Here is a 72,089-nt window from a genome sequence, read left to right on the forward strand (position 1 = left end):
GCTAAAATGTCGATGGTTAGTATTCAGACAATTGTTTCAAAGATCTTTTTGAAAAGATTTTGAAAATAAAAGCTCCTAAAATATCCATTCACAACTATAGAAAATTATATGCCAATGTTAGCTTGCATGTTCTGGTCTTCTGTTTACTTTACCTAACAGCACATGAATATAAAACTAATTGGGATATGATATCTCAGTATGACAATGATGCATATTAATTTTCCATTAATTTTATTTGGCTTAGAGTTTCAGGCTGTCCAAAGGCTAATATCAAAAGGGATAAATTGAGAAAATCTTGAGAACTATGCTGTCTTGAAATACTTTTTGCTATTTAAACAGAGCTTATACTTACTCAATAAAATTATGTTAATTATCCTAGTATGGTTTTGTGGGTTTTAATGAAGTAGGCAACATGGAAATGACTGTCTCCACAATTTCTTCATTCTGTTAGTGAGGAAATAAAGTTTCCTCTTAAAAAATGAGTGACATGTAAGAATTTGTTCACCATGTAAGAACTTGTTCGTTGTGCTTCAGAAGATCGGAGACTGATGAGAACTAGGCTTGGGGTGGATTAATGATTGTGCATTGAGTCCCCTGTACAGAATTTTACTGTTGTTAACTGTTAACAACCATTTGATCAATAAATATGAGAGATGCCCTCTCAAAAAAAATGAGTGGCTAAAGCTACCTAATTATATAAAGTCTTTATTTTGGCTCCTAACTGATTATTAACAAGTCACACTATTATTATTAATAGGCTTTCATGCCCTTATGCTGGAGATAAATATGTATGAAATGCTAACCCAAGCACTTATTTCTGCTTTATTGTCATTTCTTTTGGGTTCTGCTTCCAGTGCCTCCCTAATTCCGTATTATCCCACAAAGAACAGAATATGGCACTTGAAACACAGAAATGTTTTTTCAGTGAGAAAAGCTCTACCTTTTAACAAGTGCTTTAAAAGCTGTTGCTTCTAAGGAAATACTATAAAATGGGGAAGGATAATCAATTTTCACATCTTTCTTATGTAGAAAATATTTCTTGCCAAGCCTATGAGAATGGAAGGTATTTTTTTATTTGGAAAAGCACCTGTTTTCTCACCAGGGTTTTTTGTGGTTGAATATTTCTTGATTGATTTTTACTTTTTCTGTTTAAGTTCTTAGGTTTTAATTAGGTAAATGATTTTCAAAATATAAGATAGGACTCTAGCCACAGATAACAAAAGCAAAACTAGACAAGTGGGATTTTATAAAATGAAAAGCTTCTGCACAGTACAGGAAATGGTCCACCATGAAGACGCAAATTGGGAGAAAATGTTTGCAAACTGTATATCTGAAAAAGGACTAATATCCAAAATACATAAGGAACTCATACAACTCAAAAGCAAAAAAAGAAATAAAATCTAATTTCGAATGAGCTAAAGACTTGAAAAGACGTTACTCCAAAGACAACAAATAGTCAACAAGTACATGAAAAGATGTGCAACATCACTAATCATGAGGAAAATGCAAATCATAACCACAATGAGGTATCACCTCATGCCTGTTGGAATGGCTATTACTGAAAATCCAAAAAACGAGTGGGAAAATGGGGAGGAAGTGGAAGTCTTACACACTGTTGGTGGGAATGCAAAATTGTACCACTGCTATGAAAAAACAGTATGGAGCATCCTGAAAAAATTTAAAAAAGAACAACTCCACCTCTAGGTATTTACCCAAAATATTTGCAACTCAAAGAGCTTTTAGCACTCCCCTATTCACTGCAGCATTGTTCCCAATAGCTGAGGTGTGGACACAACCTAAATGTCCATCAACAGATGATTGGGTTAAGAAAAGGTGGTATGTCAACACAATGGAATATTATTCAGCCTTAAAAAAGAAGGAAATCCTGTCATATGAGACAACATGGATGAATCTTGAGGACATCATACTAAGTGAAATGATTAAGTCACAGGAGAAATACTGCACCATTCAACTTATGTAAGGTATCTAAAAGAGATGCATAGAAATTAGAAAAGGGGTTGCATCAGTTTTTCTCAGAATTTTCTCACAAAGCAGAATAGTCACAGAAACAAAGAGAATGGGTTTGCTAGGGGTAGGGTAGAAGAAGAGTAGGGGAGTTACTAACCAACATGCATAAAATTCCAGTTATACAAGATGGGTAAGCTCTAGAGATCTACTATACAACATTGTATCTATAGATAACAAAACTATATTGTAGACTTCAAAACCTACTAAGAGGAAAGAGCTCATGTTATGTGTTCTTAGCAAAATAAAAAAAAAATTAACTGTCTAATAGTAAAAATTTTTTTAAATGACAGGACCTAAGCCCATGACCTCAGTGTTCTTTCTGACCATTTCTTTCCCCATCTGCTTCTTCCCTTCTCGAAAACCACAGAAAATGTCAGGTAAGTTTGAGGAAATGTGAAGAGTGGAGCTGCAACTCCAAGGTATCAGGAATAAGCAATGTGTTGAACCAGTTTTTCTCAAAATTTGCTTTGAAAGCTGAGTACCCTAAGGGCTTGTGGAAGCGAGTGTGCCGTAAGGTGCTGAATAGTCTGTCCTGTAGCAGACTGTTATGAAGCTTGAAATCTGTTTTTTTATAGCTTTCAAGTGAATGTGGATTTTGTGTCACAATTTATGTAAGTGTAGGTACATGTACAGATATAGAAATAGACATGCCTCACACAACAACTGTTCAGTTTTCAAATTTGCAATCTTTGAAAAGTTATACCATGTTTTACATAATGACTTCTTTGACTTGTATCCCTATACAATGACTTTTCACCCAAAACACATGAAATATATCCACTGTAAGAGTGCTGTTTCTAGAATAGGGCCTTAGTCAGACTTAATTCACCTGTCTCTGAAGTCTCTAGTAAGAGGGATATTATATGAAAGAAATATGACAGACATCCCAACTGCTTTTCTTTGGCTACACACACTACAGAAAAGTAATGCAATGGTAGCACAGGAGCTTCTGTGCACAAGTTTTGTTTCTTTTTAGCCTTTAATTTGCCCTAGAAGTAGTTTTTTTCTCACTTTAATGGATGAAAAAATTGCAAATAAATAGATGAATCCAAGTGCAAATATCTCAAGAACAGTGGCTAAATACTTAGATCTTATTGTGCCTTAACCTGGTCATCTTTACAAGTGTTTCCTAAAGGGTAAAGGCTAGACATTGGCAATGGGGAACTTCTTCATGGCACATAGTCTTTAGAATGGAGTTTACCAGAGGTGAACTCTCTCAGGTCAAATTGTGTGAAATTCTATCCTAGGAAAAAAGTTGTGATGCCCTCTTGAAAGGAGGCTTTACTGAAAACCCTGTGGAAAAAGCAAAATTACCCTGTCCTCCTCTGAACTTACATTACTCCAGCTAGTCCTGTGATAGCTCTTTTCACACTAGGTCCAGCCCTGGAACCAGTTGTATCCATCCCTAGTCATCCTACTAGACATTTGGGCTCCTTGAGATCAGACAGGTTGTGCCAGTTTTCTGTTTTATTTCTTATCCAAGTATGACTGGCTTGAACATTGTTTAGAGCATACCAGTTACAGGAAACAATTACTGAATTAAAATGTGCAACTGCAAATTTACTGATGGGGTGAGAGATGTGCCCTTTTCCTAGGTCAGGTGTGAACACAACCAATGTACTTGCAGGTTGATGGTAGGATATAATTAGAGACCTTACACTGCAAAGGTAATTTTGAGTTCTGAGAGGCCAGTGGAATGCTGGGATTGCTTATATGAAGATTTGCACAAGCTACTTTTTATTTCACAAAAGAAACATCCTCTTCTCATCTACCTTCCAAATTGTGAATTTAACTTTATCATGTTTGTTTACTCAACCAAGATGATTTCTTTTTTTGTCTGTTCCTACATCCATCCTGCTGTCTGTCCTCCCCCCTCTTTTTTTCTTATTCTATTCCTTAATTTTCTCTCATTTTTCTGTAGTCACCCAAAGGGCAGCAACTTTATCTTTCACATTTTTTGCCATTACATTTCCATCTCAATCTTCTTTCATAGTGTTGGCATACGGTAGATGATCAAAATTACTTGCTGAAATAAAGTACATCTGTTTATTTACCTTAAATAATAAAAGTTTGAAAGAAGTATTTCCCCATAATTCTAAGTTTCCTCTTCTAATTTCCACTCTTATTTTTCAATACTGGTTTAACATTTGAGACAATTTTTTTACAGACTCTTCAATAGTGTTGTATGAATGAACAAATACATTCATAACAATGAAATCGCTGTTTTTGTTCTCATATGAATGTGTCTGATAATATTAAATACTTGCTATTTTTTTAAACCCTACCATGTCTTCTAACTCCATGGCATTTCTTGTCTTTTTCATGGTCCTGTTAGGAATCTCATGAAGGCGAGCATGAGAATAAACAACACTGAACTTATTTTTTATTTTACGAAGTGTTTTTCATGGATCACCACTTTAAAACTTTTAAACAAACAGTAACCATAAATATCACATGGATATATATATATATATATATATATATATATGAATTTACTCCACCATCTTTTTTTCAAAATCTTTCTTTTAACAAAAGTGACTCTTGTGTATGTCATCACTTGTGTTTCCTGCAACCTGGTGACATTCACTTATGAGAATTATGATGTTTGAAGAGGGTATTTCACTGACCTGAGGTCACATGGATAATTTTATTCATAGTAAGCACTATGTTAAGAATTCATTTGAATTGTATCCATTTACTCTCACACATTCCTCTGATAAGGTACCATTATGGTCCCAACTTCATAAGTTGGTAAAGAAGTTAGACATGTTAGGAACACACCGAAAGTCACTAAAGTGCTGACATATGACATTAGCAAACCTGTTTTCCTAAGAATTATACTCTCAAATTCTTCTAGATCTGCCAACAGACAGCCCAGTGAAAGCCACTCTCTGCTCTTAGTTTGAGATGTGAAATGCATCAAAAACCAGTTTATCTTCTCATGTCTATTGCACAGCATCCTATTGCACTGATTTTTAATTGAGAAAACATATAGGATATCCAGATATATATGAAGTATGTATGGAAAACATTTTAAAGAGACATATAAATTAAATTGAATCTATTATGTAAGACAAATTAATAAGTACATTTAGGAAGTGTGGGCCTCTCTACTTGTGGGAAAATGTCCCCTGCATAATCAGCCATTCTTAATCAGGAAAGCTTCTCTCTAGGGATGGAGATTCCCAAGCTATATGAGCAATGGGAAAGAAGAAGAACACATTTAGATATCTGAGAGGGGCCAGGCATGTCCTGCTCAAGGTGTAGCTTGGGGAAAATGGTCTAAACTGTTACATGATGGAGTAAAGAGTCCACGTTCCTTCTAGAAAGCCTCCCATAAATCACTTTGTAGGAAAGCACACGTCACATTCACATAAGGCTGGAGCATGCTTTTCTTGTGAACTTTATGGCATGTGGCATAATGAATGGATGTTCCCCACCCAGCTATGCTAAACCATTCTTACAAATGGGGAATACCCCATATATTAAGGGCTCAGTGGAATATTCTGTGCCTCATTTAGTCATTCCAAACAGGCTGCTGACATCTGAAATTAGAAATAAAAGGGGTGAAGCACTTCAAAGAAAATAAATTCCACTGATATTCTTATTTCCCTGTGAAAAAGAAGTAGTATTTCAGCATGACAGCTGCTCCAGATCCCTAAACAAGCCACATGTTTTGTGACAGCTGCTGACACAAATAATTTCCTCAGATTAAATCTACCAGTATATTTCATAGGAAGCAGCCAAATCTTTTCCTGCAGACTGAACTTTACCTTATAAGATGAGCCTATTTTGTTCTCTAATATATGTATAAAATAACCACAGAAACAGCAATAAATTTTATTAATCTGTTAAAATGATTTCTAAACTGTGCATAAAGTATACAATAAAAAGTATTGCAAAATTATCTAAAATATTTTTGGGGTTCTCATAACAATAGAATAATTTGTACTCTTAGTAAAAGAACTAAATATAACTCTATGTATTCCAGGCACGGCATCTATGGCACTATGAGATTTATTAATTCCCCTCCTCATATACAGCCATTACTGCTCATAACCCATACTGGTCAAGCATAAAAACCAGGCAAAATCATCAATTTGAATCAATTCTTTAAAATATGTTTAAAATCTTTTTAAAAACACTGAATAGTTTCCTAAAATACATGTAAACCCTGGATATGCTTTTAGGAGATTCCTTCTGCTCTTTAAGATTGAAAATAAACTTATATAACTAATGGGGGGGAAAAAAACTCTATTCTCAGGAGAAGAAAAGCACAGATGCCAAAGGGACGGAGGCATGTTTGCCAAAAGCGTGACGTTCTGAAGGGCATCTGCCAGGGAGGAGACAACAGAAGTTCTTTGTAGCACAGGCATCCTGCTTTGGAGAGGGTCCAAACAAACTAAGGTGGTGACTTCCTTGGAAATGGCCTTTCCCATCACTGTGCCCTCATAGCCCAAACTTCTATCGAATGGCAACAGACTGAGCAAGCGCCACGGTCCGCCCTACACTGGTTGTGACTTCATGCTCTCACTCAATCCCTTCTACAGAAAGTCCGGTTAGTGACATCACAGAGATGTGACTTCAGACAGTGCTGGAAATTTTCTTAATGTATCACTTTATTCTACAGAGTTCCCAGAAACATCCAGACTTCCCATATTTATATCAATTTTGACAGCATACTATTCCAGGATAGTTATATTATAATAAACTTCACCCCAAAATTTTATCCCTGGAAAAATATGTTCCTGTGTATCAGAGATATTTAGTACTTAATGAGATCTGAAATAATATACCTAGGCTTTATTTATTTTTTAATCGATAAGAAAGACCAACATATCAAAAGCAAAGATTTGGCTAGAACCTATGTTGCCTAAATCTTTCACTAGGTCTCATTCACACCTCTTCATTTTATCCTAAATTCTGACCTGTTAAAAAGAAACACGCCCAGAAATAAGTATCCTAGTTAGAATTAATTAGAAGTAAATATCCTAGTTAGAATTAAAACTGTCCTAATTAGAATTTATCAAGGGCCCATCTTGGATGCTGTGGAACAATAAAATGTGATCATTTGGCAATAAACAAACTGAGCTGAGCAATATATAATCTTAGCTTGGTTACTCCAACATATATTGTGTATGGCATACAGACAGTTTGCAGGGAATCCAGTGAATGTTTCTAGACTCCTATACAGAGACGTGGAGACAATATAATACAGAAACCTAGGTTAATCCCATATTAGAATTCTATGGCTGAAATCCACATCCAGTTCAACTGCCAGTCTACAATCTGAATTCCTGTTCTAACATCACTTCCATGGTATTAACTAGCACATATTTGAATGTAGGCATTAGAAAGCTTTTTAGTTGTAATAGAAAACCAACTAATTAGATTAAATAATAAAGATCCTTTATTGGTTTATAAAACTGAAGCTCAGAAGTAGGTTGGATTTCAAGAAAGTTCTAGTTCAGTGGCAAAACAAGACCACCATGCTCCCACCATCTATCTGTCTCAATTTGCTATTCCATGGAGCCAAACCTTCCTAAAGGTCACTCGCTCATGGCTAATTAAGAGCCAACATTCTCCAGTTCAACACGCTGCCGCCTTCACCTCCAGGAGGAACTTAGTCCTGTCAATCAAAGCAAAGTCACAGGCTTGTTACGATAAGCTGTGTTAAGTCACATTCTCATTCAACAGCCAACTACCGTGGCCCAAGGGTTGAATCAGCTGTTTGGCTTAGTCTTGTCATGTGCTCCACTCTCAGAACCAGGAAGGAAGTTAGCTTTTGAAGAACTGCATGGATCTTCAAAGATAAATCATCAGCTCTGAGGGAAAGCAAGTGAGAGGAAATACAGAGCTACAACACTGAGTGTGTCAGATGATAGGGATATCACTATTTCTAAAAATTGTTCTTTTTGTCTTTGGGTAGGTCTCAGAGACAGAAAGTATAACAACTATTCATACTCCATGAGTAAAGTTCTAAATAATAATTTTGTCCACTTCAACTCGCATGCACAAAGCATTACAAATCATATCTCTCTTAAAATTTCATCACCCCAGATGAGGATTTCTATTATGTGAGAATCTTAATAGATAGGATTAGATAGTTAATATAGCCTAGCTGAAAAAGAGTCTAAAGAGGAAGCACGTTTTAGCTGGGCATATTGCCTCTCCCTCCATGAAAACAAACAAAAAACTGAGGTTCTCATAATAATAAAGGGTGGAAAATATTGGGCAGACAACCATCAGTGTTTTTCACTTGAAAAAAATATTTGAATAGACTTTTATAGAATGGGAACCATATATTTCAATAAACTTATGAGATTAAAAAATTATCCAGTAAATGCAAATCAAGACCAGAAAAAAATACTATTTTACATATGCTTGCTACACAATTTTTTTAAAGTTTGATGCCATCAACATTAGGAAAGATGTAAATCCACAATATCTCTTAAACATTGCTGATGGGGCTCTAAATTGATGGAACCACCTTAGAAAACAAAATTATGACCCAGAAAGTCTACCCTTAGATATATATCTAAAAGAAATGCTTACTCATGCACACCCAGAGACATATATAAGAATATTTATAGCAGCAGCATTTAAAATATCAAAAACCTGGAAATAATCATGATAGGGTTTGTAGACTAAAAAACATTAAAAGATTTAGGTTTCAAAGAATCCTTTAGGTTCTGGGAAAATCTCTGAAGAAAAGATTCACACACTGTCTCATCCTGAAGACACTTCCCATCTATAGGAAAGTAGATTAATTAACTATGCTACAGTCACACAATCAAATATATACAAATATAATACAGTAACTAAAAGAGTGAAATACAAAAATGTGGATGAATTTTAGAAATAAAACATTAGGATAAAAAAGCCCGTATGATTATACACAGCATGTGCCATTTTTATAAAGCTGAAAACTACTAAAACAAAAATACATAGGTTTTAGATATACATGTAAATGCAATACAATATACACAGGAAATGAACACAGGAATAAGGATGATACTTATCTTGGGAGAGGTGTGTAGAAGAGAGAGTGGGGGCAGGGAACATATGGTTAGATTATGGTTAGATACAAATTAAAAAAAAAAGGAACTCTGACGTGTTACCTGTAAATAATATTCTGTTTATAATCAAAGGGACTTCATTAATAAGATGAGGAGGCTGATGGGTAAGCTGGCTGAGTCAGTAGTTTGTATAGCCTACCTCTGAGCTGTTGGGGAGGCTGCAGCTGACACCTAAGTTGGAGGCTAACAGCCAAATTTTAGTAATGGAGTAACAGATATCTCTTTTAAAAAATGTACATGCCCTTAGAATATTCAGAGAATGTCACATGTGTGCATGTGTATGATTATTCCCACATACCAACTGGGGTAACTCAGATCATCTAAGCTGTTATTTATACATTCTTATTTTACTTATGATTCTAATGTTACCAAAAAAAAATTGTTTTTATTTGTTGTCTTGCCAACCAAGGATTTATTTTCATGACCTGTTAAGCTAGGCTTTATCCCAAATAATTTGAAAAACAGGAAAACTGAATCCTTCACCTCCTAGTTAGCCTTCAGACCTCAGACAAAATTGCCTGCATGATTTATACATTTATGATTTTAAATTGAAGTTTGCTTTGCTCAGACAATCTTTCTCAGATATATTGTATAAATAAGTACCAGAGAAATATGATTGTTTGGGGAAAGAAAAACAGAAAGAAGCTAAAAAAAATTATTCTTTAAAATACTTGTTAAGCTCTGTAGGTGAGATATTCTTTAATATAGAATACTGATAAAGTCATAGTAACATGTAACTTTCTGAAAACAAAGAGCACTATTTATTTTTATTGTACCCCCAGGGTTCAGCCCAGTGTTAAGTACAAAGTAGGTCTTAATATATGTTAGATGAATAAATCAATTTGACAATCCTTTGACATATTTTTACAGTATATTTTAACAGATTTCCTCTCTAAAGTTTCTAGATGAAAATAATGATTTGATGGTTTCAAATTATTTTTTATAACTACAAATGCCAAGTGGATGAAGTGAAAGAATCTCTGGTCAATTGTTTGCATCTATTTCCTGCTCTATAGATCTTCTAAAAACAAGCGCTGGGTTGTGGAGCTGAAGCAGATGACAATTTTTCTTCTTTGGGACTTGGTTAGGCAGGTTTGTGGACATCTTTAAATGGTTTCTTCAAAAGCATCATCTGAGCCCTTCCAGGGATTATCACTCACAACTGGGGCCATCTCTTTCGCATAGCAGCACCAGACCCCTTTCTATTTCAGATATTCTACAGCATGGGAAGCAAATGTGACTGTGTTTGGGGACAGGGAGTTTGTTATTTCTGCCACATCCAGAAATAACAATATACAGACTGAGAAGACCTCTCCCAATCCAGAGAAATCTTTGATTTCTAAAACTCTATCGATGACAATGACTAGTCAGTCCAAGGCATATGAAATGCAACTGTTCTAGCTCTAAAGTTATATGGTTTATTGTATGGCCAATATTGAAGGAAGGGCTGATTTGGTTTGACATATAAAACAACCTGAAACCATCTTGGGTGAATCTATTTACTCATTGTTCATCTCCATGAGATAGTAAAACTATAATAAATTACAATGCAGAAGATTTTTTGTTTTTAGTATTTTACACCATTCAGTGGACCACCTTATAAATTACAGTAGTTATAGTAAAAACAAATGTCTGACTACAGTGAGGAACATATGGTTTTATTTAAGTGAAATAAAAATTGACTTGTCAATCACACCTCTACCTTTAATGCATGTATGGTAATATCCTCACTTGATAATATAATTATCAATTACATTAAAAACTATTGCCCATATGCCATTCCATCTTCTATTCCCTTTGAAATCACAGAATGTACCATCATTAAAATGTAAAGCCTTATTGAATAAATAAATACCACCTTTGGACAGTGCCAACTGAACCGTCTCCAGTGCATATAATTCTCAACAGTGACTTATACATTCTTGAGAGAGGTAGGAAAGTATGAATTAGAAGATGAAATAAAGTATTTCTATACAGGCTTACTAAAGAAAAATATTTCTCACAGATATTCTTTATGAAGATTTGTCTTGCATGGATAAATAAGAAGTTTGGAGTTTTGGGGCTTGAGGACTAAGAACATGAGTAATTTGTCATTTAAATGCTGTTATTTAACTGCTGGGTTCTCAATATCAGCAAGTTCATTCTCATGGTACACCTTTGCAAACATGTAACTTGTTTAGGCCAACAAACTGGGTTTGTACTTGTAGTCCTCCATTAATCCTGTTACATAAAAACAAGTTTGTCTGGCTGCTGAACAATTTAAAGACGAGACAGAATCTCTTTGTGTCACGGCACAATTATCAAGCTGTGCTGCTCAGAAAGAACACTTGAACACTGACCGGTCTTGCTTAATTTTTTTCAGAGTACTTTGGGTTCAGTCAACTTCTTACTGCCACATTCTTTGATGAGACATGTAATGAATACATAGGGGAATAAGAGTTGATTGAGACAGATAGCTACAGGAGAACACAGAATTGAGTTAATAGGGACTAAATCAAGCCCTTGGGAAATCTTCACATGCTACTCCTAAATGAAACAAGAAGTCCAGAGAAAGTGACAAGGTACTGTACTTTTCTGTTAGATGCAAAGAATACTTTGTATTAAGTTAGTTGGCTGCCCCACATGACTCCCTGTCAATGCTTATTCATAGTCACTCACTGTGTCAACAGGACACTGTTGCTTTCTGGTCTACCCCTATATGGTTCTCTTCATAATATATATGTACACAGGCCCTTAACTGATTTTTTTTCATTTCTACTGTAAGCATGTTTATGTCTTATCTTTCTGTCACTGTTAATGGTTAAAAACATTCTAGCCAGTTAAATGGATTTATTATTGGCTCTTTCTGCTTATTTCTGACACTCTGCTACAATTAATATCTCCTTGAATGCAATTTTCCAAGTTGTTTTTCCCCCTTAAATAAGTGTCTAGACATCTCATCATTCAGAAAAGACTACCTAACAATTTTGTAGCTCTGGAAAGTTTCTGTCATGGTTTATCCAAAACAAATGGTTTGATATTAACTGATACAGTAATATAGGAGTTTTCATCTTTACTTCACTAGAAGATTGCATATTCCATAGAATTACTCTTACTAAGCACTACATCAAACTAAAAAGCTTTTGCACAGTGAAGGAAATCAATAAACAAAAAGGCAACCTACTGAATGGGAGAAAAAGAATTCATATAAGTCAACACCAAAAAAATTAATAATAATCCAATTGAAAAATGGGCAGAGGACTTGAATAGACATTTTTACAAATTAGACATACACATGGTCAGCAGACACATGAAAAGATGTTCAACATCACTCATCAGGGAAGTGCAAATCAAAACCACAATTAGGTATCACCTCACACTAGTCAGCATGTCTAGTATCAAGAAGAAATAAGCATTGGCGAGAATGCAGAAAAAGGAAACTCTCATGTGCTGTTTGTGGGAATGTAAACTGGTGCAGCCACTATAGAAAACAGTATGGAAGTTCCTCAAAACATTAAAAATAGAACTACCACACAATCTATTAATTCCACTTCTGGGTATTTACCTGAGGAAAACAAAAACACTAATTCAAAAAGACACATTCACCTGTATGTTTATTGCTACATTATTTACAATAGCCAAGATATGGAAGCAACCTAAGTGTCCATTGATAGATGAATGGATAAAAAAGATGTGTTCCAGATACACAATAGAATATTATTCAGCCACAAAAAAAGAATTGAAATCTTACCATTTGCAACATGGATGGACCTAGAAGTTATTATGCTAACAGAAGTAAGTCAAAGACAAATACCATATGATTTCATTTACATGTAGAATCTAAAAATACAAAAACAAACAAAAAGCCAGAAATAGACTAATAAATATGGAGATCTGGTGGTTCCCAGAAGGGAAGGCATGGAGGAATAGGCAAAAAAGGTGAAAGGAATTAAGAAGTACAAACTTCCAGTTATAACATAAGTCAGTTCACGGAGCTGAAACATACAGCATAGGGAATATAGTCAATAATATTTTAACATTGTATGGAGACAAATGATCGCTACAGTATTATGGTGAACATTTCATAATATATGTAATTGTTGAAACACTGTGTTGTATACCTGAAACTATTATTATATGTCAATTATACCTCAATCAGTCAAAAAATAATGCAAATAAAAAAATTTTACAAAGAGCTAAAATTTAGTATCTATGTCAGACACTACAGTGAGCATTGTGGTGTATAATCTTATGTAATCCTATGGCAACTATATGAAGTAGTTGCCATTTTTATCCCTATTTTATTGCTGAAGCAACTCAGTCCAGAAAGGTTTAGTAATTTGCCCAACTTCACTTAGCCTTTAAGCAGTCAGGGCTCATCTCAGCTGTGAGAAGATAAAACCCAAGACCTTAACCTATAGTTTGTGCTGCCTATATATTTATTTCTTAAGTAGAAATTGTCTCTTCAAATATTTGCTTACTTACTGGGCATGTTTTATTATTAATCTGTACTTTATGTCTATTGTGTACACAACAAATATGTTAACCTGCTTTTTTTCTTCACATTGCAAAATCAGTCATCTGCTATTTAAATCTACCCCTAATAGTATAACCATGATTCCCAAATATGCCACATATTTACTATTTAGCCATGGAAAATCACACTGCTTCAATCTTACCATAAATATGGAGGGAGCTACTTGCCTTCCTAAAAGAATGAACTATTAAAGAACTGTGTGACACTACAAAGAGGAAAATGCTTTTAAAGAGTATTATCCTATTATTAATGAACTAGTTACAGGGGTGAGTGGATATCCAAAGCTATTTATAGATTCCAAGGGAAAAAAAGGACTAGAAACAGGTTATCAGACCTTGATTTCAATTAATGTTCTAAACTTATTATTGAATAAATTCAGGAAAAATAAAGTTGCTAAGAAATACATAAAATTGTTTCAGATTTTTCATGAAATATTTTATAGAGTTTTAAATTCTATTTACAGTTTATTTTATCTCATTGAATAAAGTCCCTTCATGTTTGTGAGCCAGATAATAATATTTCTTATGGTAACATTTTATATGGAGTTTAAACTAATGATCATATAGTTTATAATAGCTTATGTTAAACTATTCTAATTGTTTTCAAAATGTTTATTCACTTCAATATATGTGCAATAGAAATATGAAAATTTGAACAAATGAAAAGCCAAGAAAGAGCTCTATAAATGTCTCAAAATTTTACTGGGAGAATGTTAATAGCAGCATTATATAAATGCAAAATCCTGAAAATAAACCAAATGTCCATAGATAGAGGAGTGGATAAATACATATTGGTAAAACTCATAAAACTGAGTTCTCTAGGGTAATGAAAATATGTACACTACAACGTTTGTATCCCATGTTTGAATATTTAAATTTTAAAAAGCAAACGGCAAAACAACACACACAGGACTACTCAATGTAAATTTCAAAAATTGCAAAACTGAAAAAATACATAAAATTGTGAAGAAATTAAAATAACAATTATCTTTTGGAGGATGGTGGTAGGGTTGAAAGATAAAAGACATACTTGGAGACTTCAAAGTTCCCTAAAACAAGTTTTGGGCTAGAACTATTTTATATGTTATGTGCATCATTTGTTATTTTGTATGTGTCATGTTTGATTTTTTAAAATGCAAACCCTAATAAGATCCCTTCTGTTTGCAAAAGGAGGGTGTTAAAAAATATTATTTTTAAATTAATGCAGTAGAAACTTGGAGTAACTAAATAGAAATTATAAATAAAATTTAGAAATGTATCTTGAATAACAAACCAAACAAACTTCACCTAGAATAAAAAGTGGAAGAAACATTTTGGGGAGGATATACAGAAATTTATAGAACGTTTAGTGTCTAGGAATAAATTTTTATGTCAGCAAGAGAAGAAATTGCATGAAAACATCACTGACAGATTAAAATATGTTAATATTTTTAAAACTTGTACTGTGTAAGAGAATAAAATGACTAAGAAAATATTTCAACAAATAAGGTAAGGCTGAAAGGCATGTTAAAAGTTCTCAAATTAAAAATAATTCTTAGACACTAATAAATGAGTGGAGAATCTTACAGAAACATGTAAAATTATTTAGGGTAGACTTTACAAGATTGCTTCTTTCTAGAAGTTACTACTTCTGAGTTTTAACTTCCCCAAGGTTACTTGCCTTCCAAAAGATTTTAAAAACCAAAGAACCACATTGGGAGTAAATAGATTCATAGTTTCTGCATTATTTTATTTATGCAGCTTCAGATTTCACCTATCCATTATGGAGAAAAGTTAGTAAATACCAACTGTCTCTTGCCTCTAATCCAGAGAGAAAGCAGACCTATCATTTTGCATAATATTATGTTTACTTCTATTCCATTTCTCTTGGCAAATGAAAATATTCTCGTGAAAGGGATGATTACAAAGACCACTTGAAGTCCTTGATATATAAGAAAAACTCTTTCCCTAGTTGTATCATTAAACTGGATTACACCCTCCAAAAATCACATTGGTGTTTTCTTCATTATCTCATGGATTATGCTAGCAGAAAACTATCACCCTGCCTTTGGGAGACAAAATTAAATTATAGTAATTGTGCAGATTGAACCTCCAATTTATATGTCAAAATTCATAACTCCCCATGAAAAAATTTAGCCTTAGGTAAATGGAAGAAAATGATGGAATACTTATGGAATTAAATAAATTTTAAAATGGAAATGTAAATTAAAGTCAGTCACAAACATTTTGTTTCTGTTATTCAATAAGAGTTCATATATATAAACATCTTTGATACTAAAAAATTATATATAAACTCATTTGTTTCACTGATGTTGGTACAGAACACATCTCAATACTCTTAATTTTATTACATATCAACAATATAATTTCTTTATATCCAATAAACCCAGGTATTATATTATTCTCTGATAGTACCTTCATCTACATTTACCCTATTTACATGAGAAGAGATGGATTCATGCATGACTGACCTAAATCAACAAGGAAAGTATTAATATCATCAATTTTAGTGTGTGATGGTGAGAATAATTATCTTACCTCACTTTTACCTACAAAAGAAGGAAAAACTTCCCCTACATTTTTGTTTTGATTTTCTCTCATTGCCATACACACGTTATTGATAATCTGCATTCTGTAAGTGGATATACCTGTATACATGACAAGATTATGGTTGGGGTGGGGGTAATATAGATGAGGTAGGCTCAAGGGTCTGGGTGAAATAATGAAGTTCATGAGGACAAAGGACATAGGTAAGAGTCAGTGGGTAAGCTGTGGAATATTCCTGGGAAGACTGAAATTTGAATTTTGACACTAAAGATCTGTATAATTATTTTCCTATACTGACCAAAGATAGTCTAGGTAAAAAGTTAGCAGGAGGAATGGAATGAGGAAGATGCTAGTTTGTGTACATAAACACCCATATGTGAACGGGCAAGCAAATGCTGGTGACTGAGAATCCAAGTACAGGTGAGATTTTATAATCCCTACAAAAGGGGAAGGAATCAGCATGAAGAAAATCTCTCCTTAGAAGGCTAAGTCCATGGTCACCAGACTCGAATAAGAGGCAATATTTATTGTACCAAAGTAAAGTCATACCTGTAAAGGTTTTAGAATTCTGAAATAGTTTAGAACATTGAAGTTTATCAGAGAGGGTATAGTGGGAAGAGACTGGCATATCAAGAAAACAAGACTCTGGCACATGGATCCAGAAGTGAGGATCTGGGTGCAAATTTGAAGTTGGGGGCTGAGCTTCAGGAAAAGACAGACATCCTACTCAAATTGAGAACCAGTCTAAATAGCAAGGGTAAAGGTAAAAAATAAAACAAAACAAAACAAAAAACAGTAGTCAAGCTAAAACTCCTTAATATCTTCTGCCTAGGTTAAGATAATTACTGGAAACAGTAGTGAGTATGCAGAAATTTGGGGCTAAGTATTGTCAGGTGTTGGGAAAAGTATGCAGAATTTGAGCTTCAAGAAAAGCCAACCGGTTCAGTTTCATAGAAACTATTGGCAGATCTTAAGAACCAGCTAGATCTATATTGTTTCTCATAACATGAAAAGTTAGTTCATTTATTCACTTCATTCTGTGAATGATCGACACTTCCACAGACCAGCGAGAGAGAAGAAAAACAAGCAGCAACGGAATGTGATCAGTGCTTTGTCAGAAGAATAAGTATTGGTAGGTAGACCTTCGATAAGGAAAGAAGTTAGATAAGGCAGGTAGGTGGCACAGCTACAGTAAAAATATGTGACAGCACACCAAAATGATAGAGCTATTATACAGTGTGGAATAAGAAACATTGTTGTAATGTACAAGTTTGAATTCCAATATCCCTCTGCCTTACCCAACAGGCAACTGATTTGTGATCTTAGAGAAGTCATTTTGCTAATCTGTGCCTAGGTTTTCTTACTGGTAAATGAATGTAACATGTGCCATACATGTCAAATAGGACTTTCTTATAGCTCAAGATCTATCCATCTTTTAAAAGCATGTAAAACACTATATAGATGCAAGCTATTTTTTAAGGCTGCTTGATAACTAGACATAAATACACATAGAATTCCAAAACAAATAGTTAAATACGTCTTTCTTTCTATTCCCCACAAAGATGGTACATAAAATAGAATCCAAGTCAACCCATTACTGGGAATGTCCAAGATGAGGGCATAAATGTCTTGGAGTTACCCAGACGGCAGCTGTTTCTGACCACTCAGGATTTGGAACACATCTGCATTCATATATTTTATGATTCTTGTTCTAAGTCCAATCTCTTTTCAAGGTCTAGGTTAATTATTGCTTAGACTAGATCAACATGGTAAAACAAACAAATCCAGATGACATAATCAAAACAAGTTGTTGTTTACCTAACTAACATCATATGGGCCTTGAAATTTACACAGGGCTGAGCTACTTGCCAAGCACTTTCTCCTACATTAACTCTCTTAAGATAGGGAGAACAGACCTCATCATTCCCATTTTAAAGATGAAAATAACAGAATCTGCCTTAAATTACTTTCCCAAGCTCAAACTGTAGTAAGGAGTAGAACTCAATTATTTTTTTCTCACTAAATTACAATGTTATTTTCCTATTACAGTGAACCTAAATTCTATGTAAAAAAACACACCTAAATCATGAAGGAAACAATGTTATCTATTTTAAATTCCACGTTCCTTTCTAAACTCACTTAAACTTCTGCATTCATTTATTGGATAAGGAATTCACTTAAAGTGGTTAAAAATTGCTCTTTTTTGACAAAAATACTTAATATTTGTAAGTAAACAGTGATCATCATGTGTCATTCTGAAACCTAACTTTCAAGAGAAGATTGTTTAGTCTGCCTTGTGCTTAGCCAACTCACTCAATCTAGTCTAAGATATGATATAGAGAAAGAAACAATTTTTGGTTCTTAGCCAATAATTTGTATTGTATTATAAAAGCCCAAGAGACCCAGGGACCAAACATTGCATTTAAATATGTCTATCTTGGATAAGACTCACACCCTAGTAGATAAACCCACATTTTCTAAAATATTTAACTGTCTTGGGATGCAGATATACTAGAACAGTCTGGAAAACTTTTATTTAGATCTTTGTATCTCATTGACATTATCCATGTTTCTTAGCAGATAAAGTCACTCTGGTTTCTGCAGGGATAAAAGGATAACCTCGTAGCTCTTGAGATTCCAAGATTTTGGTGCATTGTAAATGAGTAGATGACTCTTATTTTCAGAGTGTTCTTAAAAGAACCCAAGGCAAATAATTCCCAGAGTTACACAGCATATTTTTAGTCAGGTTCACTAAGGATGAACTGTAGAGACTTGTTGAATACCTGGCTGAGTTTGCACGTGTCCCTCATTAAGTATATGGCTCAACCTGAAGGGAGAGTCAGTTCTGCTTGTGCAATTCAGTGTGTTTATACCTTTATGTTTGATAAAGGGGTTGTTTATTGTCTAACTGTTGTGCCTGTTTATACAAGTGAAAGACAGATATAATCTTCTCAAATTCATGCACCTAGCAGAAAAATAAAATGAAATTGCAATACCCAAATGTAAAATGACTTCCCTCTTGTGTTTTTTATATAACTCCAGAATGTTCTTTTATTTAACAAGGATTGTAAAGTTGATTATAGATAATGTGTATTCATAGAAAGCATCAATGTAGTCAAAAGATTATTGGTCCATCCCCCTGCAATATTTATGTTATGTTTTTCTTCAAGTATTCAAATACTTTAAAATATTATAATATTAATAATGCCCATTATAGGAAGTTTAGAAACATATGTGGACTCCATATATTTATAAATAGAAATATACAGAGAAATAATATATCATTTGAACTATATATAGGACTATGGTACTATCACTCACAGGCATGCTGACATTTTAGAACTTTTTGTAGGCAGCTCTTTCATCACATTTATCAGATTATAGGTATCATTTACATTATACTTTTTAGTCTCATAGGTATTCCTTCCATATATATAAATTCATTTTCTCATTCTTTCATTTACCACAGTCAAAAATATATATTAGGCACACATTACAATGCTAGATGCCGAAGCTTGACAAGTAAAAATACAGTTCCTATGTTCATAGAGAACATGCTTGTACAGACTTATGCATTAGAACTTAAATACAGTTTGATAAGTGCCAGAACAGGAAAACCACAGGACATTATGGGAGCACAAAGGCAGTGTGTGAGCCTTCCTGCCAAGAAGAAAGCAAGTGTGAAGGACCAGAGGAGAGAGGACATGACTTTAAAATAAATTCAGCATGACTAGATTATACGAGACTACAGCAACAAAAGTGAACGGGAAAGTAGTTATAGATCATTCCTATGTTTGTTTACAAAAATTTATTGAGCATCTATCTGTGCACCTGGGATACATTAATAAACAAAGCAGGGTTCTTACCCTCAGAAATCCTTGGGGAACAGAAATTTGTTCAGTATTATTATAGGAGAGCAAAACTTCTGAAATACACAGCTAAGTCTCAAATCTACTCTAATGGGTGATCAAACACCTCACAGAAAAATGGGCAAATAACCTAAGGTTTAACTGAGCCAGGTTTGGCCGTATATTTGGGGAGTGAAAAAATGAGGATCCAGAAGAAGAAACATCCAAACCCTTCTAAACCATGTTAATGAGTTGAAATTTCATCAGAAGAGTTTCAAGATTTTAAGCAAACACATTATATATTCAAATTTCCCTGTGGGCAAGATCCGTGATACACAGCTTGTACCAAAGACCCACAAGATCACCGGAGGGGAAATGGGTGCTGAGGGAGCTGCACCGGTCCCAGGGAGGAATGCTAGCGCCCTGCACTGGGGCTGCGCAGTAGGCGGGGCCGATGTGAGCGGTATCTGCAGGACAGAATCAACACAACTCGTAACTGACAGCAGGTGAAGAAAAGCATGGGAGAGAGAGAATAAAAGTTAAGGGTAATGTCCTAGTTAAAGGTAATAGCTTGGGCAAATGGCTAGACTTTCCAGAAGAGGAAACAAAACTGTGATAAACTGGTTTAGAAAGTACTTCAATTTGGTTCATGTCATGTTTGAAGTATTTTTTGAGGCATTTGGGCGAAGTCACCCAGGGTCATGCTTTAATTATTAAAAATAGGCTTAGTATGGGCAACACCAATTGCAAATTCTCTTGTAATTACAGAAAAAAGAAAGAAAGAGAGTAAGAGAGAGAGACAGCTGTCCTTACTCCTTTAACACAGAAAAGTAGATTTTGGGTAAGCAAGATGACTTGGAATATTATTTATTTTCTAAGAGCAGGGGTGCCAAGCTTTCTGAAGAGGAGTGTATTTAAAACCTAAATAGGGCTCAAACGGGCTTGAAACACATACGTGACAGGAAGGATCACCTCTCCTGTCTGCAGCTGGGTGAGAGAGCAATCAAACAGGGCTTGAGAAGCACTTGTCACCTTTCCCCATAGTCCTTCTCAGCCCCGCCAGAGCCTCAGGGAAGAAAAGCGCTGTGGATCTGCTTCCCCTGGCTCCCCAGGTCTGTACAGGTCCAGGCAGACTGGGGGCCTACAAGGATGTCATTGACCTTTCAGGCTTAGTGTGGTTGCTGCTCATTAGGCAGCAGTGACTCATCTCCATACACAGGTCTGAAGCTCAAGAAAGATTCCAATGTAGTATCTACCTAGTTGCTACATGAATGTGATTAATAATTTATATTTCTACAAATGTGGATGGTAAGAACATTCCAAATCTTATCACTTTATCTACTGCATAATAGCTTTTGAATTCAAAACATGATCATCTGAAAGTCTGACTTGTAAAATTTTTTAAATGTTCCACTTAAACTATTTTTGTTGAAAATATGACTAATGCTAAATGATTCTCTAAAAATGTACCTAAAGTTTTAACAGAATATAACACACACTATGTTTATGTCCTTGATTCTACTTACATGATTTTGGACAGCAGTATGGGTAGTTCAAAACTAAATATGACACATCAATAGGAAGAGTGTTAATAATCATTTTATTTTTTATGAAATATACCAACACTTTATCGAATCAAATTAAATTAAAGAGAACAATGAATCCTTTACAGTTATTTAAGATCATCCAAAGACCATAAGTGTTCTGAAATGCAGTCGAGGCTTAAAATTAGTCCATTTTCCGGTGTTTCATTCATCACTCTAAATGATGCTTTAACTTAAAAACAATAATCTATATGAAATCTCCTTATTGGAAAAACAACCAACACCTGTGTACCATTCCTTTGCTTAGCAATGAAATAAAATCTTTGCTTAGCAATGAAATATAACCAAAATATTTCAAAGCTTGTGGATACATTTCCCCATTGCTTCCCCTTCCAAATTCCCCATTCCAGAATTAATTGCTCTGATGAAATTATGATTTCTCATTCCCATTCATTTATTTACATAGCTAGAACAATTATACAACCATAAAAAAGTACATTGTTTCATATTTAGCTTATATATAAATGGCATCCTATCACCTATATTCTTCTGCACCTTTATTTTTCATTTAAAACTATGCTTGTAAATTCCATCTATGTTACTCCATATAGCTGTGGTTCATTTATTTTCACTACTGAATGGTATTCCATTATGTATATGTATGTGTTTGTGTGTGGCTGTGTACACAGCCACACACACACACATCTAGGTTGATTCCAATATTTACCACTGAAATAAATGATGCTGTGAAAGATCATATATATCTCCTTTATTGTGTGAGCAGCTCTCTAGAGCTCACAGTGGAACAGGCTGGGCCACTGAGTGTGTTTGTCTTCAACTTTGTCAAATGTGGTTAAATTTTACTCCAAAGTTTACCAATTTACCTTTCTACTTGATTGCAGGAGCATTCTCTTTCCTGTAACTCCAAAATGGTGGTTGCCAGACTTAAAATTTTTCACCATTTTGGTATTTAAGAAATAATGGTTTTAATATTCATTTTTCTGATTATTTCTGTAAAGCAGTCTCTCTCCTTCAAAGTTAAAATTTAATACAAAATCAGTGAGGGTCAGATATCTGGTAAAGCAATGAATACATCAAATATGATTCCAGTTTGCTTAACAGAGAAAATCTAGGTAATTGTGTATCTGGTGCTAGAAAATAAGAATTGATACATATTATATGACTAGTATCAGTCTTAAGATTGTTACTTTCATTCCAGAATTCTACAGAAAGGTAAAGTGTAATATTATTATTTATCTGCATACCCATGCTGTGTGGATTAAATTCTGGATAGAATTAACCAGAGCAGGAGAAACCTTTGTGACATGAAACTAATAATTCTGTGAACTTCATCGACTTCAAGTTAATTTTATTTTTACATCTAGAAGTAAGGGTTGTGTACATTTGCTGACTTCTTTTTATCATGTGGATGGTTCTTGTAAACCATTCTCCTCTTTTTCTGTCTGGACATAGCTTCATGGAGAAAGAAAGTTGCTGAATGACCTACATTTAAAGCTACCTTTTTCTCTCTTTTTACAGTTGGATGGTTAATCTAACTTTTCTAGACTGTGTAAGACAACCCTATTGACAGACCTAGCGACGCTTCTCAATTACCAACACTCATAAGTGCAACATGTGGCTGCCTTATCTGTCCACTCCATGAAGTCTCTTTCCCTTTTAAGAAATCTTCCCTGGCATCCAATATTTACATGATAATAGCTACTCTACAAGAATATTCTCTACAATTTTATATTTGGAACATTGTACAGTTGAATATATGTATATTCTATTATTCCTACTTTCTATATTCTATGTATCTTCTAGTATTCCTATATTCTATATATCCTAACTGCTCTGCAATTGAGTAGTCCTTATAAAATCCTGTCAGCAATATAAGTTCCTATGTAACCCTGATACAAAGTTCATATTCAGAATCAATAGGATAAACAAGTATTCCCTGAGTAGGTACTTATATTAAAAAGAAATTAAAACCTGGTCAAATGTTTGCAATGTTTCAGAGTAACACAAACTTTTCCAACATGAAAATTAGAATACACCAACTAGCATGGACTTTGCTTAGCAATCATGTAAAAGTTCACAGTAATAAACTTTCACTCCTGAGATAGGGTGATTTGGAGAATGAGGTGAAGGATACTAGTCCCTGCTACTCAACCACTAACCTAATCATTAAACCAAGGGCTAGATCCCTGCCAATGTCTCTGCCTAACTACTCAAGTTTAATGGTTTTATTAATATTACCCTTCAAACTAATGTGTGTGAATACACACACCACAAACCATTTTTTTCCCACCAATCATTTCAGCCTATCTGTTGAGATAATTTGACAGAATAAATAAAGAAAACTGCTACAAACTGGGACTTTGGAGAAAGCATTTGATGAGCCAAGTCAGTTCTACCATTTATTGATAGTTTGGTCCTAAAACTAAATTCAGGGATACTATGTACAATTTATGGTATTTTATATTTTTACTTTGTGTAAAACACATGCACCTTCATTTAAAATTGTGTGCACCTGTATTTTCAGGTTCCTTTCTCTACAGTGTTCTGATTGTAAAATTCCTGACACACTGGAATAATCTTTGTATTTACAACCCCAGACCATTCACAGCTACACATAACCCATTAGTCAAATTATATAGACTGTCTTCAAATTTAAGTTTTACAGATGAAAAGTAACATGGTACAACAGTTCTACATTTTCAATAAATAACAGCTTTCCATTTAAGAAAATGAACCTTAAGAATGAATCACATTTGTGTGTCAGAAAACTCTGGCCAGTTTGTATTAGGAGAAATACATGAAATAATTATTATTTCATATTTCAACAATGTAAACTGTTTTAAGAAACTTACATATTTTAGCACTGTCTTTCTACAGAGATTAGTATGCCATGCAAATATCATGAAACTATACTTTATGTTCTAATTTTTTAAGTACCTGAGTGACGTATTTTTTCAGAACAAAATCCAACAACTAGACCGAACAACATGAATTTGAAAAACATCTAGAACATACTGTGCATCTAGTATAATCTGGTTCATTTTAATAATGCAATTATGTACACACACACACACACACACACACACACACACATATATATATATATATATATTATAAAAAAGAACCAAATATAATGAGGTAGGGGAGAGAAAGGCATAGTCTTACATATATATAGTCATATATCTATATAATATGCCTGCAATTTCTTTCTTTTTTAAAACATTTTTTATTAAGGTATTATTGATACAGGCACACACCTGATCATCTGCATTTGCTCTCCTACAACACTAAACTGTTTTCTACCTTTATCTTGCATCTACCTACCACTTCAGCATTTTATTAAAAATAATAATAATAGAGAGAAATGTGGTATCCACATATAAATCAAGTATAAAAATCAAACGAATATTCATATTGGAACTGATTGTTGATTGTTTATAGTTCATAATGCATGATCAAAACCGAAAGTTTCTGTGATGACTGCCCTTGTACTTATTCACCATGTAACTTATTCACTATGTAAGAATTTGTTCTCCATGTAAGAACTTGTTCGTTATGCTTCAGAAGATTGGAGACTGATGAAAATTAGGCTTGAGGTGGATTAATGATTGTGCATTGAGCATTGACTCCCCTATACAGAATTTCATTGTTGTTAACAACCATTTGATCAATAAATATGAGAGAGGCCCTCTCAAAAAAAAAAAATTTTTATTCAGGTATTACTGATACTCTTATGAAGGTGTCACATGAAAAAAACAATGTGGTTACTACATTTACCCATATTATCAAGTCCCCACCCATACCCCAATGCAGTCACTGTCCATTAGTGTAGTAAGATGCCACAGATTCACTATTTGCCTTCTCTGTGCTACACTGTTTTCCCCGTGACCCCTCACACCATGTGGACGAAACATAATGCCCCTCAATTCTCATCACCCTCCCTCCCCACCCACCCTTCCACACCCCTCCCCTTTGGTAACCACTAGTCCCTCCTTAGAGTCTTGGAGTCTGCTGCTGTTTTGTTCCTTCAGTTTTGCTTCATTGTTATACTCCACAAATGAGGGAAACCATTTGGCACCTGTCTTTCTCCACCTGGCTTATTTCACTGAGCATAATATCCTCCAGCTCCATTCATGTTGTTGCAAATGGTAGGATTTGTTTCTTTCTTATGCCTGAATAGTATTCCATTGTGTATATACCACCTCTTTATCCATTCATCTACTGATAGACATTTAGGTTGCTTCCATATCTTGGCTATTGTAAAAAGGGCTGCAATAAATATAGGGGTGCATATGTCTTTTTGAATCTGAGAAGTTGTATTTTTTGGGTAAATTCCAAGGAGTGGGATTCCAGGGTCAAATGGTATTTCTATTTTTAGTTTTTTGAGGAACCTCCATATTGCTTTCCACAACAGTTGAACTAGTTTACATTTCCACCAGCAGTGTAGGAGGGTTCCCCTTTCTCCACAACCTTGCCAGCATTTGTTGTTCTTAGTTTTTTCGATGCTGGCCATCCTAACTGGTGTGAGGTGATATCTCATTTTGGTTTTAAGGTGCATTTCCCCGATGATTAGTGATGTGGAACATCTTTTCATGTGTCTGTTGGCCATCTGAATTTCGTTTTTAGAGAATTGTCTCTTCATATCTTCTGCCCATTTATTATTTGAGTTATTTGCTTTTTGGATGTTGAGGTGAGTAAGTTCTTTATATATTTGTATGTTAACCCCTTGTTGGATGTCATTTACAAATATATTCTCCCATACTGTAGGATGCCTTTTTGTTCTGTTGATGGTGTTCTTTGCCATACAGAAGCTTTTTAGTATGATGCAGCCACATGTGTTCATTTTTGCTTTTGTTTCCCTTGCTCAAGGAGATGCGTTCAGGAAGAAGTTGCTCATGTTTATATTCAGATTTTTGCCTATAGTGTCTTCTAAGAGTTTTTTGGTTTCATGACTTACATTCAGGTCTTTGATCCATTTTTGAGTTTACTTTTGTGTACAGGGTTAGACAATAATCCAGTTTCATTCTCTTGCATGTAGCTGTCCAGTTTTGTCAACACCATCTGTTGAAGAAGCTGTCATTTCCCCATTGTATATCCATAGCTCCTTTATCATATATTAATTGACCATATATGGTTGGGTTTATATCAGGGCTCTCTAGTCTGTTCCACTGGTCTATGGGTCTGTTCTTGTGCCAGTACCAAATTGTCTTAATTACTGTGGCTTTGTACTAGAGCTTGAAGTCAGGGAGCATAATCCCCCCCCCACTTTATTCTTCCTTCTCAGGATTGCTTTTGTTATTTGGGGTGTTCTGTGGTTCCATATGAATTTTAGAACTATTTGCTCTAGTTCACTGAAGAATGCTGTTGGTATTTTGATAGGAATTGCATTGAATCTGTAGATTGCTTTAGGAAGGATGCCCATTTTGACAATATTAATTCTTCCTACCCAAGAACATGGGATGAATTTCCATTTATTAGTGTCCTCTTGAATTTCTCTTCAGAGTGTCTTATAGTTTTCAGGGTATAGGTCTTTCACTTCCTTGGTTAGGTTTATTCCTAGGTATTTTATTCTTTTTGATGCAATTGTGAATGGAATTCTTTTCCTGATTTCTCTTTCTGCTAGTTCATCATTAGCATATAGGAATGCAACAGATTTCTGTGTATTAATTTTGTATCCTGCAACTTTGCTGAATTCAGATATTAGATCTAGCAGTTTTAGAGTGGATTATTTAGGGTTTGTATGTACAATATCACCTCATCTGCAAACAGGGATAGTTTGATTTCTTCCTTGCAAATCTGGATGCCTTTTATTTCCCTGTGTTGTCTGATTGCCATGGCTAGGACCTCCAGAACTATGCTGAATAAAAGTGGAGAGAGTGGGCATCCTTGTCTTGTTCCTGATCTTGAAGGAAAAGCTTTCAGCTTCTTGCTGTTAAGTATAATGTTAGCTGTGGGTTTGTCATATATGGCCTTTACTATGTTGAGGTACTTGCCCTCTATATCCATTTTGTTGAGAGTTTTTATCATGAATGGATGTTGAATTTTGTTGAATATTTTTTCAGCATCTATGGAGATGATCATGCGGTTTTTGTCCTTCTCTTTGTTGATGTGGTGGATGATGTGATGGATTTTTGAATGTTGTACTACCCTTGCATCCCTGGGATGAATCCTACTTGGTCGTGGTATATGATCCTTTTGATATATTTTTGAATTTGGTTTGCTAATATTTTGTTGAGTATTTTTGTATCTGTGTTCATCAGGGATATTGGTCTGTAATTTTCTTTTTCTGTGGTGTCTTTGCCTGGTTTTGTTATTAGAGTGATGCTGGCCTCATAGAATGAGGTTGGGAGTATTCCCTCTTTTTCTACTCTTTGTAAAACTTTAAGAAGGATGGGTATTAGGTCTTCACTAAATGTTTGATAAAATTCAGTGGTGAAGCCATCTGGTACAGGGGTTTTGTTCTTAGGTAGTTTTTTGATTACCAATTTAACTTCCTTGCTGGTGATTGGTCTGTTCAGATTTTCCGTTTCTTTCTGGGTCAGCCTTGGAAGCTTGTATTTTTCTATAAAGTTGTCCATTTCTTCTAGGTTATCCAGTTTGTTAGCATATAATTTTTCATAGTATTCTCTAATAATTCTTTGTATTTCTGTGGTGTCTGTAGTGATTTTTCCTTTCTCATATCTGATTCTGTTTGTGTGTGTAGACTCTCTTTTTTTCTTGATAAGTCTGGCTAGGGGTTTATCTATTTTTTTAAATTTTCTCAAAGAACCAGCTCTTGCTTTCATTGATTCTTTCTACCGTTTTATTCTTTTTGATTTTATTTATGTATGCTCTCATCTTTATTATGTCCCTCCTTCTACTGACTTTGGTCCTCATTTTTCTTCTTTTTCTAGTTTTGTTAATTGTGAGTTTAGACTGTTCATATGAGATTTTTCTTCTTTCCTGAGGTAGGCTTGTATTGCAATACATATGCCTGCATTTCTTAATGATAATATTTTTAATCCTGGTCAAAGTATCTGTGTTGAAATAAATATAGTACAGACACAGAAAAGAGGTAAAAATGGATTTATCTTTCAACAGATGAAACACAGCATATAGTAAAGTAAGTTTTTACCCAGTGAACTGGAAACATACCTGTTGATGCCACTTTCTGTAAAGATTCTTGCTTCAGCTATTCCTATGATCCTTTCTTTTTAATTCAGCCCAGGATCATTGCCACTGAGGCCTTCTTCTATTTCTAACACAAAATTGGCCTATCTCTACTGTGCTTTAGCAGGAATAAAAATGAGAAGTGCTAAGAAGTTTTAGAGTGACAATTCCCTTACATTATACACAAGGTAAGCAAGATATAGATAAAGTTTTAGTGACTTCATCAAAATGATGCCACCAGGGCCCACTCTTCACCATGCATCCAATCCTAGTTTTATAATGCCCTGCTGTTTATCTTTCAATATAGCATGTCTTTCTCACCCCACCTTCAATCTAAAGTTTAATAAAAGCTCACTTGATATCAATGTAGCTGGAAATCTTTGTTTTCCTTCTTTTACCTATGATCACATGCAATTATAGGTAAGTCACTAATTTTCTGATCAGCAAATTTGGAGACTGATTCCTGTTCCATTTCCATCTTATACAGAACAGATGGCCTATGAAGTTCATCATCACAATTTTGACTATTTCACAAACAATATGAAAAAAGAAAAAGCTATACATTCAATTTCTGAGCCCCTCTATGAAACCTATGTAAATTTAAGAGTTAAGATCTTAGTTTGGAATACATGAATGAGGATATCCTTAAACATGCTTTTATTCAAGAAATTCTGCTCATGGGAGGTGAACATACTTTATAGGGCCTTTCAGAATCTTCAGTAAACTAATTTCATCACATCAACCTCTGAAATATTCATTTGAGAGTATCAAGCATCTGAGTCACATCATTTTCTTGGTGTGAGTTATTAGAAGTCTTTGATGCTGCATGGCAACAATCTTGTAAGGTAAATGCACCATCCACACATCTGGAAGAATTTCTGTCAAAGAAACTACAAAGCACTTTTATACTATTCAACCTACATCTTACTACATCTTCCTGCAGAAAAGAATGATATTTCTGTGCTATATGCCTCAGTGGCTATCACATAGTATCTATTTAGGCTGAGTCAGGAATTAACACAAATCAAAGAAAACAACCCCAAGGGCGTACAACTCAAAAACAACAAGCCAGATGAGGGATAGCTTTGCCAAGCTTTATAATTTGGTAAAAAAGTTGGTGAAGGGTCTCAAACATGGAAAATTTCATGGGAATGAGGGTTGGCTGTCTTTGTCCTCTGGGGCCTGAAACCTTCCCTTGTCAGAGCTGATACTCTCTAGATTTAATGCAGTGGAGATTCTGTTAAGAAGAGCATTGATAAATACTCATAGGCTAGTCAAACACAGTCAATTATCTTGCTGATGATCCTCTTGGAGGTATTACTTCTATCCAAAGCCAGACTTAGGAGCCTAGAGGGTAAAGGTCTTTCAACAATGTAATCTTCAATTGAAAGTAACAGAAGTTTAGAAAAGCTTTTGATACACAAGCAGGTTTTGCTAGTTCTGTAAGATATATTTCCAGTGTTATCAAAAGCCTCTAGGAGTCTGAGATAGTGCATTTGAATGAGTATCCCACTTCAACTAATCTGCATAGTTTTTAGCAGGTATATCCTTGCTGAGGATCAGCAACACGGCTTACTATCACTTAATAAGTTATTAGCAGCATGGGGAAATTCTGAAAAGCAATGGAGAAATACTGAAAAGTTCGAGAAAGGAAGACACTCCCTGGCAACTTTTAGAAGCAAAAATTCCATCTGCTATAGAAATCTAATGTTCATTTGTTGAATTACCAATACATAAAAAAGAAGGGGCCTGTTTTAGATTTTTCTTTAGCTGCAACAAAATCTCTAGTCTTCATCATTGATTCATAAGTAACATATTTCTCAAGATAGATTTTTCAAATTAAAGGCTTTCCTCACTATATTCTCCCTTCTCTTTAGTGTTCTCTAGCTGTATCTAGTAGTATTTTTGTCTTCCTCCCTCAAAGTTATCTCCTTGAGGATGGACCCATAGCTATGAACTCTCTTGTAGCCCATTAAATGCAATATCACCCACAACAGAGTACTCAGCCATCATGGAGAGGGATGATCTGCTTTTGTCTCCATTTCCCTGGTGTGATCTTGGAACTCTACCTCTGTTACTGCCTATACATAGGCAGTTTGGGCTTAATTTCCATTATTCATTTCTGTATGATTTATCTTTCAAGTGACTTTCCAGAGCTACTGAAAAGATATATTTCCTGTATTCATGTGTGTTTGTTTCAGAAACTTGTTAAGTTACTGATCTTTTGAGGGTGTGGTGGAAGGAGAGTTGGGGGGAAGGAAAAGCAAAATGTAGGGTGAGGAAATGTCAATGCTGTGTGGGAGGCAGGGCGCCCCACAGGCAGAAGACTTGGACAATCACCATGTCCACTGCTGACCTTCCACAGTCAGGCACATACCTTTATTCAAAGATATATCAAGATTTATAAACTTCTCTTTTAAATATAAGGTAATCTTATTGAGGGCTAATGGGATTGGTCATGTAATGTGAGTGTTTTTACCAACTACAAGGGTGGGAAGAGTAATTCTGAAATTTGAGATATCCAGGTGAGTGTTCCTTGGCAGAGAAGGAACTAAAAAGAATTAGTGAAGGCAGTGTACCTACTTGGCAGTATGTTCCCTTGGACCAGAGGGCTGTGGTGGAAAGGACACTAGATACATTTCAGAAAGGACACAGGAGGCAATTCTACTTCTAATAACAAAAACTAAGGCACAGAAGAAGTCTTTCATGTATGGAATGCTTCCCAAAGGCCAGGCACTAGCCCTTCACCTACTGCGCTGGTCATGACTTAATTTCCACTGAACTTTAGGTCAACCTCTCCCCACTTCCCTTTGAAAAATGCTTTTCTAGTTTGTGTGGATGCGCCAGTCTTGGAACTCTGGGCTCCTAGAGAAAGACATGGTCATTAAGCTATGCTGGGTCTAGCTTGGTAGTATACTTCATCACCCACAAAAAGATAATGGTTCAGAAATTGGGAAAAGGTCCCCAAATTCGAATACTTCCTTCTATTTCCTAGTGTCAGGACATAGAAGAAAGGAGGCTGGATCCTCTCCAATAGAGAAACTGTAAAAATGTGAAACTTAGGAATGCAAATGACTACAGCCTTACACAAAGAGAGAAGGAGAGATAAGAGATGGACAGAGGGAGTCCAGCAAGGTTTGGTCATCTAAGTGGGCCTCAATTCTAGTGGCCCGTAAGACCAGCTCAACACTCCCCTTCCTACACTTGGTTATCTGCGCAATAATTCCATTCTTTTCTTCCCTTTGAATCTAAGTCTTTTCTTCATTTACAAATGTGCATGGGACATCTCATTTACTCCTCACAACCTTAAGCCCTAATTTTGCTAATGAAGAAATAGCAACTTAGAAGGGATATGTAGTTAAGTAACTTTCTTTGAGGTCAAACAGGTGGTATTGCAGCACAGGTCCAATATGCAGGCACTGAGCTCTTAGCTGCTGGTTTGTCCACCAGGATTCTTACCCATCCTAAGCTTTGTTCTTTAAGGTCAGTTTTATTGGCTTTTTTTTTTAATCTCAAGAGGATCAAATGAGTTAACCTAAGGAAAATCACTCTGACTACTGCGAAATGCCGTAAGCAAAAGGATTTTCCCACTGGTCCCACTGCCTGATGCCTGATGGAGGTTGTCTGTCTTGAAACTCAATCTCTTTTAAGTTTAATTGGGCTTGTTAAATTGTTTACTGATTCTACCATTTATGTCTTGCTTGTCTATTTAATCTAAGGCTCCATGTCTTTATGCTTGACAATAAAAACTTATCACAGATGATAAATGACTACAACTTTACTATCTCCATTTTAAAGTTTAAATTAAACTTTGCAGCCTTAACTCAGGGTACATGCATTTTAAACCTTTGTACTGAAAATAAAGATGTGAGCAATAGGGAGGGTATTAGATTTAATACCCTAGGAAACAAATGGCAGCTCCCATAATTCTCAGAAAAAAAAATACTGCATCATTTCAAGAAGAATGTAAAAATGCTTTAAATGCTACTGCAGCTGATATGTAAAGATAAGAGAGATGACATATCTGACAAGTGTGTAATCTATGAAAGAAAAATACTATTTCATCATATTTATTGAGGCTGACACTACTCATGCCAAAAGGGTTAAATGTTTACTGGAGCTTCAGAAATTATTTTAGACCACTAAAATATTGCTTTTGAGTTATACTTAGGAAATAGAGTGAATTCATTACTGATGTTACAGGCAAGACTTTGATGAAATCAGAAATGATATAAGAATTGCCTGAGCCCTGTTCTCATTTAAATCACACTGTGAAACCAGTTAATCAGATTCTCTTGTAAAGAAACAGAAAAGTATCTTTGTATCCATAACCACTAAAAAGATCAAATCGGCTAAATTTTATCAGCAGTTTCAGGGTATTTCTAGCTAAACAATAAATACTAATTATGAACAATGTCCAGACATAAGAAATCAAACTGATTCAATTAAAATAAACAAAGCTAAATATTGCCCCTAACTGTAACAAATAATACCAGTCTTAATGAATCTGTCTGTAAAATCTGGGGTGGTGTCATGAAATCCTTCTGTTCTTCCTCAGCCAGGAACTAGTTAAAGTTGACCTCAGATATCATCACATGGCTTCCAGAGGGAGGAATTCAGTGCCTTCATTTTTTTTTTGGAAAGCTGATAACTTTTCAATGCAGACAGCAAGAAATCTGGCCCAGAATGCTTTCTCTCTGAGTTTCATACAAAGATGCTGCCAGGTTGGAAAGTGCAACCATGGTAAGAAAGTAGGGCAGTATTTGGGAATGAGAGGCTAGAATTAGAGAGAAACCTTCCTGAATGCAAATTGAACTGGCTCTTTTATCTAAACATTTTTTAACATGGTACTGGTAAATGTGTAGCTGACGTTGTCCATGTTATCAACGGCTATTACTTGTCATGATAAAATAAGTGTAATAGATGTAAACTTATTTTCTTCAAATAATTGTGGCTAAGGTTCCTATCTCCTTCACTTTGATATCTTTATTTATTAAATACAATTGAGAGTATATAAAGTAAAGAAAATCTATTTACTTCTATGTCATCTCTAGCTAAGAAGACTAGGATGTTACCCACATTAGGAAAACCCCAGATGCCACCAGTTGTCTGTAGAAAGATGGTCTCCACCTGGGCAAGCATCTAGGCAAGCCGTTCATAACACAAAGCCAGCTCTGCATCCAAAACATATCTGTTAGCTTTTGATGAAGCTACTGATTCATGTTTCTGTTAAAATTTCAATTAAGAAAATACATATTCCTTGATCTGGATGATGGTTACATGAGTGTGTGTATATATATATATATACATATATATATATATATATGTCAAAATTCATTGAGTTATTTAAAGATTTGTGCATTGTGTTGTATTACCACAATTAAACAAATACATTCACATTCAGGAGAAATTAAGAGAAAAGCTACTCAAACTGTTTCTCAAGTTCAGTGACCCTCAAATTCTGATGAGCAAAATTCAAACACATGTACATAACTGGGAATTATATTAAAAATATGTATTTTTCAGGTTTCAAAGATGCTGCTGATGCAGTAGGACTGAAGCCCTTGTTCTCAACAGGCATTGAAGATCACATTTTGAAAAACACTGTAAGTTTATTTAAGCTTCCTTCATTTACCAAATTTTATCAGAGAATCTAGATATGGGCTAATAACTGTAATATACCACAGAAGTGACTTCACAGAACTGTAATTCATTTTTCTTTTCTGATTTTTGTTAAAGATCATTATGTGAAATGACCACATGAAGAACCATTTTACTTTCTGTGGAATTCAGATTGACAACTCTGTCCATTTTTGTTTCATGTCCTTTTTATCATGAGCAATGTATTTCTTAGAGCACTGTGTGTCACAAAAAGACATTTTCCCCCAATCTGCTGACAGTTATAATTTATCATAATATTTGTCATAGCTATTTGAAAATATAAGGAGAAGCTTTGTTCTCCATCATAGTAACTTTCATTGACTCTTTGCCCTGACTTTAATAATGTTTTTGTCTTCAGTCTTAAGTAAATCAAAACTTTTTTGGAAGCAATTAAACTAACACAAGTAAAATGGCAAAGACAGATGTCATTTTGTGATGGATGTCTTTGCACTAGGGCTAGTGGGGGGTTTCAATCAAGTTTGTTGATCCACTTATTTACATAAATATTCAAAACTACAAATTCAAGTATTATAAGCACAAAGTCAAGACAGCTTACCTCGGAACACTGATATGCCTGATATTTATATACCCTATTGTATTAGCTCTGATAGTGGCCATTATTATGTTGCCTGGTTCAGCCCTAATAATATGATGGTTTACTCATTATATCAAATAATGCCTCTCATGCCCTTCCTTGTAGGTTGGATTTTATATCCCTATTCGTACTTTCCTCTATACAAACCAAGGGGCATGGCAAGGTTGTACTTTCACCTAGACTCTGACAGCCTGTTAACACATCTTCCTATGCCAAAACCTTTTACACACCACTGCCAGATTAATCTTGCTGGGGACTAAATCCAATAAAATTCGAATTATTCAGCCTGGCATCCAAGGCTTTCTATGGTCTTGATACAACTTGTCTTTCAAAGTCAATTTCCTGACAATGCCTCCCTCATAAGCATTCCGCCCCAGCCAGACTCATTTTCCACTTAATGCGCCTTTCGTTGTTTTTCCACTCCCAGGTAAAACCAATGCCATGTAGTTGGTCTTTAAACCTTTAAATTATACTTATCCTTAAAGCTACCAAAAACGTACTTTTTCATCATAAAAATAATTTCTTTTCTCTCTCATAACATCTTTTTTATTTTTCCTTACCATTTGTATATTTCATCACCTCTATTGGGGAATAGGTCTCATTTCCCCTGCAAGACTGAAAGCAGGATCTGTTATTACTGTAAGACAATTCTAGCCCATCCTGTATTGTACAGTGGGCAGATACTCAACCATTTGTAGAATGAACCAAACAAAAATTGCCTCATTTTCAAGACAGGAGTCAGCATTCTTATTTCTCTCAGCAACACTGTATACACCAAGGATGCAAAGGAATCAAAATAACATTGAACAAACAAGAGAATCAGCCAAGAAGAGCACATATCTAACCATGCTGGGCCAGCGCTCTCTGGGGAAAGCCCATGGATTCAGGATCAGTACCAGGCACACCAGTCTCCCTTGACCCATCACACTCAGGTAGTGCAGAGCCTCACTTCTCTTTCCAATCTGTCTTAGACAAATTCACTCTTACCTTTCATATATCCATAGTTCTAAAACAACCCGAATTTTGTTGTATAAAATACAAGTATTAAGGATGAACCCAAGTATATCCATGCAATCTACTCCCAGAATGTGTTATGTGTGCGTAAAGCACTAGCTGGCAGGTATGAATCCCTTCACTAAAGTAAAACTGATCAATGAGCTAGATCAGCCAGAAACTCAGCTTGGAGCTTGGGATAGTGCCTTGGGTCCTGGAGTTGCACTTCCAAGGACAGATGGTGGACACTTCTCAAGGCCTTCCTTAGGAATCAACTAAAGGGGGATATCTTCTATGTGTTCTCACAATACACGGAAGTATTAATCTCCTACAAGACAAGAGAACATGTAAATCCAAAGGATTCTGTTTTATCATTGCTTTTAAGTCTAGGGAAGCATGATTCTGGTTGTCATCAATTTCAATGGGTTTAAGATCAAAGGAATAAACATCTGAGTCAACCACATATCTACTAGTATTGGGCCTGTAAAAACAGAGGATGTGTATTATTAAGCAAAGTGCTCTAGGAGAAGGGCTGTGGTGCTTAAAAACAATGTTCAAATTCATATCCATATAAAACCCCCTCCGCAGAAAGTAAGAATGAAAACAACACAAAATATGAAGATTTGCTCTGCCAGTTAGTAACTATGAGATGCAGTCAGAGCAGCTACCCTTATCTCACCAAAAAAGGCAAGATTAAAAGAAGAAAGGACAACTCTGACTCATTTATGCTTGGAATTGGGAGGGGGCAGCCGTCAGAGTTCCGAGTCCAGAAGTCCAGAAGGTGCAGGGGCATTATCCCAGCTCCCCAAGGCGTGGACTGCTCACCATGATAAAGCAGGGGACCTAACAAGGGATAAGAAAGAGAGCAGGGCTTAAGCAGAATTCCTCCAGCAATTGCAAGAGGAGAAAGGAAAGGAAAAGAATCAGGGCAGGGAGAGAGGTCTGCACTCAGACACATCCCAGCTCCCCGGATGAGGGTCTGAAGGGTGTGGCCACAAGACGCAAGGACATTCTGGAGCATAAAAAAGCCTGGCTCTCCCTGGCAGGGCCGCCATCCCCAGTCCCAGCAATTTGCTGGCCCCACACAGAAGATTTTTTTCAGCTTAGCTGCTCAAAAGAATTAGAAATGGGGTGTAATTTTCAAAACACGTTTGCTGTTTTGGTAAAGTCCTTGCAACTGAAACAAAAATCATTAATCACTTAGGATACATAGTTTCAAATAAATATTCAAGAGAACCATGCTCTCAATGTTGGCCATGGAGATAATTTGTTCCTTTTGATAAGCATTTTTCACTAATAAAGATGTACTTTCCTCTAACAATTTTTTTAAATAAAACTCTTGACTTTTTCTTCATTGTTCATAATTTAGATAGTATCAAATGTTGCTATGTACAGTTCTGAGAGAGATTTCTAACTTTGTACCTTGAAAACACTATTTTTGCAACTATATTGAACATGGTATAATGTTTTATTCCTGATATGCAGTTTCTGAAACTGAGACATTTCTCAATTCAGCAATTGCAAAATGGTACAACTTGATACAAATCCAGCAAGATACAAATTCATAATTAAGATGGTCCATGTCCCAGGGTTTAGCATGACATTTTTTGCTTTTGAGCAAAAAATACAAGTTCTCATATTTTCATGCTTACCAAGTTCTCTTTAAAAACTGAAGAACCCAGTTCACTGAAAAATACATTAAATTCCATGTTGTCTATGTAAATTGGCAATATTCTATTTAAAATTTGGGGGGCAGGGGAGCAGCTTATATTTTCCTTTCATGAACTTACCAGATGTTAGGACTTAAAAAAAAATCTGTTATCTAAAAACACTCTGCCACTGATTCACAGTCACCTAGCATTTCATTTATACATTTCTTTAAAATAAGGAAAATATAATTTACTGAAGTACATTTGATGGGTTATAAGGCAGAAATTGAAGTCCAACTTTATTATGTTGGAATTATTAGGCTAACATTTTTTAGTTTTAAAATTAACAAACAGATATTTACAATTATGCAAAACTCCAACTCTCCATGCAGTTTTCTGATGAACTGGAACATCCACTATGAATAATTTATCTGCCTTTACTAAGATAATATTTACTTTCTGAAAAGTAAACTTTTAACCACTGGAAGAGCCATCAGACTTTGATATTCACATTTGATATTTCCTTTCTAAAATTTAAGCCCATTCATGGGTGTCTTGATTCCTGAAATACTTGAATTTAATATCATGCTTTCTGATGCCATCTTACCACCCCCTGTAGTGCACCATGTTAATATGGTTTTGCAGTAGCACCAACTAACATGGCTAAGCACAAGACAGAAAAAGGAAGGAGAGAAATAGGAAGGCTGGACAAAAAGACACTTATTTAAAAGTTTGTGGTGTTGGTATTGACATTCATGACTGCCCATGAACTTTGAAAAGCCTTCCAACCTTTTGATTATTCCCCATATTGGAAGTCCCACCTTGCAAAGTAGAAATAACAGAACTTGTGTCGCCCGCCCAAGCATGATCAGCCCCCACAGAGCATGCTGTTGGCCCAGAGGTATATTTATGCCTCCTAGTTCCTTGCCTCTTTTCTCCAGGCTGGCATCCTGGCTCCTTTGGGGAATAAAGAAAGAAAGAAAAAAAAAATACCCTGACTATATCAAACAGGGTTTATTGGTAATTTTTCCCATGTGTTTTTGTTTGTTCATTTGTTTTATATTCCTCTCTACCAATTAAATGAGGCCAAGAAAGACCCTGGCTCATACAATTATCTGATCTCTTACTGCAGCATAGAATTGCTTGTGAAATATCACATACTCCTAATGCATACTCCCAGCTACTGCAAATTTTAGTAGACTATGCCAGTCTTGTCATGTGTGTCATGCCAGAAATAAGTACACAATGAATAAGTCAAATTTTAGATCAATAGCTATAAATAATTAAAATCTACTCTTGGCAGGGCATTTGATGTGATATTTACACAGTTTGAAATCATTCTCACCTATGAATGCTCCATCCTTTTCATCTCTATCTAGTGCCCAAAAGTAAAATAAAAGTATGCAATAGACATATTTGCATGCCTCATATGAATGTATATATATATATATATATATATATATATATATATATATATATACACATGTATTTAACACTACATATAACATTGCTGACGTTATTCTGAGCAGCCACTTGAGCATGTTGGATGGATTCAAGAGGAAATTCAGTCATCAAAGCCCCTTTCATGATCCTTAATTAGATGGATCAATAGAATAACTGTCACATTATGGAAGGCTATTAAAATCTGCTAATTAATCAAAATAAAGCTCATCAAAGTTTGGAGTATATTTATTGTGCTTCATTTCATACTATTAGTGGTTAGGAAACTGAAGGGCTTTCATTCCTAATTATACTCTTGTCTAATTAATTCAATGATGCCACAGTCTTGTTTTTAATCATAAAGCAGTTATGCACAACCACTAATGCTCAGAAGGCACCAAGGTTAGGCCCTATGAACAAATTTGAACTCATTTCATCGAAACTGGGCCCACCTTCATCTCTGACCTCAGTTTTTCTGCATTGCAGAGTGTGGAGGTCACCTAGTTTATAAAGCATTTTGAAAAAAAGAAAGAAAGAACCCTGCTAAGCAGTATCAAGGGATCATGGATTTTAAAGCATCCCAGAATCAATCAGCTGGAAGATGCTTAAAAGGCCAAAGGCATTGTAGTAATACTGCTTTGAAGTATGTTCCTAATCTTTATCCTTTTTTTTTCAAGTTCTAACTCCTTTCCTTATATTATTTTTATCATCCCTCTCCCCTCAAAAACAATAATAAAATCTACATAACCTTTCAAATTTCAAATGTTTGGAAGAAAAAATATATATACAAGAACACATATATAGGAACTTTATGTCAAATAATGCTATGGATACTAGTTCAGAAATAGGTTTTGAGTGTAGCCTCTTTTCTTTTATGCCTTCTACCATAGCACACAACTCATCATCCATTTAGTCAACAAGAATTTTTTAGCACAAATTAGGTCCAAGGTACATGGAGACATAGTGACATAAAGGCCACTGTCCCAATCCTTAAGTCACAGGAGGCAGTCAAGGAAGCAGTAAGTGAGCAATCAAGTATGCAAATATGCTGTGAGAGTCAGGGTCAGATGCACCTGGTGTGTACGTATGTACGCCTAAGTCACACTAAGGAAGAGGTGTCAGGGGAAGCATCTTTGAGGAGATGACTCTGATGCAGTTTATGAAGAATAAAAAAAAATAAGTAAAGTAAAAACCCCAGGTGGGGGTGTGAGGGAAGGCACTGACCCCAAAGGTAAGGAAGGGGAAGGGCACTTCAGGAGGGAGGAATTCCATAGATAAGAGTTCAGAGAGGATAAAAAGCCTGCTTTGTTCTGAAACAATTTTTTAGTGGAGGAATCGAGTTTGGTCTTTTTTTGCTCATTTCTTAATGTAGGAATAAGATTTGGGAGTTCAAACATTAAGGGTCCAAACAAAGGAGCTCAAACTGTATCCTGTAGGTGGTGTAAGCCATTGTGTCATTGCTGCTGCGGTTGATTTTTAAATGCAGCAGAGCAGCCTGATTGAGTTTCTATTTCTCATGATTCCAGCAATAGTGTGGCCAAAATGCCTTATTTCCTGTATTGTTAATTTCCAGATAGTGTCATTGCCATCACTGCATGTGTGACCTATTTCTTATTCAAAGCTGGGGAAGAAGAGGGAGGGGTAAAGAGAACTAACATGTCATTGAGTATTTAATGTGTTGCAGGCACCAGGTGGGTGCATTTCACGAGAAAGTAACATCTTTTCATACCTCACTGCTACCTACACTGCGGTCCTTGGACGCTGACCTCATGAAAGCTCCCCCTGTTATATCACAGTCATTTGCTCAGGAAGTTTCAGACAGAGTTTTGTTATTTTTTCCCCCTAATATAGGAGTTTAAATAATCCTGCTTCATGTAGTGAAGGTATGATATTTTAAATTTTGGAGACAGTCGGGGACTCTTGAACATATTCTGCCTATATTCTGGAGGCTAACTAATGTGTTTTAAGGCCCCAAACTCCATCATCGGTCTTTTGGAAAAAAGCAATTGATAAGGGATGAAGGTGGGGGGTTTAACAGAGGGTACTTCCAGAGACTGGTAACTTAACATACTTGCCCTATTTATCACCACAGATTGTTGAAATGACAAAAATAGATCAACAAAGCATTCGTCATGGAAAATAAGATGTCTCTTCACACCGTCATCATGTGGTAGACGGCCTCAGTGGGGACTGCTGTTTAAATCACACATCTAAACACCGTTCGTTAGCAGTTTGCTCCACGAGGACCGTGATCTCACCCTGGGAAGGAAGAAATGGAGGCAAAAGCCAGAAGGAGCCTGCCAGGAAGCCTGGCTAAGGACTAAATATGTAGAAGGAAGTAAGTGGAGGAGAGAAGGAATAAAAACTTCAGGGAGAAAATGCCAAGGGAAGATATTTTTTTAAATGGTATGGTCTTGAAATCAGTTGACTGAATACATAACTGGAATGTAGGATGCTATTTAGTATTGTACAGGGAAGGAAAATTTGATTTAATTAAAAATGAATTATTTCTGGATGCTTGAGAACACATTACATTTTCACGGGAATACTGGCAAATAAGATGTTTCCTATGATAATTTTTTCCATTTCCTATGACTTTTTTATTCTGAAATATATCACTTTGGTTTACCATTTTTAAGCACAACATACAATTAAGATTATCTTCCTTTTGCTCTAAACTATTTCTTTCTGACATAAATTGTTCTTACCCTGTCCTTTCCTTTGTTGATTGTCATTTGAATCAGTGAAAATTTTCATAAATGTTAAGGTTATTACTCCATGATGCAATTTGTCCAGGTATGTCAATGTTTTCAAAACAGGAATATTTAAGGAGCCAAAGTTAAGGCTTGACAAATATGTTTGCTAAGGTTATTTCAGATTTTTCTCATTTCAATTCTAATTAAGAAGTGTATTTTTCTATTAACCAGCAAGTTTCTTATAACCTGTACTTACAACATGATTCTACCAGGTAATGTTTAAAGCTAATTCTAAATCACTCCAGAAGCCAACAAGTGTGACTTCAGAGTTAAATTGCAGTCCTCACAGATTTGTTGGGCAGCTTTTTAAAAAAATGTCAGTGTTAATATGCTAATGTTAACAGGTAAACTAGTCAAAAGATACAAAAAAGCAATTATAAAACACAAGAAAAACACATTTTATCCCAAATAACTAAATAGTACTAGATGTTATTTTCTGTGTTCAACTAGTTGACACATATTTCTCTGTATGTGTATATGTACATAAATGACAATATTAGTATTGGTAAGCATACCATTTATTCAGGAAAGCTGGGACTGTGAATTGTCAATAAATTTGCTGGAGACAATCAGAAAATATACTCCAAATATGTACCTGTACTTTAACAATTGTACTTCTAATAGTTTCTAAATTGATAATGAAATTTCACATTATTTAAAAATTATAATGTACGTCAGTACTGTCTTATAAAGTAATTAGATACTTCTTGAATGATACCATACTCCCTGCATAAGGCCAAATTATGGGTCCTGATGGATTTTATTTTATTAATGAGATCCAATATTTTATATACTGACTTGTGATAATGAATCTCTGAGGAGAATTCTTAATAAGTATAGAAAGACAACGATTACATTTTTTATTATTTCAAAAACTGAGAATAATCAAAACAATTTGGTTTTCCTCTGAATGCAAAGCTTGATTATACTACCTGGGGCAAGCAGTTTCTCTATAATATAAACAATCTTGAAACTTCTCAAAGGTGTTATGCAAATTAAAAGATCTGTGTCTTTAAATTAGATGAAAATCATTTATTAGTTTCTCTATTGCTGAAGTGCATGCAATGGTCTGAGGGTCCAAACAAACATCTTCTTACCAGAAAGCCAACGTTTTTTAAACTATGAAATTCCAATCATGTCACACAATAGAATGAACAGAACGAACATCTATCTTGTACAGATTTCAATGAAGTTTAGGAAGAATCACAGATGCAAGGGCCAAGAGTCATTAAAATATTTTCCTTCCATATCACATACTGCTAGAGCAAGATTTTCTAATATAAATATTGATAACAGAAAAGTAGACAATATTTGGAGTGAAGTTTTGAGCATCTGTTTTTTAATTAAAATATTTATAAAATCTGCAAATGTTGGTTGAGTAATAAAAAGATGAATAAATTTTCAGTAATAAATAAAACAATGAGTGCTTCTCTGAAGTTTGATCCAGAACAAAACTTAAAGTTAAATAGATGCAGTTATATATTCCAGTGTTTTTCCTTATATAAATGTGAAAATGTCTGCCAAGGGAACTGAACAGATAGACTTAATTTATCTTCTACCAGTTGATAAGAATTGAAACCTAAGTTCCTTTTTCTTTTCTCCAACAATACTTTGCTGTCTTTCATTTTCAGTGATAAGAGTATGCACAATCTTCTAGGAATAAAATAATATAGGATATTCCTTCTGATTTATACACTCATTTACAAAAAAAAATACTCATACAAAGAATATATTTGGGTCTTACTGACTTAATAGGAGCAACTGACAATGCCAATCACGATCACCTTTTTAAAGAGTTATCAGCATATACTTTTACGCAGTTTTAAAAATCAGGGTCATACCATGCATGCTACCTCCTGCCATCATCGAGGTTCTTCTTGAGAAGTCAGAAAGACAATGGATGCCCTGATCACAAGACTGATGGTTGTGAACTCTCTGAAGACAGAACCAGTAATCAATGTACATAAAATCCAGAGTAACCTAGTTTGTTAATATCCATAAACAATTTTTTTGTTTCATACAATTGTCCCTCTTCATTTTCCTCATAAAAACCCCTTGTTTTCACCCTGCAAGTGGGACACTATATGGGTTTCTACTTGAATCTGCTCCCTGAGTTACAATTCTTTGAACTATATAAATAACAAAGTAAGTGCTCATTTGCCTCTCATTGCTGCTTTTTGTTTTCAGGTTAGCAGTGTCCTATTTAAAAGATGCAAGGAGGTCCTTCTGGCTAAAGCATATTGAAAGAGAGAAGAAACACATTGAGGATAGATATTTCATGAGCAGTGAGACTATGCTTAACCTCAGAAGCCTTTAAAAGATTATGGTCTTCAGATTAAGAGCAAAAATTGAAGAGTTATGAATAGGGAGTGGTATGATCAGACATTTTATAAGGTTATTCTCGATAAAGTAAGCAGATTGAGGAGGGAAAATCATTGCTATGAGAAGCCCAGACAGGAAGCTACTCCTACAGTTGTCTAAGGATGGGTGGCAGGGGATGGGGTGTAGCTTGGAATAGGAGGAAACATGGAATGGAGAACAAGACCAATTTAGAAAATATTTGGTTTTCCTAATTAAACACCTGTTATCCTTAATCCTTCTGTGCTTTTCATATCAAATCTATCTTATAACTACGCCGTTTTGACAATCTAGTTTTATGAATTATTTTTTATTCTTTTAACTATATCTTAGTCTAGCTTAGATCCTGCAGAAACAATCTAACAAACTTTTAGTACCATATTGCAAGAGATCTCAGTAATATAATTTTATCATATCACTCCTTGCTTAGAATGTTTTTATTTTTAACCACTTGAATGTATAATAAAATCTAACCTATGAAATCAGGCTTAAAGGCCTTCCTAATATTCAGTGATCCTTACCAAGGCACATTTTTTAACTTACCTCCAACTCTGTATTCCAGCCATACTGAATTGTCCTTAATTTCTCCCCTCCTCCCAAACTGGGCTTTGTTCTCACTTGCTATTCCTTCTGCCTGAGTATTGCACCACAACCATCTACAAAATATTCCACATCCTGCCCCTCACATGCAGACAAGACAACTCTTACTCAGCTTTCAGCTTGTGGTATAGATGTGATTTCCATCCCCTGGAATCCTTACCTGGCCTTTTGATTAGGGCATAGTTGCTCATTGTTTGTTCTCTATAGCCCTTTGTAGCTCTGTTGCATGATTTCTCACACTAAGGAGTATTATCTGTTTACTAGTCCCTATCTCCTACTAGCTTCTTGAAGGCAAGGAATGTATTTCATTCATCTCTGTATATGGTGTGTCTTGATGCATGGTGAACTCACAATAAATACTGACAAATAAGTTAATCATGTCATAAATATTAAATTCAATCACAGCATTACTTTTTAACAGCTGCATCATTTTAGTTAACTCTCTAGCCTGGTGAACTTCAGTTTCTCCATCTTTAAAATTGAGATAACACCCTGACTAAAAATTGCATGAGTTAATTAAGAATATAATAATGACACAGTCTTTAATTGTAAGTGTATTAATAAATATGATATGCTTTCTTGGTACCTTTGTTTCCTCTTTTATAAAATAAGGTTTGACTGAGACTAGCTTTTAATAGGCACTCAATAGACACTGAATAAGTGACTACATGAATGAATGAATGCCAGACAAATATTTTAGAATTTCACGTTCTTTTGTCAGAAAAACTTTGCAATGAGTTATTTCTTGAGCTCTTTTGAAACTTTACTATTGAGGCTTTGATTACCTCATTCCCTCAGAATCCCTGATTGTTATTAGTATTATTCACTTTCACTTTAATTTATTCAACTTCAAAACCAGAAAATTAAAGGCCTTACATCTCTTCTGATCTGACCATAAGCCTCTGCTTCTAAAATGAAACAGACAGCTGCTTGGGCAAACGTTTGCATTGCCCATGCAGAGGCGCCAAGAGGACTGCAATGGCTCTCACCTGCTGAGGAGTCACAGAAGTGCCCGAACAGGGTGGTGTGTGTTGGGCGGAGGGGGGTGGCAGGGGGGCGGGGGAGTGGGGGAATGCCGCAGAGTCAGAGGTAAGGTAAGGTGCTGTTCTGTTGCATCTGCCGAAAGCTGATTGAAGCCTGGGTGGAACTGGCTGGAATAAGATTTAATTGAGGCACAAGAGGTAATTGATACAAACAGACATTCATAGCCAAAACAAGTTACAAGTCAACAGAAATACGTCTAAGAAGATCTGATGGTTGAGCATCGATTAGACAAATTCATTGGTTAGAACCAGGCAAACAGCTAGCAGCATGGTTGCTCTTCATGCCAAAGAAGGGCCCACAGGTCTATAATGCACATACAGTTATGTCCTCTGAGGAGTCCACAGCAAAGTATTTACTGGAATGGAACCTAAGAGTGGGCCTGCCTTCAGCCATTCAGAGTCTGAAAAAATAACTCTGGTGCAAACATGTATACAAAGCATATTCGAATAGAGAAATTCATTCATTAAACCAGATCAAGAAAGACAAATACCACATTATTTCACTTACTTGTGGATCTAAAAACAAAACAAAATGAACAAAATAACAGTAGACTCATAGACACTGAGAAGTGACTGATAGTTACCATATGAGAGGGGTTGGGGAGGGTGGATGCGTGAAAATTCTCAGCATAATATCAATTGGTCAAGGGGATGGTAGTACAGCATGGAGGATATAGTCAGTAATTCTGTAACATCTTCCTCTGTTGACAGATAGTAACTGCACTAGTGGGGGTGAGGATTTAATAATGTGGGAACTGTTGAAACACTGTGCTGTATACTTGAAACCAATATGAGATTGCATATCAACTACACTTCAATAAAAAATACATATTTCAAATAAATGTACCATTTTAATCATTAAAAAAAGAGCGAAGTTTTGCATCAGTATACAGATCTATGTGGTAACCCCAAAGATAGCAAGGAGCAGAGGACATCATGCAAATTAAACAGATGGTTGAAGTTCAGTGGAAAGGGGAGGACAGAAGGGTTTTTGCTTTTGTGAGGGTTTGTGTGTGTGTGTGTGTGTGTGTGTGTGCACACTTCAGTACAATGTGTAAACCCTAGAACTAGAAAACAGTTAATATAACTGATCCTGGAGACTATGATAAAATTGGCATCTGCGATTTATTTCAGGAATCAAAAAATTTGCATATTTAAAAAACATTTAATGCTCAGGTTTTATAGATGAGTATCAGATACAAGTAGGATGATTTTTTTCTTGTTCTTTCAAAGGATCAACTGGCAGAAGACCAACCTTCAGAAAGAATGGCAAAGATAGGGCAACGGGGAGCTTGGGGCAATCTGGGGACTCTCCAGAGCACTCAGCCTCCTTCTGCAACCCTCTGCACCTGCAGAACTGAAGTTTCTTAGCTCTGCTAGCCCACAGGAGAAAGGCTCCTCAATCCAGAAAAGAGCGCTTCTAGGATTTCCCAGGGGTCAGTCCCCTGTACTTATTTTGCTACCACACTAACTCACTTACTTGCTCCCTGTCTGTTTGTCTGAATGTCATGTCCTAACTGTTCTTTCTTTCATGCTAGGTTTGAGTGCCAAACCCTAGCTCATCCCTACATTCTTGGTGTTTATTACTGCCCAAGCTGCCTTTCCAGCTTGCCACTGCCACGCCTAGTGAGTCCTGGCCTGTAAATCCTGACTACACCTTTGTTTGGCTACATACCTGGGTTGAACATCTGGAAAATTATGATAATGGACTTGCTAGTAACTAGTACTTGTAACTGCTTTGAGGTTTTTGCTTACCGTTTTTTTCTTTTTAAGAGAGAAGGAATGTATTTGTTATATGATGAGAAGAAAACAACAGAATCAGACACTGTTCTGGTGCAGAAATACATGTGAAGAAAGTGCCTGCAGGATCTTAGATAGCTAGTGAAAAGAATCTGGAGTAACTTGAAGTGTGTACCTTAAGAATGCATTGAATTTTGTTTGTATTAGAGTTATTTTAATGCTCTCAGTGGGAGTTGGAAGGTCAACAAAGTGTTTGAAGTAATTATTTTCTTAGCTCCCACTTACAGCTATTCCTTCTATTTCATATATTGTGAAGTATTAGACACCTATTTGTGAGCTGGGCTCTAGACCTCTCTTTCTTTTATATTCTGACCAAACTATTTTGGTGTTAATTTGGTAAGGGTTCCAAACTTTACCACACAGTGGTTTGAATAAACTAGAGAACTTCAGAAATTCCCTGGGCCTTGCCCCTGTGATTTAATCCTGGGCACCCAGATTTTATTTTCAAGCTCACTAGTGATCCTAATAAGCAACCAAGGTTATGCCTCTCTATAGCAGTGGTTCTCAAAGTGTGGTCCCTGGGCCAGCATCATTGGCAACACTTGTATACTCATCCATTATACATTTAAATTCTCAAATGAGTTGTAAATTCAGAGGCTATGGAGGTGAAATCAAAAAATTTTTTATTCATATGCCATATACAATTCATCAATGTAAAGTGTACAGTTCAATGGCTTGTCATATATCTGCAAAGTTGTACAAGTATCACCACAGTCAATTTTAGGAGGTTTCCATCACCCTTAAAAGAAACACTGCAAGCCTTAGGTCATCACCCTGCAATCCCTCCAACCCCCCAGTCCTTGGCAACCACATATCTATTTTCTGACACTATAGATTTACCTCTTCTAGACATTACAAACAGAATCAGACAATTTTGTGATGAACTTCTTTCATTAAGCATAAAGTTTAAGGCTCATCCATAAATTAGTGCTTCATTAAGCATAAAGTTTAAGGCTCAACATGAATTAATGCTTCTTTTTATTGTGAAATAATGTCCCACTTTATGTATATACCACCCTCGATTTATCAGTTTATCATCTGATGGACAATTGGATTGTTTCTGCTTTTTTGGCTCTTATGAGTACTTTTGCTATGAACATTCATGTGCAATATTTGTGTGGATATATATTTTCATTTTTTTAGCGTGTATGTAAATATATATATATATATATATATAGGAGCAGAACTGTTGAATCATATGGTAACTCTATATATAATCTTTTGAGGAACTGCCAGAATATTTTCCAGAGCAGCTGCACCATTTTATATTTCCACTAACAGTGTTTGAGGGTTCCAATCTCTCCACAATCTTGCCAATACTTATCTGACTTTAATTCTAGAGAACTCAGTGTTTATGAAGTGGTATCTCACAGTGGTTTTGATTAGCATTACACTAATGGATAATAATGTTGAGCATTTTTTCATATGCTTTTTGGACATTTGTATTTCTTCTCTGGAGGAGTGTCTGTTCAAGTCCTTTGTCTCTTTTAATTGGGTTTAATATTTTTATCTAATAAGGAACTTAAAGCTAGAATAAGTTTATTAGATATAATTACATTTGCAAATGTTTTTCCCATTCTATGGATTGTCTTTTCACTTTATTTATAGGATTCTTTGGGACATAAATATTTTTATTTTTGATGTTACTCAGTTTATTTATTTCTTTTATTATTTGTACTTTTGGTGTCCTACCTAGGACTCAAGGTCACAAATATGTATATCTATGGTTTATTCTAAGTATTTTTTTATAATCATTGCTCATATATTTAGATCTTTGATTCCTTGAGTGAATTTTTTGCTTATTATGTGACAGAGGGATCCAACTCCATTCTTTTGCATGTGAATACCCAGTTGTCCCAGCAATATTTGCAGAACAATCTGTGTTTCAATAAGCCCTAGTGGTAATTCCGGTACAGGCTTATGTTTGAGGACCACTGTGCTATGGATAGAAAATCTTCTCTGTAATCAGTCTCAGACCCATATAAGTCTCATGTACATATAGATCTCATATGCATGCCACATAGGATGTTCTATTATAGAAAATTATCACTTTCCTCTTAAAAATCATATAGATCAGTTAAATGCAATACTATAACTCTCCATTTGTAGGCAGATAAAAAATAGTTTTTGATGTATTTGTTTAAAATTTTTTCTCAAAGATAGACAAAAATATTACTGTTGATCATATTCTGAATGTCATGTGTTTTCTAGCTTTGAGTGTTAATGTGCATAACAGTTCCCTGCCCAGATGCTCCTGTTTTAAGAAAGGTTTAATACTCTGCATCAGCCAAACTGTCTTATGAGAGCACTCCAAGACTGCTCATGCATTAACAAAGGTTGAGCATGTGCAAAACCCAGTTAGTTGTCCTCTACCCTATTTCTTTTTGTCACTTTTCAAGGGAAATGGTGAGGATCTATTTTATAAAGAAAGGGGCTGTTTTTGATGATGTGATGAAGATATTTTTCCATGCTAGCTCTATTATTATAGTTTCAATTCTGCCAGATTGAAAATGGATTGTTTAAACTTCAACATTGCCAATGCCAAAGCCATCTGTCAGACAAGTGTGATTTTCTTGAAAACACTGTTTCATATTTGCTACAGTTTTAGCTTGTTGGGGAGCTTCATTTGGTTTATACATCTTTGAAGAATGTAGCTTGTCCCATGTCTTCCAATGCTGCCACTACCAAAGTGAAGTTTTTATATTTAAACTTGAAAAAAAAAACGTTAAATGTAATAAAATTTTAGGTAAATTCCTTAATCAAAACTATTAGATGTATATTAGCTATAAGAAGTTATAACAGAGGGCTGTATATTTCTGGCATTGAACTAACCTAGACACAGCAGATATTTTTCTATCATTTTACAAGTGAAGCACTGGAATTTATCCATACTCACACAGAGTGATAATAAGGATTTGAACAATGATTCTTCAGATTCCAAACACCTAGTTCTTTCCACTGAACTGCATGACCTAACATACATATATATATATACATGCAATAAAATGAAACAAGGAAATGGGGAAGGAAACAAAAAATAAGCCTAGTTTAGAAATGCATGATCTTTTAAAACATTCATAAATTTTTGACACAATATGATATTTAAATCTGGCTTCCATTCTAGAGGCACAATAAGCAAATATAGCAGTAATTTTTTATTCCTTGGGCTCATAATTAAATGGGATATAAAGGGAATTTGTAATGGTAGAGTAAGAGATATGCCTGGCTTCCATCTGGACAGAAGGTAAACATATGTCTCATTTGTTTGTCTAGGATAGTCCTGGTTACTTCTTTTGTACAGTTTAACTATTGGGAGCATCTCCTTTACTCTAAAAAATGTCCATTCTATTACAATAAATTATGGGGTTACCTCATTATCATAGTTGGGCCAGGTACCCATCACAGCACAGCCTTCTGCTAGGTAATGACTTAGAAATGTAACTCAGTGTATCCTAAGTGGGTGCCTGCCTAAGTCTTTTCCCTCTACCAGTCAGCTACAGAAAGGAAAATGCACCATTAGAATTATTTCTCTGGGTTAAGACTCTATATCTCCAGATAGCCTGTATTCCAATAACATGAAGTAGTATCTGTTCCCAGGCCCTACTGCACTGGCATGGATTATTTATCTGAGCATCAAACAGCTGTGTGAAACTGAGAAACAGACTAGTGGCTGAAATGGCAGGAAGCATGGTATCCACTTGAGGGGAGCAAGGGATTTTTTGAAGCGAGGCTCCCTGCTACTCTGCAATTAGCTAAAGGTAACAGTCTGCAACAAAGCCTGATGAATGGAAGGCACAGGAAAAAGAAAAGTATGAGTCTAGCTGGGTGAATGTCTAAGAATATATTTTAAAGTGTGGAAGCCAACACCACCTCTGTGGTATTATAGTTTAGCTGATAAACAAATCAACTGATGGTGCCTTTCTTCAAAGGTAGGTGAATTAAATAGAATTAACTTTCCTTTTACAAAGCTGATGACTTCTTTTGGATTTACTGATCAAGCTGTTTTCCCACCTCTGAATCTCACTTTTACCAACCAATAGCTGAGTTAGAGAGCCATTCCTATATCTGAAACATTAGTTTTCTACTATGTTCCTAGAGAAATATTACATACTGTACTCTACCATGGGTGAGGGCTGTTGGGGCTGAGCCCACTCAGAGGATACTGTATATAATTGTGCACAGAGTACAAGAAAATTAGTATGATAAATCTGTTTTTGCATCCCGGTAGCCAAGAGAAATAAAGAAGATTTCTCTCAACAGAGCTTCAACGGAAGAGCCCAGTTAGTTTCTTATTCATTCACCTTGTAAAATTAGGTCAAGTTATCTGATTTCCTCCTTTTAAAATATCAAACTTTTCCTCTGAAATGCAGCCAATTTGCAATTACCGAGAGGAGGGTGATAGCGTTTGAGCTTGGCCTTCTTCAAGTTAGGGCACACTCAGGAGATCCTGGGACGCTGTGCTGTGACACTCCTCTCCCTCCTCCCTGCCCCAAGCTCAGGAATCCTCCAGCTGAGTCAGAAGGCTCCGCCTGGGCTCCTCCCAGTGCTGCAGGGGCCCCTCGCCTGCCTTTTCATAAGTGGTGCTTTGACTTACAGTCAGACGGGGTGCACACTGCATTTTATAGATTCTCTCTCTCTGTGCCCAAGTTCCTCTCATGAGAGAGGGGGATATTTTAAATACAGCTCTGATTAAGTTTATTTCCTACTTTTTTACTCTCTGTCACTCCTTTAAATTTGCTTAATGAGTCTTTAACATCTTTCCAAGAGTCACGTTAATTTTCTCCTCTATATTGTCTTTGATTTCTCTTGGTTTTCTCTTCTCTCTTTCCCCTAGAAGCTAGTCATCCTTCCGTATTAAGGTGAGATGTCTGGTGTTTCCCCCACCCAGCATTGTCTGGAGTTGCCAAGATGATTCTTTTTTTTTTTTCAATTTTTTATTAAGGTATGATTGACATACACTCTCATGAAGGTTTCTCATGAAAAAACAATGTGGTCACCACATTTACCCATGTTATCAAGTCCCCACCCATACCCCCATGCAGTCACTGTCCATCAGTGCAGCAAGTTGCCAGAGATCCACTATGTGCCTTCTCTGTGCTAACTGTTCTCCCCGTGATCCCCCACACCATGTGTACTAAACATAATACCCCTTAGTCCCCTTCTCCCTCCCTCCCCACCCGCCCTCCCACACCCCTCCCCTTTGGTAACCACTAGTTCATTGCCAAGATGATTCTTTACACCATTGACGTTAGTCCTAAAATTTATTCAGAACAGTATTTAACAATATGGCACTTACTATGAGTAATACAGCATTCTTACTGCTTGGAATATATTAATATATTCAGCTTCCTAATAGCCCTATGAATTGGGAACTCCTACTACCATACCCCATAGGCCAACGTGAGACTCAGGAAGACCAGGTGTATCACCTAAGTTTGGAGGCAATAACAAATAGCACTGGGCACCCACCCAAGGCAGTTTCCCTCTGTGGTGTGCTCTGAGCTGCTGTCTGCACCACACCACATCACTAAGAGTGTGACTTACATTAAATCATAGGGCGCCAAGTTAAAAGTCCTATCAGTGTGATGCCACTTTAAGGTACGCATGTATTCAAAATACATGTGTCTCACAATTAGAACTTTCTCTCCATCTTATAACTGGCCAGTAAAAAGGAAAGAATACATTTCGTAAAAATTAAGAATCATGGTGGAAATAACAGAAGAGAGATAATTTGTCTGGGCTTCAAGAATAAGTTGCTTTAATCTTTAAGTTGTTTTGAGTACAAATAAAACATTACTGAACTATTTTATAGAAGTATGAGTATTTTGTATTGCAACCCAGGAGTTCAAAAAATTGTGCAGAAACAATGACAATCTTTCGGGATTTAAGTTTCACACCACGTCTTCCTTCTGGTCAACTCCATCTGCCATGCTCCTTTTCTTGAGCAGTTACTCAACATTTTCTCTTTTCCCATCCTGCCATTAGCCAGTCTGCCCTTGCTTCACAGAAAATTCTATCACTGAAAAGGCAGACTCATACAGAAAAAAATATCAAAAGTCCTTTGTCATTTTAACAAGCTTGATACAGGATTGTTCCTTAATTTCCAGAACTTGTTTTGCCTCTGTAATAAGAAATATATGGCAAGTGGTATATGATTTCAAATATAAAAGTAATGTAGTCCTGAATTTCTATCATCTAGTCAGATATTGTAAGTAAAGAATGCAAATCATGGAGATAATGTTATAAGGAAAAACAGGTTTTCAGTAAAACTTGGTTTTATCATTTAAGCCTGGTTTCCCTCATTAAATATTTTATCTCCTTATTCCACAGTATTTTCCAGGAAAATTTTGCTACACTGTAACATATTAACTGATAAGTAGATATCATCACATAAAAGTTTAAAATATACATATATGTAACATGTAATGAATTTTTAATTTTATAAAACAAAAAACATTAAGGTAAAATATATTTTCTCAGTTTTCTACCCACACAGTCACCTACATGTATATTGTAGATATTTACTAAATTAGTTAAATAACAGATATTGAATCATATGGGCTTTTGTTTCTAAAATTTTACTTCTTACATAATCTGATTGTCTTTACCTTCCTGGCAAATCAGATTTTTATTGTCTGAGAAGTAGAGTCAATGTGAAAGTTAATGAGTGGAGTTTAAATAACAGAGTGCAATTTCATTACTGCTCTAAGCTTCTCGCAGAAAAATGCAATATATAGAAATATTCCAGTGTTGTGGAGTTATCTCAAAAAGCACCTTTCATTCTTCCCCAAACCCTAGTCTTTGTGGCAAACTATATTTTTTTTTTGCAGTCAAATATCTCTTGAGTCTTTCATTCCTGAATGGACAAGAAATGCAGCTAAGCAAGATTTGAAGAGCACTGGATCAAAATAAAAGTCATAAATTTTGTTGCTTTCCAACACTGAACTCGGAGGTCTATTTACTAATGTTACATGCATCAGTGCTGCCAAAAATAAGCTGTTCTGTAAGCATAAAAATTCCTTTGAGCATGGGGTGCTTATTAATCTTTTTGTTCTCTAGACTGTAACCACCTCTGGAGCCTCAGCCCCTGTCAGACAGTTTAAGAAATCTGCTGGCATTACCTGCCCACAAATCAGCTCTCTGCTGTGCTATCTTACATGTTTAACATCCTTTCATCTATCCAACCGACAGCCTACATTCCTCCAATACGTGTTTCATTTTTTGAGCCTGTATCACATAACAGAAACTCTCCTACCACTATTAGGAACTGGAAGATAATCAAGATGAAATCTGTTCTCAAACACATAGCGAGCACGTACTATGCCTGTTGTTGGTGGAGTACGACCTACATGGAGCAAACATGAAGAGTGCCTTTCCTGGAGTTCATATTCTAGCCTGGCATATTGGTTAGTAAGACAATGACTTAAAAAGTGCTATAAAGAGATGCAATAGTTTCACACAGAAGAGCAGATGTGCTGTAAGACATCTTTCTGAACAGTGTGTATTTGCCAAGGAATCAAGGGGAGGACTCTGCCAACCAGGTCAAGGGGGCCAGGAATTTCCATGCGGAAGTGTATACGCAGGAGCACATGCAGCTGTCTGGGAAGTACAAAGTCCTGCACAGAGCTGACCCGGCAACATCAAGGAGATGGGGAGGCGAGGGGCAGTGAGAGGTGCCCCTGGAGGAGAAGGCAGAGGCCATAAAGGGCTCTCCTAACATGAGGCTAGGGGAGGCCAGTAAGGATGTTGAATGGGGCACTGAAATCATCCAGTCTGAATGAGATGCTTAGTGCTGTGGGAAAAGGGGACTGGAGCAGATGGGTGAGCTCAAGGAGGCCAGTCAGGGCTCCTTCAGGAGGGGTATGTGCGGTGGGAGAAGGGCGTCTCCTCCAGTCAGCTCCAGGACTGCCCAAGTTCTCACTGCAGAGCACGGCCTGGAGTTTCGTCCTCTCTGGCTCTCATCATAAGGCCAGCTGAGAAAACTACAGTGACAGAAAATTCTCTAATAGGATATCTAGCTATGTGCTTCTGTAGATTTTCTGAGTCCTATCCTTCAATTAAGTTACATCAGAAAGCCATTAGTTGAACCCTCCCCAGAAAAAGCTCTAGTGAGTTTGATCATCACAACCACCCAAGCAACAGTTCATCTGCTATCGAACTTCTTTTGGAGACCTGGCTAATGGGCTGCAGATGTCTTACAAGAGCCCATATTTTCTATAATAGTTTTTAGGAGGTAAGATGAGGAAAAATATTTTTCAGAAGATTTAGTTTCTCTTTTTATTTGAAAATTTAATTATGAAATATAACTTGGTCTTGGTTGCCATATACAGCTCAGACCTACTTTCCCCCTACTAACCAGGAGTACAAATTTCACCCTCAAAATAGGAGAAGTTTTCTTTTCTTATACTTAAGAAGGTAGTTTAGATATATAAGTGCCCTTTACTGTTGTTGTTTTTTTTAAATAAACCTCATGTTCGTTTTGGAAGTAGTAGTGTGTAAACATGAAATAAATTGTATTATTGTCTTCAGATTCACAGTTCCTACAGAACTTTAAGATGACAACCTAAATAATAGAGCAAAACAATTTAAAGAGGTAACCAGCTTCAAGAGCAAATGGACTTCTTTTTAAAACACTTTCTTTAAGGTACTTCCACAGATAAAAAGTTATGTCTGAAGTCTCAATGTTAGCATCAGTCCATAGTGACATTTCTAATATACTTTGAACTATTTTTTTTTAATGGGACACTTACTTTCATGAAAATGTCTTGAAATAATCTTACTATTCAAATAGAGGAATTAATTCATTTTCATCTACCTCCAGAGTATCTAAGAAGCTCCAGCTAGAGGTTTGCTTTTCTAAAAAGAATTTGCTGTACACCAATGACATGGAAACACAATGTGCTCACTTCATCTAGTCTAAGTTAGAAAACTATTACAGCACACTGTGTTATTTTTAATCTAAGCACATGAAGCTATTGTAGATATTATTCATAATGATCACAAATTCAAGGACAATTCTAGAAATGACTGTTTCAACACTCCTGTTTCAGTATCTTTTAAATGTTATGTATTTAGGTTTGGCTAAGAGAATCCATCATAAAGAGCTTATGAGTAGGGATGCTGTGTGGTTGTCTTCTACTGTATGGCCCCCTGAAGCCTACAGGGAACGCTGGGTAACCAGTCAGTGTGAGAGGGGCATCACCTCTGTCTCTGTGTAGATTACCTGTCATGTAGGCTGACATCTACCCTTAATTTAGGCTGCCAATATCGGCTGGTCACCCTCATCCAGCTATGTCATAGTAGCAACATCTGAAGAGTTTTGCTCTTTGTGTTTATAACTTTCTAGCCAACAAAATGTTACGTATGGCATTTTACAGATTGAAAACTGAACCAACCACTTTAAAATGTACCCATTCCTACTTCATCATTAATTCCTTTTTTCCTGAAATCCATCTTTGTCCCAGTGCTTGGTGGTAGGTATGCTGAGAGATGCTAACACACTGGTGGCCTCAGACTTCTGAGCCACCTGTGCTTATCCAACTCCTCCTTCAAGGGGCCTGGTTTTCCCTCTGCCTTAGCTTCATTGCACAAGTTATTATAAAGGAGAAGTGTAGGAAGCTATGGAAGGCAAAAAAAAAAGAGAGAAAGTAGCCTTCCTTCACCCACTATGAGGTTTTTTGAGAAAGTAAACTCCCTAGCCCCCTTTCTCCCAGTGTTAGATCATTCCTGTGTTCCCCCCACATACACTGCTTCCCTGCCATTTGCCCATGCAGGATCATAAAGAACTGCCTTTGGGGCTCCATCTAAGCCTCACAGGCATTAGAAATATCTCCGTTTCTAAGCCCCTGCACCCATTTTCCTCTAGTTCAATAAAGGCTTTCTAGATCACCTTTGCTCACTAGAATGACAAGGAGTAGGCTCTGCTCCCTGAACTTTGTGCTAAGAAACACTGGTCCTTATCATAACTATAATCATTTTGCTCCACTGGCCAAGTTTTTCGGCTAAACCTCAATTTTAATAATACATACTGAAACATAACACACATACAAATTTAATCCCACTATCATTGGCATCAATGCAAAATTAAAATATAAAAACATAAAATATAATTTAATATAAAAATTAACGTACAGATTTCAGTGTTTAGGCAATTGTCCTAACTTATAGTTCCTCTCATACTCAGGTAATGACGTGGCTCTGTAATGTCTTGGTGCTCATCCACAATAGTTTTTTCCTCTTTAGAGAGCCAGTTCTATGTCTCCTGCTGAGCCTCTTCTGCATTTCATTTTGATTCACACTGCCTGCAAGTCTACAGTGAAATGACCATTTGTGTTGTAAAAAACAAAAACAAAAAATGGAAAAACAGCCTACTTATAATTGCTCCTAGTTCCAGGTTGGGGGATGTGGCTTCCCAATGAAACCAGTGAAACTAAAATAAGTCAAGGAAAAGGGTAGATTGGGAGAAACTTTTTTATTGCTCACACCTTGCTTAAATTCACTAGGTAGGCCTGGCCTCATCCATCTCCTCTGGCCTCTGCTCACAATCTCCCCTTACAGCGCGCTCTCTACTTCCTGCCTGCCCCTCCATTGGCCAGTCCTTGGTAACTGACAGATGCCAGACCAATTACCTACTAGGAACAGAGAAGAGGAGAGAATAGTCATTTTCTTTCCACCCTTTGCCCCAGAGGCTGTGGTGGTAAACAACTATTGATATGTAAATGACTAAGGCAGGAGATTCTGGAAATTCTTCAATTTGCCCCACACTCAGTATTCTGATTTATTGTTCAGACATTCTCAGCTCTTATTACTAAACACTCCATTTAAATATTGAAGATACTGGCATTATGGTTTTTCAAATACACAAAGTAGTTGTCCTTCTGGGGAGGTCAATAGCATTTCATAAATGCTGACTTCGGTAATGAGAATGGGAGGGAATCATAGGTTTTTTGATGCTACCTATACGAGTTTCACCTAATACCCAGATCATTTAACTAGAAAAATATTTCTCACAGGAGCATTAGCGGGAGAAATAACAGTTAAAACTTTCTCCTGCTCACCTGGTGCCTTGCCGTTAACTCTAACCCTATACAGACATTGCTTAAACATTTAAAACATAATTGTACCACTCAAAAATGAAGAAAAGTTGTAAAGATGGGAAAGGAGGAAATGCTAATCCCAGTAAGACTCAAGAAAACATAATGTACTGGCCACTATTAGGTTTAAATATTCTTTTAAATATTCCCTGTCAAGTGATCAGCTTAGCAGTGGAAAAGGAGGGAAGGAACAAGCAATAAGGACTTGCTACGCCGGTAGAGAAATACTATTTTGGAACTTAGAACATGGTCAAAAATTGTAAAAACACGAGGGTATCTAAAGTGTTATTTTTCAAAAATATGTAAAATTCATGAAGATTAAATTGACTGAAGGATTAAAAAATATAAACTTGTAAGTGATATATGTAATAGCAATTTTAAGTCAGTGTTCTTTAACAAGAGTATTAGATATTATATTAAACTGAGTATATATAACCCAAGGTCTAAGTTAAATTAAACAATAGAAAAGGAATAATGTAAATGGGAAGTACAATCATTGATGAACTACTAAAAAGACATAACTGGTATTTGAATCTAGCTATAAAATTGTTTTTAACTATTTTAAGGCACATATTTGATTTTCTGTGACTGTGAGATCCAGTCATGAAACAAAGAAACTGAGTCTGACACAAGATTTCTTCCAATTGCCAATTTCTTTGTTCTGAAAAATACACATTGATTCAGCATGAAGTCTTTCTTGCACATGAGTCTCAGCTAAAGCTCAGCTATAACAAGTTGGACATTTTAATTTTGAACAATTTATTACTTGAGAATTAAAGGCATGCTAAATGATAATCAAATTTTCAAGAAAATTTAGAGGTGCAAAACTGCTCAGGTAATGCTTAAGGCCATTGGATTCTAGCCATCTGCCAGCTATGAGTCCAAAAGGAAGACTCTTCTGACATCGTCAACCAGCCTTAAGGCAGGTAAAGGATCAAAGCAGGTTTACACATGTCGTATTCTTTAATACATACAGCATCCTTCTAAGGAGGGCTTAATCATTTATCCCAGGTTTACAGCTAAGGAAAATGGAGCCTTAAATAATTTAAGTTTACACAGCATAAAAGTGGAAAGAAATAGAAAACTGAGATATAAGTAAGAAGTCACCAGATGAAAATTCTGTGTACTTTCCCACCATACTATTTAGAATTGACCTCAGTGTCCTACAGCCCCAACAAGGAAATAATCTAAAATTGGCAGAACTTTGGCTCTCTATGTGACCACTCATTAGAAAGAATCTGAAATAGTTTATCACATACAGGTAAAAAATAGGAAAAGTGACATACTATTGAATGAACCCAGATATGCTTTAAATATATAAATTCAGATGTTTCATTGGCATTTTTCCTTCATTTTTCTCACATATTTATTCATCTGATATGTCACGGATATGCATAGGAACATAAACCTGTTAAGTTCAGTATATATAAACAGTAACAAAAATCATTCATTGGAAGTTTGGGGATTTCCTGTTTTCTTCTATCATGTCTTGAAAGATGGCCAATGAGTTTTGCCCCACCTAGTTTTCCCTAAACTGAAGACATGTTCTAAACACAAGCCTCGATCTCCTACAAGCGGAGACCTGAAATAAAAACATGAGTAACAGAAAATGTAGAAGAAACAAATTTCCATTCGTGTGTTCTTCTGTATGGCCTCCTAAGAGCTCAGTGATAGGGCAAAACAGTCCTCCATTACTCAGAGAAAATAATTATACCATTAGTGACAGAGTGAAGAAATATTTTTTAAATGACACATCACATCTCTCTGGTATCTTCTGAGTGAGGCAAGGAAAGTTGAATTTCGATGAACATGTGGATTGAGTCATTCAAACCATGCAAGGTGCTGGACACCACAGGGCATACAAAGAGGATTAAGACCCAATTCATGTCCTGGGGATACTTTTTATGGGTTTGACCTGTTATCACAACAATACAACTTGGTTAAGTATAATCATAAACTTACAACAATACTGGGAGAGAACAATAACAAGGGAAATCGCCTCGAGATGTTGGAATAATCTTCATAGCTGAAATATGCTATACAGGGTGGATACAATATGCCACACCAAACAGGGAAGTAAGGGAGGAAGCAGCAAATGTGGAGGCAGGGGGCTGAAAGGCCAAGGTCATGAGGCAAGGATAGTTTCAGTGAGTCTGAGGAGAGGTTAGGAGTAAGGACAGTTCATTTCTATGAAATCATTATCCAAATCCCAGCAAGGTACATATCAGGGTAGTGGATTTCATACGAATATATGAAATTCATGAGGATTAAATAAATTGAAAAATTTTTAAATATAGACTTAAAGTGAAGTTTTTTTACTCTCCAATGCACAGATGAGTTATTATCAGAGTTCAAGAAAAAAATAGACATCCTGACCCAGAAGCTCTGAGCTGGGTCTAGGAATCTGCATTCAGCCAGCCCACAGGGTGAATTTGATGCTGGGTGACTGCAGGGGACACTTTGAGAAACACCTACAGCTTTCCGGTGGGAGGCAGAGTCCCAGAGCTCCCACGGCTTGTGTGGATTGGCTGAGAGAATCCAGAGAACGGTACGGTTCCCAGCTAGTTGGAAACGTTCCCTTTCATTGCTACCTATCACAGGGAACAAGCTCCAGGTCTCTCACGATTATATCCTCCTTTAAGGTGGAGAAGGAAGGATGTATCCATTAGGTTTAGAACAGAAACTGTCAAATTTCAGAACACATAAGAATCACCCAGATGAGACTGTTGTGTTTAAAAATACAGGTGCCAGATTCTTCACTTCCAGAACTCCTGATTCAAGAGAGTTGTAAAGCCAAGGACTCTGCATTTTCAATAAAGAAGTCACATCAGTTATCCTGATGTGAGTGATCCTAAGATGACACCAGGAAACGTTCCAATGTGACCCTTATAAGCATTTTATAACAGTGATGCTCAGATCAACTTGTTAGACATTGTTGATTTATGGTAGGTCTATCCTATTTTAGGCTTTGAGTATTGACATTTAAAACTCACAGTTAAAGAGATAAATCTAATTTGGTCACCTTCATAAAAATGATCACTTAATATGCAAACGTTTTATTTCTTCAGTGTTATGATTATCTGTCTAAAGAGTCATTTTCTTGATCACTGTCCTGCAAGGTTTTTAGGTGATTACTGTGGGAAACCTAATCACATTTATTACAGTTGCTTCTTAGTAAGGCAGGATCTCTAGCCAGCTATAAATTTGTTTCTTTCAGGTGAATGGATTAAGTAACCCAACCCAATGTTTATGGTAACTCTCCATTAGAAACTGTAAAATGATACTTCAGTTGTAAACAGTTGAACACAGGTTAAATTATACACAAATTTACAACATAAACAAATTACTGTCTACTCTACCAGGGAAAGATTTTAAATATTCCATTGGCAAAACTGGAGTTTGACATTTCTATGCTAGATCAAAAGCCAGTTTCAAAATGTACTTTGTTGAAAACATAATTAATTAGCTCAATAAATTATATAATAAGAGTCCAGAGTAAGAACCTAAGCAGTGTATCCACTGTAAACGTGTGTATGTTTGGCTAAGGCAGGATGGCAACCAGGCATTGGGCGGGGGGGAGACATTCTTCTCCTGCCACAAGGCCCCTGTTACCTCACAGGTGAGTTTTGCTGACAACTGGGACCCTTGCAACCACTGCAAAGGCAGTGATGGGATCTGTTTTGTCCATTACTCTATCCTCAGCATCTGATATTGAGCCTGACACATGTTTAAACACTTGATAAAACATTTATTGGGTCACACCAACTTCCCAAAGTAAGAAACAATGAACTCCATTTGATCTCCTAGACAATGTACCCGATTATTCTCATTTTCTTCTATGAGGTGTCCAAAAACCCAAGAGTAATCAAAAGCCTGCTTAGAGAACAAAATGAGACAAGGTATTGACCATCAGAGGGATTTGTACCCTTGTGTGAAGCCTGAGAAAACAAGGAATTTTATTTGTATTAGATTTCCCTGGAAATCATGAATGTCAATTATGATTACGAAAGTTTAGGGTTGGGGGTGTTTGGTTGTTTTACTGTTTACTTAAGTGTGATTTTCACTAACATCTTATCTTTTCCCTCTCTCACTTTCAAATATGTTTTAGACTTATTACTTAAAAATGGTTCTGATGCCAGCACAAGAACGTGGTAGCAATGATTGCTGCAGTTACCTTTCCTAGGGGAGCTGCAAGCGTCCCCCGGTAACTTCCAGTTCACTTTCTTCTTTGTTCCAATGTATGTGCCCTACCCTTATCCCAGAAGTTAAGCATTAACAGCGACAAATATAAAGGGTCCAAATAACTTTGTCAAAACCTATAAGTCATTCAATTTAATATTTCATTTTTTTTAAAGCAGTAGTATGACAAGTCCATTTGGATATAACCACTTCTTAAGTCAAAAGAATCATAACACCACAAAAAAATAAAAACAGCATACTTCAGTTCCAATTCCTGAGATTACAGTTTGCATTACTCAAATTTTTTTATCAATTCTGGTTTTAGTAAAAACATAAATATTCAGTGTTGAAAACTGAATTGAGAGAACAATGACTAGATTGGTGTAATGTCACAATTATACTAATTCAGTTGTAAACAGTTGGCAGAACTGTTTTTTCTTTGACAATGATGACTACAATTTGAAATTGAAACGCATAGGTCATATAAAGATTACAGACAGGAATCTGTATGGAAATAGCCTCTCCTCTCCTAAATGTCTCACTAAAAACACAGTCACAAGACAGTCAATCTTTCTTTATAAAGAAGAGATAGGCACATCTTCTCTTACCCAATAACACTCATTCTCTTCCTCCTATTCCCAATAAAATGTTATATAGGAAAATCAATCATTACATACTACCAAAAACAGAATTATATAGAAATAGAATTCTTATATACTTTTGGCATGTAAAACATACTGGAGGAAATATTCATTAAGCTGATTATAGAGATTGAAACTTAAAAGATGTGAGCCATATAATTGACAAATCAAAAAGACTAGCAGCCAATAATTTGCCACAGGACATTCACTTTTGATTCAAAGACTTGAGTTATCAAGTTAGTCCATCACTAAGTAGTATCATTTGGAAAAATAAAATTGTCCTTTGGTTCAATTTAATGTACTAGGAAATGGTCCTGCATGACATTTCATTCCTGTAAACAATGTCATTTAGAAATCCTTGTAATTTCCTTCACAAATTCTACAAATGGAACTATAGTCTGTTAAAAAGCTGATTGAGTAAACATGTAAAATTCAAGCTTTAGACAAATAACAGGATGTTTCTTAAGAGATCTGTTAGGTTTCCTAACCATGATCAAAAGATTCCTAGTGTGTAAGCTTAAGATACTCTGTTCTGAAAGTAATTAACTATTTCCTATGTTCATTAAATTGTATCTCACTGCCAATGCCTGTGTTCTTCAAAAAGGGAATGAAAGCCCACCTCTATTCACAGACAGCACAGCATTCTCTTCCATATGCCAAGAGATTTAAGAATATTCTGGAGTAGAAACAAAATACAATAGCAAGGGAGAAGAACCGAAGCTAAGTTGTATTTCAGAAAAACAAGTTTGAGAAACACAACTTCTGAATTTGTTAATACTCTACATGGCACTCCGATTGGGGATGGGGAGCCCATGGCTGTACACTGGTTTATGCAATTTCAAAAAGTACCCAATCACGCAGGAAAGTGAATATAGTCTTGCTATTAGGGAAACCTAAAGAGAGAAATCCTTTCCGTATGTTTGGTTAGCTGCTATACTCCAAAGAACAGAGACTTCAACAACTATGTTTTTTTATTTATAGTAAATGGCCTGATAATTAGGTACTGCAGAAGAGAGCTCTTAGCTCCAGAGGAATCATGACTTAGTTCTTTTAATCTGAAACTTCTGGTCCAAACATATGTAGTGGAAGATTACTCCCCCTTGATAATTAGCACAGTGATGCACTATTCACAAATTCCTGGGGGTTACTGAAATGTGGGTGGGCCCTTTGGTTTGTTTCATGAGAAAGTTCCAGAATTTACTTTCACTGGCAGTTATTGAACACACTATATTTTAAAAAATGATTTTTTAATACTTCAAATATGTGAAATGACATAAATCCTTACATTTTATTAATTTAAAACATAATTATGACATACATAAGTGTGTCCAACTTTATTGGTAATCTTATTTACTTTTAAATTCTTCCAGATGAAATATGACTATAGAATTATAATCGCAACATAGTTTTTTAAAATTAGCTATACAAATACCACTTAAGGGAACAACAGAATGATTAGAAATTTGCAGATACTATTTTGGGCCTGTTTTTTTAAGTAAAAGCTACACTGAAAAATGTAAGTATCCCTGAATGAAATGTGAACCCAGAAAATTTTTCATCTCATTTAAAGCAAAGACATGATAGAAAAATCACTTTCTCTTTTTAATCAATAGAAGCAGCACATGGCTAATTACTAGTCTTGTTTAAATAAATTTTGTGAATAGGATAAAGGGTCATGAGTATTCATTTATTTAATGATAAGTTTCAGTAAAGGCAAATGATGGATGTCACTAGATAAGATGATGTGGAGAAAGGTGCAGGAAAAAAGGAAATAAAAGAACCCAGAAATAGAATAAAATAGGTTTGGAGTGGCTATATAGCTAAGTTATGAGGTAGTAATAAAAACAATGTTTAGGAGGCAACATGGCGGCGTGAGTAGGACAGTGGGAATCTCCTCCCAAAAACATATATATTTCTGAAAATACAACAAATACAACTAATCCTAAAAGAGAGGCCAGAAGACACAGGACAGCAGCCAGACTACATCCACATGTGCGAGAGCCCAGCGCCTGGTGAAAAGGGTAAGATACAAGCCCCAGCCCGGCGGGACCCTAGCGCCCCTCACCCCCAGCTCCCTGCGGGAGGAGAGGAGTCGGAGCAGGGAAGGAGAGGGAGCCCAGGACTGCTAAACACCCAGCCCCAACCATCCGCACCAGAGCACAGACACAGTGCATGCATGGAGGGCTGGAAACTAGGGAAACAGGGCAACCCAAGACCTCTGAGCGGGTCCTGAAGCTGATGCCCCTGTGACAAAGAAAAGCGAGTGCTTTTTGAAAGTCTTAAAGGGACAGGGACGCAACAGCTGGTCGGAAACAACACAGGTCACAGTCCAGCAGCTGGAAATTACAGGGAAAACCAGGCACACTAACCCCCTGAGCAACAGCTCTGAGACCCCTCACGGAGATAAACAGCCAAACAGCCCCCCCCACCCCCATCCATTACCCTTCCAGGGCATGGAAAAAGCAGAGAAGCAGCCTAAGGCAGGCTACGCCCTCAGAAAGGGAGCTTCCTCTATATCGGCCGGGCAAGACCCAAAGACCCAGTCTACACGCAATTACCCAACACAAGCCACTAGGGGTCGCAGTTGTCCCAGTAAAGAAAGGCCAGCAGCAAGTGGAAAGTTTGACCCTCCCAGCTGACAGTCAATAGCACCTATCAACATGAAAAGGCAAAAAAATATTATCCAGACAAGACTAACCCAAACAGCTTCAGCATCTGCTACATCTTCCCCTGAGAAGGAACCTGGGGAGATAGACTTAACCAGTCTTCCTGAAAAAGAATTCAAAACAAAAGTTATAACCATCCTGATGGACTTGCAGAGAAATATGCAAGAACTAAGGAAGGAGAATACAGAAATAAAGCTCTGGAAGGACTTCAAAACAGAATGGAAGAGATGCAAGAGACCATTAACGGACTAGAAAACAGAGAACAGGAATGCAGAGAAGCTGATGCAGAGAGAGATAAAAGGATCTCCAGGAATGAAAGAATTCTAAGAGAGCTGAGTGACCAATCGAAATGGAACAATATCTGCATTATAAGTGTACCAGAAGAGGAAGACAGAGAAAAAGGGATAGAAAGTGTCTTTGAAGAAATAATTGCTCAAAACTTCCCCAAACTAGGGGAGGAAATGGCCTCTCAGACCACAGAGGTACACAGAACTCCCATGACAAGGGATCCAAGGAGGGCAACACTAAGACACATAATAATTAAAATGGCAAAGATCAAAGACAAGGACAAAGTATTAAAGGCAGCCAGAGAGAAAAAAAAAGGTCACCTACAAAGGAAAACCCATCAGGCTATCATCAGACTTCTCAACAGAAACCCTACAGGCCAGAAGAGAATGGCATGATATACTAAATGCAATGAAACAGAAGGGCCTCGAACCAAGGATACTGTATCCAGCACGATTATCATTTAAATATGAAGGAGGGATTAAACAATTCCCAGACAAGGAAAAGTTGAGGGAATTTGCCTCCCACAAACCACCTTTACAGCGCATCTTAAAGGGACTGCTCTAGATGGGAGCACTCCCAAAAAGAGCACAAAACAAAATATGAAGAAGGGAGGAGGAGGAATAAGAAGGGAGAGAAATAAAGAATCATCAGACCATGTTTATAATAGCTCAACAAGCGAGTTAAGTTAGACAGTAAGATAGTAAAGAAGTTAACCCTGAACCTTTGGTAACCACAAACTTAAAGCCTGCAATGGCAATAAGTACATACCTTTCAATAATCACCCTAAATGTAAATGGACTGAATGTACCAATCAAAAGACAAAGAGGAATAGAATGGATAAAAAAGCAAGATCCATCCATATGCTGCTTACAAGAGACTCACCTCAAACCCAAAGACATACACAGACTTAAAGTCAAGGGATGGAAAAAGATATTTCATACAAACAACAGAGAGAAGAAAGCAGGTGTTGCAATACTAGTATCAGACAAAATAGACTTCAAAATAAAGAAAGTAACAAAAGATAAAGAAGAACATTACATAATGATAAAGGGCTCAGTCCAACAAGAGGATATAACCATTATAAATATATATGCACCCAATACAGGAGCACCAACATATCTGAAACAAATACTAACAGAACTAAAGGAGGAAATAGAATGCAATGCATTCATTCTGGGAGACTTCAACACACCACTCACTCCAAAGGACAGATCCACCAGACAGAAAATAAGTAAGGACACAGAGGCACTGAACAACGCACTAGAACAGATGGACCTAATATACATCTACAGAACTCTACATCCAAAAGCAACAGGATACACATTGTTCTCAAGTGCACATGGAACATTCTACAGAATAGACCACATACTAGGCCACAAAAAGAGCCTTAGTAAATTCTGAAAGACTGAAATTCTACCAAACAATTTTTCAGACCACAAAGGCATAAAACTAGAAATAAACTGTATGAAGAAAGCAAAGAGGCTCACAAACACATGGAGGCTTAACAACACGCTCCTAAATAATCAATGGATCAATGACCAAATCAAAATGGAGATCCAGCAATATATGGAAACAAACGACAACAACAACACAAAGCCCCAACTACTGTGGGATACAGCAAAAGCAGTCTTAAGAGGAAAGTATATAGCAATGCAGGCATATTTAAAGAAGGAAGAACAATCCCAAATAAATGGTCTAATGTCACAATTATCAAAATTGGAAAAAGAAGAACAAATGAGGCCTAAGGTAAGCAGAAGGAGGGACATAATAAAGATCAGAGAAGAAATAAATAAAATTGAGGAGAATAAAACAATAGCAAAAATCAATGAAACCAAGAGCTGGTTCTTTGAGAAAATAAACAAAATAGATAAGCCTCTAGCCAGACTTATTAAGAGGAAAAGAGAGTCAACACAAATCAACAGTATCAGAAACGAGAAAGGAAAAATCACGACGGACCCCACAGAAATACAAAGAATTATTAGAGAGTACTATGAAAACCTATATGCTAACAAGCTGGGAAACTGAGGAGAAATGGACAACTTCCTAGAAAAATACAACCTTCCAATAATAACCCAGAAAGAAACAGAAAATCTAAACAGACAACTACCAGCAACAAAATTGAAGCAGTAATAAAAATACTACCAAAGAACAAAACCCCCAGGCCAGATGGATTCACCTCAGAATTTTATCAGACATACAGGAAAGACATAATATCCATTCTCCTTAAAGTTTTCCAAAAAATAGAAGAGGAAGCAATACTCCCAAACTCATTCTATGAAGCCAACATCACCCTAATACCAAAACCAGTCAGAGACCCCACCAAAAAAGAAAACTGCAGACCAATATCCCTGATGAATGTAGATGCAAAAATACTCAACAAAATATTAGTAAACCAAATTCAAAAATATATCAAAAGGGTAGTACACCATGACCAAGTGGGATTCATCCCAGGGATGTAAGGATGGTACAACATTCGAAAATCCATCAACATCATCCACCACATCAACAGAAAGAAAGACAAAAACCACATGATTATCTCCATAGATGCTGAAAAAGCATTTGACAAAATTCAACATCCATTCATGATACAAACTCTCAGCAAAATGGGAATTGAGGGCAAGTACCTCAACATAATAAAGGCCATTTATGATAAATCCACAGCCAACATTATACTGAACAGTGAGAAGCTGAAAGCTTTTCCTCTGAGATTGGGAACTAGACAGGGATGCCCACTCTCCCCACTGTTAATTTAACATAGTACTGGAGGTCCTAGCCACGGCAATCAGACAAAACAAATACAAGGAATCCAGATTGGTAAAGAAGAAGTTAAACTGTCACTATTTCCAGATGACATGATATTGTACATAAAAAACCCTAAAGACTCCACCCCAAAACTACTAGAACTGATATTGGAATACAGCAAAGTTGCAGGATACAAAATTAACACACAGAAATCTGTAGCTTTCCTATACACTAACAATGAACCAATAGAAAGAGAAATCAGGAAAACAATTCCATTCACAATTGCATCAAAAAGAATAAAATACCTAGGAATAAATCTAACCAAAGAAGTGAATGACCTATACTCTGAAAACTACAAGTCACTCTTAAGAGAAATTAAAGGGGACACTAACAAATGGAAACTCATCCCATGCTCGTGGCTAGGAAGAATTAATATCGTCAAAATGGCCATCCTGCCCAAAGCAATATACAGATTTGATGCAATCCCTATCAAACTGCCGGCAACATTCTTCAATGAACTGGAACAAATAATTCAAAAATTCATATGGAAACACCAAAGACCCCGAATAGACAAAGCAATCCTGAAAAAGAAGAATAAAGTAAGGGGGATCTCACTCCCCAACTTCAAGCTCTACTATAAAGCCATAGTAATCAAGACAATTTGGTACTGGCACAAGAACAGAGCCACAGACCAGTGGAACAGACTAGAGACTCCAGACATTACCCCAGACATATATGGTCAATTAATATTTGATAAAGGAGCCATGGACATACAATGGTGAAATGACCATCTCTTCAACAGATGGTGCTGGCAAAACTGGACAGCAACATGTAGGAGAATGAAACTGGACCATTGTCTAACCCCATATACAAAAGTAAACTCAAAATGGATCAAAGACCTGAATGTAAGTCACGAAACCATTAAACTCTTGGAGAAAAACATAGGCAAAAACCTCTTAAACATAAACATGAGTGACCTCTTCTTGAACATATCTCCCCGGGCAAGGAAAACAACAGCAAAAATGAATAAGTGGGACTATATTAAGCTGAAAAGCTTCTGTACAGCAAAAGACACCATCAATAGAACAAAAAGGAACCCTACAGTATGGGAGAATATATTTGGAAATGACAGATCCGATAAAGGCTTGATGTCCAAAATATATAAAGAGCTCACATGCCTCAACAAACAAAAAACAAATAACCCAATTAAAAAATGGGCAGAGGAACTGAACAGACAGTTCTCTAAAAAAGAAATACAGATGGCCAACAGGCACATGAAAAGATGCTCCACATCACTAATTATCAGAGAAATGCAAATTAAAACTACAATGAGGTATTACCTCACACCAGTAAGGATGGCTGCCATCCAAAAGACAAACAACAACAAATGTTGGCGAGGCTGTGGAGAAAGGGGAACCCTCCTACACTGCTGGTGGGAATGTAAATTAGTTCAGCCATTGTGGAAAGCAGTATGGAGGTTCATCAAAATGCTCAAAACAGACTTACCATTTGACCCAGGAATTCCACTCCTAGGAATTTACCCTAAGAATGCAGCAATCAAATTTGAGAAAGAAAGATGCAGCCCTATGTTTATCGCAGCACTATTTACAATAGCCAAGAATTGGAAGCAACCTAAATGTCCATCAGTAGATGAATGGATAAAGAAGATGTGGTACATATACACAATGGAATACTACTCAGCCATAAGAAGAAGGCAAATCCTACTATTTGCAGCAACATGAATGGAGCTGGAGGGTATTATGCTCAGTGAATTAATCCAAGTGGAGAAAGAAATACCAAATGATGTCACTCATCTGTGGAGTATAAGAACAAAGGAAAAACTGAAGGAACAAAACAGCAGCGGAATCACAGAACCCAAGAATGGACTAACAGGTACCAAAGGGAAAGGGACTGGGGAGGATGGGTGGGTACGGAGGGATAAGGGGGGGGGTGAAGAAGGGGTGTATTAAGATTAGCATGCATAATGAGGGGGAGAAAGGAAAGTGCTGTACAACACAGAGAAGACAAGGAGTGATTCTACAACATTTTGCTATGCTGATGGACAGTGACAGTAAAGGGGTTTATAGGGGGGACCTGGTATAGGGGAGAGCCTAGTAAACATACTATTTGTCATTTAAGTGTAGATTAATGATAACAAAAAAGAAAGAAAGAAAGAAAAGGGGGATTACTCTCTGATAGGATAAAATTAACTGTAAATGATTAAGGCATGCTTTAAATATCCTTAATTTTCATCACTTAAAGGGTGTCAGATGATCGGCTATGGAGGTACATTTTCCTGATAATATTCCTTTCTCTTAAAAAAAAAAAAAAAGGCAGTTCCTGTGTGCTGACCTCCAATGAGTTCTACACAATTGTATAAAGGGCATATCAATGTGTGGGCAAAGGTTCTGTTTGTGTTTATACAGAGGATCAAAGCCTAATTTGGCTACCCAGAAAATGAACTAAGATACGATATGAAGAAGAACTTCCAACATCAGCACTCTCTGGAAGACTTATACCAGAAAATGATCATCAAAAAACCCCAACAAAGATCCAGGCACTGCTACAGCCGTAGCTGCATTCATCCCACCAGTTCCTGGACTTGCCATGGGAATGAAGAAGGACATATCTAAGCTGGCCTGTGCATACAGTAGAACAACAAATTTGACTGGATCTATACTGTTGGAACTCAACCAAGAATTAGAAGTGCAAATTGTAGCGCTCCAAAATCTTACAACTACAGACTATCTACTGTTAAAAGAACATATGGGATGTGAATAGTTCCCAGGAATGAGTTGTTTTAATTTGTCTGATTTCTCTCAGACTGTTCAAGTACAGTTGGAGAATATCCATC

At 36.2% G+C, this 72,089-nt stretch overlaps 1 long non-coding RNA gene across 1 annotated transcript; it reads left to right on the plus strand.

Moving 5' to 3' along the window:
* The first annotated feature begins 11,415 nt into the window (after nucleotides 1-11,415).
* LOC140850090 (uncharacterized) lies at nucleotides 11,416-45,296 on the plus strand. The gene is made up of 3 exons (XR_012132836.1): nucleotides 11,416-11,668; nucleotides 34,258-34,337; nucleotides 41,162-45,296. It is a non-coding gene; the product is annotated as an uncharacterized lncRNA (long non-coding RNA).
* The last annotated feature ends 26,793 nt before the right edge of the window (nucleotides 45,297-72,089 follow it).

This window comes from Manis javanica, chromosome 6, assembly GCF_040802235.1.
Source record: "Manis javanica isolate MJ-LG chromosome 6, MJ_LKY, whole genome shotgun sequence".
NCBI classification, from domain to species: domain Eukaryota; kingdom Metazoa; phylum Chordata; class Mammalia; order Pholidota; family Manidae; genus Manis; species Manis javanica.